General features: G+C 45.7%; 1 protein-coding gene, 1 long non-coding RNA gene and 1 other non-coding gene across 3 annotated transcripts; all 3 read left to right on the forward strand.

The window, feature by feature from the left end:
• Positions 1-13,113: 13,113 nt before the first annotated feature.
• LOC130146520 (uncharacterized) lies at positions 13,114-24,193 on the forward strand. Its single transcript, XR_008820945.1, has 3 exons — positions 13,114-13,329; positions 15,553-15,652; positions 24,000-24,193. It is a non-coding gene; the product is annotated as an uncharacterized LOC130146520 (long non-coding RNA).
• On the forward strand, positions 16,076-16,160 carry LOC130147102 (small nucleolar RNA SNORD45). Its single transcript, XR_008821121.1, has one exon. It is a non-coding gene; the product is annotated as a small nucleolar RNA SNORD45 (small nucleolar RNA).
• Positions 24,194-24,702: 509 nt separating the features above from the next.
• Positions 24,703-41,843, forward strand: LOC130145440 (aprataxin and PNK-like factor). The gene is given in 6 exon segments (XM_056330207.1): positions 24,703-24,934; positions 24,937-25,009; positions 25,011-25,106; positions 31,815-31,940; positions 34,427-34,473; positions 40,532-41,843. Coding segments are annotated over 6 exon segments (714 nt in total). The 3' UTR covers positions 40,672-41,843.
• The last annotated feature ends 29,799 nt before the right edge of the window (positions 41,844-71,642 follow it).

Consider the following 71,642-nt stretch of genomic DNA (forward strand, 5'->3'; position numbering starts at 1 on the left):
AGGAATTCTGGAAGCTTGGGCATACCTCCTGTGTCTCCTCTGGATACGTTTTCAGTGAGAACGGCTGCTGCAGCTGAGCTTTCAGATGACTCTTATCCAGTTGGCGCATGTTAGATCTGTCCTGAGAATGCCTACTGAACTGAACACCTCAGGGAACTTTATTTAACAGAGTCCTCTCCAAGTCCTGCCGGGCTCGTGTTTCCAGCTCCCCTGCACCACCAGGCCGGCTGGGGGTTTGCAGTGACACTCCTCTGAATGCCCGGGGCTCTTGCAGGTGAAAAAGAATATACTTCTGGAATTTAAGCACCTTCAGGCTTGGGCAGGATTAGGTGTAGATTTTTTCCAGATCCACGGCTGGGCTCGTTTACCTGTGTTCAGCCTGAGCGTCAGTTTCTTCTGGGCTTGCCTGGTCGCCCTGGAGATATATATGTGCACATCATCATTCAGTGCAGTGCCAGACACCTGTATCTTGCCGCTCGCTGCTGGGAGCCATGTAACACGGACCCCTCCCAGGCAAAGAGACCCCCGGCTTCCCCGGGTGGTGAGCTGCACAGTCAGCATGAGCCCAGCAGTTACCCATTAGTCACTTAGGTGTGGTACCTACATTAGGAGTATGGTTGCTTTAGGCTCCATTTTTAGGGAATGGAGGCAGGTGAGCACTTCCAGGAGACCATTTTCAGCACCAAAGATCTGAATTTCTGCTTGAGGTACTTGCCTGTACTGTGGCCTCCAGGGATGCCTAAAGCTGCTGCACTTTTAAATTCAATGCTGAAGTTGAGAGCCTACATGTGATGGGATGATCTGGGAGTATTCAAGCAATCGTATAACTGGGCAGTCTGTTCTCCTGCAACATAGACACAGGCTTCCAAGTTTTGGAGTCATTCAAAAATACAATCTGTAGACATTTTCTGAGATGGCATTATTGTTTGAAAGCTTGAGCAAAATTGCATTGGCTGACTTTGAGTTAGGGCAGCATGAAAAAAGAAACATTCCCCATTATAAAAATAATACTTATGTTTGTTCCCGAGAAGCCTGCAGGCAGAATGTTGAGGTCTGAGTAGAACTGCAGTTTGGCAAGGGAATAATACTCATGCAGGAAAAAGGTGGGGCCTTATTCCAGAGAAGTTTGAGCTTGAGTTGTCCAACTGGCAGTTCTGCTCTGCTTAGCAGAGGACCCAACCCTACTTTGGTGCTAGGGAGCCTCCTTGGGCTGATAACCAGCCATAGCCTAATTTTACTCTGTGTGTCTCTCTCTCCTTACACCACATCAAAATAATGCCCAAAACATAGGCTTTTATCTGAACTGGAGTAGAATTCTGTTGGAAAATGTGCTCCAGGCAGTGAGGACTGGGATGAGTCTTAAAAGCAGCCCAAGGGCCAGTGTTTTGCACACAGGTGGGAGCCTCCCTGTGCCCGTCGCTCTCTTGTCTTGCTCACACCGTTTCTGTTCTCTCTCCAAAGCTGGGGAAAGCACCAATGCAAGTGGTCCAACAGACGTGTTTAGCTGAAGAAAGAGCATGTCAATACCTAGTAAACAGTGTTGGCCCACACCCAGGGTTTCTTTGAGTGCTTTCTAATTGTAAGCACCTGCTGTAGCAACCTTAAGGCGGCATGACCATTTTCTTTGGGTTTCGTTGGATTTGTTCAATTGCTGTTCCAGACCACTGCTGAACATCATCCTGAAATCATCTCTTTTTCTCAGTTGTAATAGGCAAGAGTCATTAAATAGGCATCAAGGAGTTCACAGCATGTAGTGGTACTTAGCACAGACCCATTAAATGCAGCTAAACCAATTTTCTGCCTTGGTGAAGAGCCTAGGCAGTCAAAGCAAGCGATGGCTGAGGCAGTGGACAAAAAAAAAATTGAAGCAGTGGTTCTGACTTACACGTTTAGCTAATTATGAGAAGTAATGATTGCAGTGCATGTGGACAGCATGGCTTTTAATTATTATTTTATTAGCAGATGGATTAGTGAAGACCCTCAGATATGCACACATGACTCCTATTGACTTTGGGAACCACTTTAAACTTCTCCTGAAGAGGAGCAGATGGAGTTTGCCCCTAACGTCGGATGTTCATCGTGCCAATACAACCCTTGTGCTGTGAGGCACCAAACTGCACCAAGGCCCTGGAAACTGGACTGATGCCTTTCTGCCAGTCCAGCATGCCCAAGCAGCTGGACTGTTGGAGCCCCGCTCATAAGTTCTGCCCCTGAAATTTCAAATGAGGACTCCAGAGCTGCAGGGCACGTGAGGGGAAGGGATCGTTTCTGAGCTGCAGACCCCAAGGGTGGGAGGAGGTAAGGGAAGGCGCTGTGCTGTGGTAGTCTGTCCCGTACTCTGCTGGGGCACGGAGGGGTTTCCAGACTTGCGGCACAGCCTTGTGTTGCACTTTCCATCACAGGGGAAAAACTGCTCTGGACAGGTCCTGGCATGTGGGCGCAAGCAGATCAGCTGGGAATGGAGGAACCACACAGATGTGCTGGACGAGAGCAGGTGCAGGAGGGGGCCTGGGAAGCAGTACCACAAGTAACAATCAGTTAGTTGAAAGGAATGTGCTCGAGCTTGTGGGTCACAAGCCCTGGTGAAAGGGACATGAGAAATTTCTGAAGGGTATAGAAACAGGGACTAATCATCAAGTTGAGACTATACAAGGAATAAGGCGGTCAGTTTGTCAGCTTGCTCAAAGATGTGGTGCAAGAGCTGCAGACATTGTTGTCTTTATTGCTGAATTGCTAAATAGCTAGTGTGAGATCCTCGCAGGAGTTGCCACATAGTTATTGAATAAGCAAGTTTTTGAACCGATCAGAATTAGATGTAACAATTGCTTGTGTGTATATAATCATGATATTCGGCTAATTAAAGTGATGTTTGCTTGCATCAAGCTGCGTCCCGTCTCTCAGTTGCGGCAAGCAGGGACAGCACTGCAGTACCTGACAGCATCCCAACAGTTTGTGTCTACCAACACTGGGAAAGACCTGTCACCAGTAACCCGTGTGTGTGTTTGTCTCCACACCGGAGTGTGAGTTACTTTTGGGTGGGTATACAAGGCACATCTTCCAGACAAGTAAACACACATAGCGGTGTCCTGGAAAATCTGGGATGGACAAGAGAAACCTTTTCCCCCATTCAAATAACTGAGATATGTGTGTGCTTTTGTGTATTCTTCAAAGCAAGGTTTCTGCCTGTGAAGTGTCATGTCACTACCTTGTTCAAATGCTAATGACCTCTTGTGTAAGAGGCAGAACTGGTTGCACTAGTTCCAAGTCACTTGGCGCTTCCCACCATTGCCTCCGAAACAGTAATTTGGGATAACATTTCAAGTGCTCATCTCAGGCTGGGCTGACAATGGTTTATTTCCACAGCTGCTTCTGAGAGTTAGTTTAGGAGAAATATATGTATTATTTGTGCCTGGTGGTGGCACAGTGGTAAGAAGCCAGCACTCATCAGAAAGACTGACCTTCTGGCTTTCAGGGGTACTACTTTCCCAGCATTTGCAAAATATATTAGAATTTAGCCCAAGAATAGCTGTTAGGAAAGTGCCGCTCCACTTCTCCCTCATCATTATTACAGCTGGGCCCGATTTCCTGTATGGAGCAAGTTCGGTCTTTTCTTTGCTCCTCCTGGAGACCAGAGCAGTGAGAACAACTCAATCTTTTCATTCTGTATCCTGGAAGAAATCCATTTTGGATTCACCAAGCCCTGACAGTTTTGGGATATGAATCAAAAACATTTTATTGCAAGACAAACAAAACACTTTGTTTACTTGGGAGCAAAAAATTAGAAAGAAACTTTGTCATCATTTAGGGCTTTCTAAACTGCGTTTCAAGTAGAAACGCACAAGATTTGGTGCTGGGGACAACTAGTTATGGTAAAACAGTGCAGTAGGAATTGAGGGGTGCTCCTTTCCTTGCAAGCATTGCAGTAAAGGCTCTATAATGCAGCTGCTCTGGGACTCAGGGACACTCATTCATGCTCGATCTGCCCAAGGAATGGGTCAGGGTTTGTAAACTGAAGGAAGGTGCCTTCTGCGGGTGCCCTGCTTATTTGCTGTGGGTGCTAGATGACAGGCAGAGAGAAGATAAGGTGCTGTAGAATAGAAACCTTAAAGCAGCTGAATATCTTTCCCCTCCTCATGCTCTTGAATGATGAATGATGTACTGCTTATCTATAGGATGATGTACTTATGTTTATCTAAAAGCTGGGAAACATGCAAGGACCCTTATTGCTAACATGACGGATGTACTAATTGCGAAGTCCTTGGATCTGTCATCTTTAAAAAGGCTATCTGGTCCTAAGTTCCTGTTGTTTATGAAAGGTGGCAAAGACAAGGACTTAAATCATGGTCACTAGTTTAGTGAGATATATGTAAATGAGTTCCTGGCATTGTAATGAATATGTAAACGATTTCCTGGAAAGTTAATGAATAGGTCTGAGTTGCTTGTATAAAGAGGGGACTGAAAAATCCCCTCGGTGTGCATGACTTTGGTGGAGCGATCCCCCATGCACCCAGCGCTGGTGAATAAAGATAACCTCCTCCACTCACTTAAATATTGGTGTCTGATTCTTTAAATCAATTTGGCGACCCAGATGGGACCTCCTCTGCTCGGCTGCGGGACCCATTGAGAGCGAGCGGGGACTCCCTAGGGTACCCCCGGGGATTTTCCCGGAGGGGCTCCTCGTCTCATCTGGATCACTGCAGGAGCAGACAAGGACTCCATCTTGCGGAGCAAAGGTACTATCTTTATTCAAATATTATATTAATTGTAAATATTATATTAATATTATATTTTGAACAGTACTGTTTTGGATATTTCTGTTCTGGGACTGGTCCATCTGTAAAGCTGTCCGTAAGACATAAGATCATTGTATGCTTATGCAGGATGGCGTATGCCGGGTAGCTAGCACCGCAGGTATACATCTGATTCTGTTCTGGTATTCATTCCGGTATTAAGGTAATATCGGAACTCTGATTCTGTTCTGGTATTTGTTCCGGTATTAAGGTAATATTGGAACTCTGATTCTGTTTTGGTTGGAAGACTGACACGTTTGATGATTTGAAGTCAATCTGTGTATATAGGATTAATAATTATAGGGTTACTAATAATATTTGTTATACTCATTTTATGCTGGAAATGTGAGAACATTTCTGTATTAGGTATATTATGAATGTTGACATGTGGTTATTGTCTTGAACATCCGAGGGGTGAGTGTAAACCTCTATATGTTTTAAAGCGCATATAGTGTAAAGAATTAGTGAGTATATGGTGGGAGTTGCTGCTTAAAGACAAAATTTGTCTCTGAGCAGTTACTCTGTGCTGTTTTGGCATCGATTTGGCGAGCCAGCCAGGAGAACTCTCCACCAGTGCTGGAATCCAGGGGCCTGGGGACCCTCAGGGCCCCCGACTGCATCTTCTGTCGGCAAGACTCCCCTGCCTCTCGGCTTCTCACACAGGTGGACGAGGACTTCTGCACAACATAAAAGGTATTTATATTTATTCTTTGTTTTGAATATTTGATTGTCTTAAGATTTGTTTTTACCCCATAAGACAAAAGACAGGGCGCCATCTTGCAGGGTTGAGAAGAAGGGACGCCTTCTGAAAAGGGTAATAGCCCTATTTGATTATCTTAAGATTTGGGAAGCTAAAAACTTCCTTTAGGTTGTCTTAAGATTTGAGGAATTCCTAGAATATAACAACTGAAATAGCGCTCTGTGTCTTGTTTGTTCTATGTATTGTCTTGTTACATGTTCAAAATTGGAGTTATGAAATGTATGTTGAAAAAAAAAAAATTCTGGTAATTCTAGGCAAATAGCTGAAAACTTAACACTCTGCTTAAGGCCAGAAAAAAACGAGAATCTGTTTTTTGGCAATTGTTCATTGAAATGCATACTTTGTGTGATAATGTGAACTGTCAGCATTCCTAGAGTTGTATGTAAGTGCACGGTACCGTGTAACATACTGCCTGTGTGACTGAGGGCTGCCCAGAGAGTGTGACGTGTGTGAGAGATGCGGTGTCACTGCAAAGCGAGTGGGGAGTCCCAATCTGTGTGTCTGTGTTCCCCGCGAGGGGCCGGCCAGAGACGGACGGAGCGATTGCAAAATCAGTTTATGAAGTGTTGGAATGCATAATTAGACATTATAGCGGGAGACTGTGGACAAAACATTAGAACTAACATCATTGGAAAAAGCACGAACTAGCCTCTGCCCTTAGTGTCGTAGGTGCTGTCTGTATACTCGAGCAAAAGGTTGCAAGTGTCTAAGATATATTATCTCCTCGCAAAAAAAACCCAATAATAATAATAATAAGAAAAATAATGAGACCAAGAAATAAGGCTAAATAGAGGTCTGGAACTGTGGTGTGTGTTCTGAGATAAGTATGGTACCTCCAGTAATAACTAACACATTGTAGAAAAATGCCAGACTTATTAGGACGATGGGGGGCAGACCGAGCCAAGAAATAAATACCAAAACACCCCTGGGATGTATTTTGAAGCATTGGAAAGAATTTGGCAGAATTCCCAGTGGAAATTTGAACAAAAAGACATATTTAAAATATTGTCAGAATTGGTGGCCTTTGTATACATTAGGTGATGGTGAAAGATGGCCACTCGAAGGAAGTCTTATATTACAACACAATTTTACACCTTATGCTGTTTCTTCATAGAGAACAAAAGTGGAATTAACACCACCTGATCTTTGATTATGGCTCTAGAAAAGGATAAGGGAAAAACTGAGACCTAAACTAGAAAGATATTCTTGTTGAATTTTTTTTTTTGGGGGGGTGGGGGGGGGTGGGAAGAGAGAGAAGAGCTGAGGTTGTGGTTCCTTCTGTGGAGCAACCAGAATGAAGCACGTTGTAAGATAAAAACTTGCACTAACGTATGTAAGACCTAAAGCGGGGTGTGGAGAGTCAAAGACCCTGTGAAAGTGTTAAAGTATTGGGGTGAGTTTGTACAAACCCCCATACCCCCTCGAAGGTGCATGCTGGACGCATGGCAGGGTGTTTGCTGTTTGCCTGCGAAGGCGTGATATGTAAGAACACAGAGCAACAAGTAGCAGATTTGCATTCAGGGTAAGAAAGAGTTAAAACAGAAGTGCTGTTGCAGAGGCAGGCCTGTGTAACCTGCAGAGCAGGAAGAGCATCTCCTGCCCTGAATCCTTCTGATGGTGAGGAGGAGGGGGTTGCTGTTGCTGACGATTGAGCAGAAGGACCTGACAATGTCACTCCAATTGCTGCAGCATTTGCAGTACAACGGGACCGGTAACGGCCCCTCTAGGGCAGGCGGTGGGTCTGAGGAGAATAAAGGTGAGTCTTTGATGGGGAAATTTAGATGTTTGAAAGTTGGTTGTGAAAGACTTATCAGGATGATCTAATAGGACTAGATAAAGGTTCGAGTTGATTGTTATTAGGTAATTGTGATGTAGAAAAGTTGATAGAAGGAACAGGGAACCTGTACAGAAGGTAAGAGAAGAGCTGGGTCGTGCTGAACTGGTAGAGGAGACGAGGCAGAGACAGGAGGAATGTCAGGCAGAAGTGAAAAGTGAATCCCTCTCCTATGGGATCGGATCACTGTGCATATTGTAGGGAAAGTGGACACTGGAAGCGAGATTGCCCTAAGCTAAAGAACCAACAAGGGGTTCTGGTGAACTAGGGACTAGGAAAAATGAGGTGGAATTTTTAGTGAATACAAAACCAACTTACCTGGTGTTAAACTTCAGTGAACAGAATTTGTTACAGTTGTGGGAGCTGCTGGCCACCAGGAAAACATCCTGAAACCTTTAAAGTACAAATTAAGAAAACAAGTAAGAATGCCAAATTCACCAAAATCTTTGTTGGGATGAGATTTATTAGAACATCTAGATGTTTAAAGAAGGAGAAATGAACCCAAAATTTAAAAATAATCAATTAATTGAAATCTTGAGCTTATCTTTAATTCAACAGAAAAGTGGAAAAGAGGATATCCCTGAAGTAAAAGAAATCTTTAACCAGGTATATCTGGGAGTAAATTCCAGGTAAGGCAAAAAATGCTTTACCTGTTACAGTAAAAATGATAAGCAGGAGGCCTGCCTAGTTCAGGTAAAACAATATCCCTTGGTCAGCAGGGCTGTGGGGGATATTGGCATAAAAACTGAAATAAAACGCACTGTGTAGTAGTTCTACAACCAATGTAAATCTGTGTGTTTTACCACGACACAGACTTGTTACGGGATGCGCAGATGAAACTGCATTGACAATGAAGTGCTGAATGATGAATGATGCACCACTTATCTATAGGATGATGTACTTATGTTTATCTAAAAGCTGGGAAACATGCAAGGACCCTTATTGCTAACATGACGGATGTACTAATTGCGAAGTCCTTGGATTTGTCATCTTTAAAAAGGCTATCTGGTCCTAAGTTCCTGTTGTTTATGAAAGGTGGCAAAGACAAGGACTTAAATCATGGTCACTAGTTTAGTGAGATATATGTAAATGAGTTCCTGGCATTGTAATGAATATGTAAACGATTTCCTGGAAAGTTAATGAATAGGTCTGAGTTGCTTGTATAAAGAGGGGACTGAAAAATCCCCTCGGTGTGCATGACTTTAGTGGAGCGATCCCCCATGCACCCAGCGCTGGTGAATAAAGATAACCTCCTCCGCTCACTCGAATATTGGTGACTGACTCTTTAAATCACTCTGGGTAATGTTATTGGCGGAGGCTACACAGGGCCTACAGGAAGATCATTTCATCCAGTCTCTCCACCGCCGTGCCAGGGTGCGTCCCTCATTTTCCACTGGCACAGCACCTCTTGGTGCTCAGCGCTCCGCTGCTGTGGCTGCAGAGCCAGATACTCACTGCACCGTGCACTTCGGGTCTGCCAGCAAAACCCACGGCTCACCTGGCCCAGGATCTAAGGAATGTTTGTAATTGCCCTGTGCCTCAGTGCCTAGCTGTTAGACAGGGATGCCAGGGAACTGCCCTCACATTAAGAGGCCACAGAGGAAAAAAATTGTTACTTCTGATGCACTCTGATGTCAGGGGTGAGATGAGAAAACAACAGCCTGCGAGGAAGATCAGCACTGCTGTCAGTGCAGAGGATAGCATGGGTGATAAATAAGGCCTTGGGCTACAGAATGCATTAAAAAGATCAGCAAATTCAGAAATGAGTACTGACATGCCTGTTCACCGGGCACAGTGGGAGTGCTGTGCTCTACCTCGTGCTGTAGCTGTGTGACGGATCTGCCCCACGGAGGGGGCATCCACCCACCTGGGTACTGCACCGCTTCACTGTGCTGCTGCTGGGCTGCGGATGCAATTGCACACCCATCGAAGGGGCATGGGGGTGTGAACTGGCTGGAGTGGAGGTGATGATGGGGATACTGGGTATTGCGAGAAAACAGGGGAATTCCCCACTGAGGGCTCCTGAGGCGGGCACTGTGTGAGGTGGGAGTAGGACCAGGCAGTGCAGTATCCCACTCTCCGTACATTTTAGCTGTGTGCTCCTGGGTAGCCCAGGTCCTGTGGCAGGATTTTGCTCTGTGATGTGGACTCACTTGCACAAGCTATTTCCTCACTGCAAACGGGGCAATTAGAGCCCCTCTGCCTCTGAGATGCACCCCTTCCCCCAGGCCTGGCTGGGTACCCCTGCTCCAGGCTGGTGCCTCGTGGCCATACGGCTGAGGTGGGAAGCAGGATCAGGAAAGCAATACACAGAGGAGGGAGAGACTTGCCGGGCCGACCCTGTCTGTAATGCGGTGGATGTCTCTGTCCTGCAGGGCAATGGGTGGGAGTGAGCCATCACCACCACCCCCCCACCGCCCCCATCCCCCCCGGGCAGCAGGCAGTGAGCAGCAGGAGCAAAGGCATCTGGAGGGGCAGGAGAGGAGCGGCAGCAAACTGCTCTCCCTGCCTGAAATCCTGAGGCTGCAGAGCAGGCACAGAGGCTCTGCAGGAGAGTTTTACTGCAGGTCGATGTTTGAGCGCATTCAGGTGAGAGAGTGGCTGGGGAAATGGTAGGTGAAGAACCAACTGCTTAGTAAAAAGGCTGCTTATTCCGTCTGACGTGCGGAATTAAACTCCGTAACTCGGGGTAAGTTATAAAGTGGGTGTGTTTATTGCGGTGCCGGGTGCAAGGGGGGTCGCTCCTCCTGGCTTGCACACGTAGTTTTATTCAATATACATATTTACACAGTGAAGTTGGTTAGTTCTGCCCAAAGTCTACACCTAGGAGCTAATTATTGGTTAGTTGCATTCTTGCTTCAATTTAAAGGTAGAGTTCATTTTAAATTTACTCCCCGTGCTCCCCGAGCGGGGGGACTCACTCTCTTCAGGGGGCCCATTTGAGTAGGTCGGGATCTCCCCCTACCACAGTGATTGTACCCTGGTGTCCTTGAGCCTTACCCCTTCAGCAGCCTGTTTTCTTTCAGCAGCTAGCAGGCCCTTGCCAGCAGGCTCCGTATCTACACGCCGGTGGGGCTCAGCTCCCCCTGCCCTGGCTGCCCCCCGAGGCGCTGAGCGGGCCGAGCCCCAGCCCTTCTCTGCAGGCAGGGAGGCTCCTGCCCGCCTGCCGACGGCTGCTGGCCCCGGGGCGGCTCCTGCCTGCAGCCCGGCTTTCGGGGGGCACCGCACTGTCTCGCATCAAGTCCCCCCCTTTTCTTTTCCCTTAGGAAATTCTTTTGCTTAAACAATACCATTCTTAGTATGGATACTGGTAAAATATTTCCCATCTTCTAGCCTTTGTCTTAGCCCTTGTTTCTTCCATTCTTCATAACTGCTATTGTTATTTTTTTTTCACATGCACAGAAAGCATCGTAACGTAATACAAATCAATAATTCTAATACAGTAATTATGATAACTACAACAAAGGGCTGCTTCAGCCACATAAAATGAGGTAGGCAAGAAGTAAACTTTTCCCAGAGGTCAGAAAATCCAAAGGAAGTGTCATCTAGGGATACTTGATGTAGTATTTTGGGGGTTATCCAAATTTGTTGCAAATCCGTTTCAATACGTTTCTCTTGGTTAACATAGACACAGCAAGTTTGATTAATAACAATACACAATCCTCTTTCTTTTGCTAAAAGTCTCTTCAGACCCATTCAGTTTTGAAGTACTACATTTCTTAATGAAGAAACTTTGTTGGACTCCCTGTACAGCGCCTATGGTGAGTTTTTCCATTTGTTCTATTGTGGTATAAATATTTATTATTGCTTTTTCTAACTCATCCCTAATGAAGGAAGATGCCATCTCGCAAAACTATGGAATACTGAGGGGCTTTTGGGTCATCAGGGGGTTATTAGTTCCTCATTTAACCAGTTTCCATGGGGATCTCAAAACACCCGGTGGAGGATGCGAATGATTAAATATCCTGCCTTGGGGAACTGGTATCCTACCCCAGATTCACCTTGCCGTCAGTTAGGTAGTCTTTTCCTGGCCCTGCCATCTCCACATAACCACCATAATACTTGATGTAAGCAACTATAGGTCTGATTAGCGAGCATATCTAGATGTACTTTCCCACATTTCGGGGTAATACTATATTTTCCTTTTGTATTAGTTGGTGTTAGAATTGGCGGGCCACATACACTCCAATTCAGAGCAGTATAGTTTAAACTGAGCCATCCTGTCAGTGGAGCATTCATTCCCATCATTCCCTCTAATTATTGTAGAATTTCCTGATTTCTGTACTTCATATCAGGGTCCTGCTGTACTATCTGGAGATTTGTAACAACCAAATCCTTTATGATTAAATGGCCAGCTCCAATTTGCCTGTGATACCATTTCACCATATAATGGAAATTCTGTACTACCTCTGGAAAATGCTGAACATACCCAGCAATCTGCCAGATTCAAAGCATTCGTTACATTATGGGTTAATTGTACAAACAGATTCTGGTCCCATGAATGAGTTCCTACTGTACAGAACATTGTTAATATACAAACAATCAATGGTCTTTTTGTTGGATCCAAAGCCGCAGAGGTCTGGTAGGTGTTGATTTCCATTGTGACTTAGGGGCTGCCTTCGCTCTGGTGTGGCGGATCCAGGATGCTTGTTCCTTAACTCTGACTGCGGTATGGGATGTAAGCAGTATTTGGAAAGGACCTTCCCACTTCTGTTCCAGAGGTGAACCTGAAAGAGGTCTGACACATACATCTCCTGGCTCCATGTTATGCACAGGTCCATCAAGACCTGGAGCTCCAGTTCCTAAAACTACGTCTCGAAGCTGTTTCTGCATGCTTCTTCCATAATCAGTAAGTACTTCATTCTCAACTTGGGCTGACGCTCTGCTCCTGTTTGTATACTATAAGGTCTCCTATACAATATCTCAAAAGAACTTAGCCCTTCTTTAGCTCTGGGCTTGGTTCTAATTCTCAGGTGCATCAGAGGCAATGACTGAGGCCAAGATAAACCAGCCTCCTGTCCAGGTTTTACAATTTGCGGCTTAATTAGGTGGTTCATTTTCCACTTGACCACTTGCTTGTGGATTATATGGGGTGTGTAACTGCCAGTCTATTCCTAAAAATTTAATAATTTGCAGAATGACTTTTTCAATGAAGTGTGGCCCCCAATCGGATGAGATTACTGCTGGAACCCCAAATCTCTGTACTCTTTCTTGTAATAGTACTTTGGTTACTTCTTTAGCTTTGTTGGCTCGTCAAGGGCATGCTTCGGGCCACCCTGAAAAGGCATCCTCAATACCTCCTGCATGACCAGCAGGTATTAGGACCCCCCTTTTGGGGTCGGTGAGCCTGGATTGCGATGACGGTGCCACCTTGTCCCGCGGCCCCACGGGGATTTCAGGAGTTCATCTGGCTCCCGGTTCCCCCTTCAGCTCAGCTGCCCCCTGCCCCGCACCCGCCCCAGCGCCTCCACGCCCCGCTGGGGTCCCCTTCACGTGCCCACATGCGGGGGGGGGGGGCGGGTCTGGGGCCGGGGGCGTCCGTGCCCTGGGGAGCCCGTCCCGGCGCGGGCACGGAGGGGAGCGTCGCAGAGCCCCCCGGAACGGCGAGCGCGGCTCGGGGAACGCCGGCCGAGGCGTCCCGGGGCAGGGGGGGGCGCGGGGGCCCCCAGCCCCGCAGCGGGCTCGCTCCCGGGGCTCGCTCCCCGTGCCCCGAGTAACCCCCCGGCGCCGGGCGAGGGGCTGCGAGGAGCCCGGGGGAGGGGTCGGGCCAGGGCCCCTTTCCCCGCGGGGCTCCGGCTGAGGGCCGGGGCGGGGGGACCCCGGGGCGGGCAGCGGGGCCGGCGGCGGCGGCCCCTCCCTGTAGCGGGGCGGCTGCCGGCGGCGGGGCCGGGGCGGGGAGCGGAGCGGCCGCTGAGCGCCGCCGGGCCGCGGCCGCGCCGGGGCAGGTGAGCGGGGGCCGGGGCGGCGAGCGGCGGGCGCGGGGGAGAGCGCCGGGGGGCGGCGGGGCCCGGGCCGGGGAGCGGGGCCGGAGCCGCGCTGGGGGGCGCGGGGCTGCGCGGGGGGCCGGGGGCTGCGCTGCCGGGGGGCGGCCGCGCTGTGCCGGGAGCGCCGGGCGGTGCCGGCTGCCGGCACTGGGCTGCGGCCGCGCTGCCCGGGCCGTGCCGGGGGCTGGCGGCGCTGCGGGCCGGAGCGGCGGGGCCCGGGCTGCCGGCGCGGCGCGGGGGGCGCTTTGCTGCGGGGGGCGAGCCCGGCGGGGGGTGCGGGGGCGCAGGGGAGGCGAGCGGACCCTGCGGGGGGCGTGGGGTGTCTCCTGCCCGCCGGCCGCCTCGGGGGGCGGCACGGGGGTCTCCAGCCGACCGCGAGCCGGGTGCGGGAGCCCCGGAGGGTCCGGGGGCTGAGGGGGGGGAGGCGGGGAAGCAGGAGGCCGCCCCCCGGGCGCCGGCGCCTCCCCAGCTCGCCAGACCCCCGAGCCTGCCGCGGCCCCGCTCGCCCCGCGCCGCTGCCCCCGCTGCAGCACCTCCCCCGCAGCCGGGCCCCAGCCCCAGGTGCCCCCGGCGCTGCCGTGGCGGCGGCCAGCCGGCCCCCCGCTGCCGCTCGGGAAGGGCCTGCGGCAGGAGCGGCTCCGGGCGGGGCCGAGCGGCGCCGGTCACGGCCCCCTGCGCTTCTGTCCCTCTGCCGGGGGCCGCGCCGCCTCGGGCTGGCGGGGTTTGTCCCTGCCCGGCCTCGCCCCCCGCGGCGCGGGTGCGGGAGGGCAGCGGGGGCACGGCCCGGTGTGGGCAGGAGCCGGGCCGGCCGGGGCGAGGCGAAGGAGAAGGAACCCGAGGGCAGGCGGGCAGCAGCTGCCTCCTGCTGCGGGCACAGAGGGCCTGGCCCTGCGGTGGGGGGGGACCAGCCCCGGAGCAGCCGGGTGCCAGCGTGCACAGCGGGGTCCGTGTGTCACCCGCGGGGTCCGTGTGTCACCCACAGCCTGGGGCGGCCCCCGGTGCGCGAGGGAGCGACGCGCCGTGTCCGGGAGGCCGCGTCTTGCGGGGAAGAGCTGTGAGACACCCGGGGGTTACCGGGGGTGGGGGAGCCGAGCGGCCGGCGTTCTGCGGGAGGGAGGGAGGGAGGTGAGAGGGGGAAAGGCGCGTCTGAACTGGCACATTTTCGCAGCGGTACCGAAGCGAGAGCTGTGGTGAGTCCTGGTCCGTGGGACCCTGTCTCCCCTCTTGTGTGCCCCAGGCGCCCCCTGCCCCTCCTCTGCCCCCCCTCCCCTTCCCTGTGCCGCTGTGATTTTGTGTGGGGGTGACCCGGGCTGGACCGAAGCTGCTCTTACCGCTCCCCCTCCTCCGCTGGACAGGGGGGACAGAATATAACAAAAAGCTCACGAGTGGGCACAAGGATGGGGAGGTCACTCCGCCATTACCTCCGTGGGCGAAACAGACTGAACCTGGGGAAATCAGCGCGATTGATTAGCAGTCAAGTCAGAGCAGGAGAACGTGCAGGAAAAGCAAATCTTCAGAACACCTTCCCTCCAGCCCCCATTTCTACGGGGCTTAACTTTACTGCCGATTTCCCTGTCTCCTCCCCGCAGGGTGATGGGGAACGTCAGCTTCGGTCAGTTGATCACACAGTTGTTTCTTCTTTCTCCTCCTTTTCCTCCTCCTCCCCAAACCTTGCCATACAAACCCATAGTGTTTTGATTCCCTGTAGCTCTCCATCCTATTCTTCTGTCCTGCTCCCTCTTCCCTTCTGTCTTTCTCTCTCATTCTGCTGCTCCCTTCTCTTTTACTCTCTCTGCTTGTGTCCCACTCCCTCTCATTCTCCCCTTTTCTTCATCCTCCGCCTCTGTCCTGCAGCCCAGGGCTGGTTTTCCCTTTACATCTCTGTCCTCATCTGTATCCCTGTCTCTTTTTAGGTTTTCTTCTTCTCTTCACCCGCCCCGCCCCCCCCCCCCGCCCCCCCCCCCAGCCTTTCCCTAATGTCTCTGGTCTGTTCCCTGACGTTCTTTTCCTCCTTGCACCTGTACATGCCACTCGGGGTCCAGGGAGTTGTCTGGAGGCGGGGAGCACCTCAGGAAAGTCTGTGTCCAAAGAGGCACTTACTACTGTGGAATTCCTGACTCCCCCCAGGCATGGGAATCTCCCAAGCCAACACCACAACTGACCTTTTCTTGGTGTTTTTTAAAGGTGATGCCATGAAAGGATGGGGTAAGAAAACCTGATGCCCTAAGCGTGTCATTTCCAGAGAAACATGTTGCTTATACGCCTTCATCTGGGAGGAGGACAGGTGAGTACATTGTGTTGACTTGTTTCAGCACAGCTGTGCTTTTATTAAGAGGAATGACCTTCTTTTTCTTGTTAAGAGTTAGGGGTTGCTTTTTCTGAGAATTTTGCCCGTCTGTTCAACAATCGCTGATGTGTTGCGTGCTTTTCCCTCGAGGAAAAGGACCCTGTCTCAGTCTTATTTATTCACCATTGCTCGCTCTGTTGTAGAAAAAATTTCTCACCATAAGGCTCCAGCGCTTCCAAACGGCAGCTTGGTGGTCTGCATAATGTATCTGTAGTCCCGTCTCAAGGAATGCGTTAACGGTGTTACGAATTATAAATTTGTAAAAAATTAAAAAGTAAAAAATTAAAAGCTTCCTGCCGTAGGAAGACAGTGTGTTGGGTTTGAAACCTTTGGGTAGGACAGAAGGAGGTTGCCACCCTGGGTCAGTGGTGAGTGCTGGCATGTATCGTCTGATCTAGAGCTGATGTCTGTCACCACTTTAGCTCTAGAATTACTCTGAGACGCAGGGAACTCCAGTTCCCTTCAGCTGCAGCCTTGGAGCTTTTCCAAGCAGTGGGATGAAATTCCTGTCACAAGCTGTAACCCAGCTTAAGGAGAAGGGGGCACAGTTTGAGTTTTCTTCCACGTAGGCATCTGGGAGGTACAGTTCTGAGCTTGATACTGCTACTAGGAGATGCTTTCAAGTGAACTGAGTGTGGCTCTGGCGACCCAAAGCTGGACAGGGTTGGCAAATGGTGATGTAGAGTTTTGGTGGTAAACTTGACCAGCCTGTCTTAACGAGCAGGCATGTTCTTTGTTTGCAAGCACTGTTTAGTCCCGCCTAGGCATCCCGCAAGTTTGAAGGGCCATGGTCACATCATCCCTTGGTCACACACAATGAACAGTTGCCTGTGCTTTTTAAGGAGCATGCTTGGTTATATTTTCTCTGTTTGGCTTTGCATTTGGGAAATAATGTAACAGCTACAGCTCAACTGAAGGAGCACGATACCTGACGTGGCAGAGAAGGAGGTGTGTTTTACTAATTTTTTGGTGTGCATCAGTTTGACCCCAAAATGACATTGTGTCAAAGCTTGTGGCCAGGTTCCGCTGTAGATGTTGACTTGGGGTATGAGTGGCTCCAGGTGTGCTTTAGGAGAGCTCTGTTGGTGTAGATGTGCTGAGCAATTGCTCTGCTGTGTGTGTAGCTGTTCTGGTTTGGCTTGCAGGTATGAGCATGCAAAAGAAAACTCGCAAGTGTGGTCAGCCTTGCTGTAAAGTCAGAATGGTTTCTACTGCTGAGAGCCTCCTGAACATTTCAGGCTGGCCAAGGGTTGTGCCCCGCTGTTTCTGAAAGTCCACAGCTCTGCAGTTCTCTAGGAGGGTGATGCCAAAACGGCACAGAGTAACTGCTCAGAGATGAATTTTGTCTTTAAGCAGCAAAGGTATTTATTTCGTGCAATGCTGGGGAGCTAGCCAGTTCGCACCAGACAAACTAGCCCCAAAGTTTTCAGTGAAAAGTCAGGTAATTTATACAGTTTTCACGAGAGGTTACAACATCTTTACATACATATTCATTTGATTTTGACATCTAATCATCATATTCATAATAGATGGGGTTTAGGCGGAGCTTGAAGTGGAGTCTTCTAGAATTGTCTTTTGGGGAGACTTTTGGGTGGTCGTTCCGTTCTTTGGCTGGAGCTTGCAAAGCCTCCTGACTCATGGCCTTCTCGTCTCCTTCAAATGCCCACCTTATCTTTATTTATGACTGCTAGATTGCTCAGAGTACATTTCTCCTGTCTCTTACTTCAGTAGCATCAGCGGAACAGAACAGGCCGTGCCGTCTCTGTTATATCTCAACATAAACAGAGCATCCCCCAGAGCATGGTACCAAACTCATCCCGAATAATCTTTCCAGACCTTGCTCTGTTTCATTCCCGCCTTTTCTTAGGACTTGGGAAGTCTTTTGTCAAGTTCTGAAGACAAAGGGTTTTGGTAGACATGCATCATTGATCACATTATTTGTGTTCTTCTGACTATGATACTTAGTTTATACCACAGACAGACGTTTAAGAGAGATAACAGGATCATTCCTTCCAACATGACTTAACATGGGATGTATTAAATAGTAGAATACTTGTGTTGCTTTGGGGGAATGGCCTGCAAAGGTGTCCCACCAGTGATGTTCTCCAACTTGTTCTGCATCAGCTAAAGATGGATTTTATATTTTCAGAGTCACGTTTCTCCTGTCGAAGCATGTGTTGGGCCGTTCTGTTTATTTCTTGGACCAGTCTTTCTATGTTGGGGTGTCTAAGCATTGCTTTGAAGAGGCTAATGTTCATGCCTATTTGTAATTTAGGTATATCATGATACAGGGTATAATCAGTTCCAATTAACTGTCTGGTAGTTACAGGAACAACATAATCAAAGTCACAGCCTACAATTCTAGTAAAATTATACATATAAAATTTAGTACCATTTGCCATTTCATGACAATTATCAATACTCTTGTTACCAGAAGAAGTTGTAACACATGTGCATCCATTTCCTACATAAAATATTTGTGGCTGGGCTTTAATATGTGGAAACATTTCAAAAGCACGCATAGCCTTTTTGATATCTATACACAGATCTTCATTCTCTTATTACTGCGTTTTCACAGATGTATCCCAGTTGTTCCCTGGGGATATATACTTCCATGTTCATTGACTGCCACTTGCCTTTGGTCTGACCATAACTTGCCCAAACATTATGGCCTAGGGGTCTGACAGTGACTTTCTGGTGTATGGCTCCTAGTGTCGCAACGGGAAAGATTGCCTGTTCTTTTGCTGCACTAATTGGGAGCACATATGCTTCAGTTTGCTCCTGTTGTGGGTTGTAGGTGAAGTTTACTAGTTGTCACCAAGCCTGGTGATGTTTTTCAAACTGAGTGGTGAGGCTGGTTTTGCCTATTATTTCCCTTATTTCTTGAGATAGTATTCCTGATGTTCCTTCCTGTTGCGACGGAGGGAAGACACAGTCACTCAATATGAGTGATCAGCAGACTTCGTTTATTGTACCTTACAGTCACCTTTTATGCCTTCTTATAATTAGCTCATACATATTACAAAAGTTAAGCTCATTATTGGTTAGTTGCCTAAATACCAAGCCCGCCCCTTGTTTCTCTTCTGTAGTTTTCTGTTCCCACCTGCAACATTCTTTTCCCACCAAAATCTTCCTGTTACTGTGTAACAAGGACAGCCAAAGACAGTGTATTTTGCTTTACTTCAGATAAGCTGAGAGCGATGTGCATTTTTGTCCAGCCAGCTGGACTATGTCTATGTGAACTTTTTCAGCTAGTCAGTTATCCACAATTCCCCCGTTTTTATTTTGGGCGACATAGGCCTGGTTGACCATTTTCAATAACAGCATTTTAACACAGGAAAATACACAGCCAACTTATAAAATCTCAGTTCAGAAGTATAATTCCTGAAATACTTGAAAAATAAAGTTAGCTTGAAGCTTTAATTTAGATGCTCTTTCTGTTCCAGTGATATAAAAAGTTTAAAAAATTCAAAGGTAATTTTAAAGTTCTGAACATGGACTAATGCAAGCTCAAAACCCAAAAAGAAACCAAACTGATGTTTGACTAGGAATATTTGCAAATATTTTAGTGGAAAATCCCTGACCATTAACAATTTTCTGTCCAAATAACAACTGCCCTTATGCAACCAACCAGTCCATACATTTTCTGAAGAATTCCTCATTGATATCAAAGAATTAACAAAGGGAAAAAATTAGTTCTAAGCTATATACATTCATAAGTGGATTTTTCAATAGTTACATACAGATTTACACACTAAGCCATAATGGCTTGTAGGTCATACACACAAGAAGAGTACGTTGCTTATCTGTCTGAATGTCTATGCTAAATTTGACAACTATGCCACAAGCCAAGCCTACATGGGTGCTGTGTTATGCACGTTCCTTAACAAACAGAAGTATAATAGGTAAATTCCCAAGATCTAGTCCCCAACCTAATTATATTATTTTGTAGCCAATTAAGGAAAATAACACAAATGTGCATATCTACATGTGCACACACCTTTTAGTTCAGAACCAATCTGTGATATAAGGCCTTAGCCTTATGGCATCATCGAATCTTAATGAGTACAGTAATTAAAAATGCAGTCTTACTGTAAGTGTGATTTATGCTGACATTCCCTCAAATGCTACACATGAGTATTTCTCACTCAACTGCCTCAAGTTAAAATAGTAGTATTTGTTAATATGTATTAAAAAATCATTAATTTTCTACAATAGCAGTTGACTTCCATAACACTATGTAAGCAAAAGAGGCTTAAGATGGGTTTTTTGAATACTGACAATTTATTTTAGACTGTCTAAACTCAGGTCTTGAAAGATTTCACTCTGCCAGACATAGAAACACTGTTGCACTCCAGTTGTGATATCCCTTTTCCCAAGTTGTCACATGCACATCTTGCTCAAGCAACATTATTGTCAAAGTTTCTCTCTGCTACATAAAAGCATATTGCACTTGTAGATATAAAAGACAGCACCCTTACTTAGATTATTACCTTACTACCTCATAACTCTTAGTATCTCTGATTTCATCACTTCAAAAATTCACCAGAAGCAGATAAAACCACAGCATCAGACTAAACTACACCTTAACTGCTGATTCAAATAAAGGCATTCTCTTCAGATATGCCAAATGCTTACAAATAATTTTGGCTGGTTTTGATCAAAAAACTATTATTACAATAATGATCAAAAATAATAATCCTGTTTGCAAAATGCCTTTAAGCCAGCCTCCTAGTCCCAACCAATTTCCACATTCAGAATACAGCATAAATACAGAATAAATTATCTCCATCAAGGCAAAAAGGCTTCTCTTTAAGCACAGAGATGTTTGCTAGTTCAAGGCAGAAACCCATTTCTTGTAGGGGACACCTTCCCTTAACATTCCTGCGGCTACAGATTGTATCCACTGCTGAGTATTGGATAGCAAGTGCAACCTTTTTTGCTAATGCCCCCAGTCTGATGAGATTACTGCTGGAACCCCAAATCACGGTACTATTTCTTATAATAGTGCTTTGGTTACTGCTTTGGCTTTATTGGTTCAGCAAGGGTGTGTTTCTGGCCACCCTAAAAAGGCATCCATCATGACCAGCAGGTATCAAGACCCCCCTTTTCTTGGGAGTTCTGAGAAATCAGTTTGTCACTGTTGCCCTGGATAATTTTCTTCTCCAATTGTCCCCATTTGATTCATGTTCTCCCTACAATTTTGTCAGTCTAAATATTTATACTATGAGTCAGTGCCCCAATGGGTCTTGTGATGTTCTTCCTTCCTGGGTGACCCTCTTGTAACAGCGAGGGCCATTCCTCACATCAAGGTCTGGCATGGCACATGTTCCCACCACTCGGCACCTACTGGCTTGCAGCCAACAGCAGAATTCAAGATTCTTCTTGGTGGCAAACACAGAGGCCAACCCAGTCTTGCCCTTGACTATGGTAGGAGGCACTTGACCAACCTTATTCCTTGTACTTTGTTGTCAATGCAGAGTTTCATCTGCGCATCCCATAACAAGTCGCTGCCATGGCAAAACACACAGATTTACATTGGTAGTAGAACCACTACACAGTGCGTTTTATTTCAGTTTTTGTGCCAATATCCCCCACAGCCCTGCTGACCAAGGGATACTGTTTTACCCGAACTGGGCAGGCCCCCCTTTTCATTTCTGCTGTAACAGGTAAAGCATTTTTTGCCTTGCCTGGAGTTTACTCCCGGATATACCTGGTTAAAGATTTTGGTGAAATGGCATTCTGATTTTTTTTTTCTTAATTTGTACTTCAGAGGTTTCACAATGCTTTTTCCTGGCGGCCAGTAGCTCCCACAACTGTAATAAATTCTTTTCTCGCTGAAGTTTAACACCAAATAAGTTGGTTTTGTATTCACTAAAAATCCCACCTCCTTTTTCTCTAGTCCCCAGCTTTAATTTAACCAGTGGATCCGCTAGGGCGGATTCCCCAGGCCTCTCAGTCTGGTTCTGATGCAGTCACCGGAACCCCCTGATGGTTCTTCAGCTTTGGGCAATCTGGCTGCCCGTGCCCACTTCCCTACGATGTGCCCACTGATCTGGGCCCGCAGGGCAGTGTTCGCTCTTTCACCTCTGCCAGGCATCCCTCCTCTGCCTCTGCCTCGTCTTCTCACCTTAGTCCCTCTGCCATTTTTCACTTTTCCCGAAGCCGCCGCCGTAGCTGTGACTACAGCACGACCCAGCTTTTCTTCTCTGACCTGCTGTGCTTGTGCCGTGCTGCTTCTGTCAGCTTCTCTACATGGCGATTACCCAGTAACAATCAACCCTTTTTCTACTCCTGTTGGGTCATCCTGATAGTCTTTCACAACCGACTTCCAAGCATCTAAATCTCCCATCACAGATTCGCCTTTATTCCCGCCCGCCCCCCGCCCCCACTGCGTGCCCTGAAGGGGCCAGTTCCCGGTCCTGTCGTGCTGCAAATGCTGCGGCCCTTGGGGTGACATTGTCAGGTCCTTCAGCTCTGGTGTCAGCAACAGCGACCCCCGCCTCCTCGCACTGGAAGGATTCCGGGCAGGAGATGCTCCCTGCTCTGCAGCAGGCACAAGTGCCTGCCTCTGCAACAGCACCTCTGCTTTGACCCTTTCGAACCCTGAACGCAGATCTGCTCTGTGCTGCTTTAAGTCTGTGTCCTTACCTGTGGTGCCTTTGCCAGCAACCAGCAACCAGCCTGCCACGCGTCCAGCCTGGCTCAGCCGCACCTCCCAGCGGGTGTGGGGCTTTGTACAAACTCACCCCAAGACTTTAACCCTTCCCTGGGGTCCTTGACTCCCCCCGCCTCAGGTCCTACATTAGTGCAAGTTTTTATCTCCCAATACGCTTCACCCCAGGAGGAGCCACAGCCTGAGGCTCTGTCTTTACAAAACACAGCGATCCTATATTACACAAAAAACTTCAACAAGAGCATCTTTCTAGTTTAGGTCTCAGTTTTTCCTTGTCCTTTTCTAGAGCCAAAGTCAAAGGATCAGGTGGTGCTATATTAATCCCACGCTCCTTCTGCCACACTCTGTATGGCTTCTCAATGTGAAAAACAAATCTGCATGCGTCATCCCATTTCCCTTGTCATCTTAAAAATAGCATTAACTGTAGCGAGGTGTTACAGTTTCCTGATCTTCTAAGATACATAAAGGCCACCATTGGTTATAATATTTTATCAATGTTTGCTTGATGTGTGGAATCAGACTCCACAATCTTTATCAGATTGTAAAGTAGGTATGTTTATTCAGCGCTGGGCAGCACCAGGGGTAGTCCCACCAAAGCCGTGTGCGCCAGGGGCAACAACTTGTCTCAATTTATATAATCAAATGTTGCATATACATAAGATTTCCAAATATACCAATACATATTCATAACCTAGCCCTGCTTCATATTAAAATTAGTTCCAAGAAGTCATTTCCATATGTCCCTCCCAACTGTGTTTGCGTAGTGCCTCTTGCTGGTCATGGGGGTCATGGGGATGAAGGCTTGGTAGTCTTTCTCACTCTGAACCTTCTCTCTTTGCCAGACTCAGTTGCTCCTTGGTCTTTGTCCAGACTATTGAGTTGGTTTTAGCTAGTTCTCATCACAAACTGTCCTTCAGGAGGAGCTGTAGACTCCTTGCTTCAGTTAATTTACACAATAGTTAGTAAAACAAAGCATTATTTATCAACAACAATCTAGGTAATCGTTAAGCAATTAGACCTACTAAAACTTCTTTAACCCTTTCCCTCACACTCCCACCCTGCGGTCCTCCTGTATTCTTCCAGTGAGCCAAAATACAACCCAAAGGGCTCATGTTCACTCTTTCCCCACTCTGTTGACCTCCCATTTCACCTTTATGCAATACAGTAAATAATACAAATTATCACAAGTTGCAGGTTTCAGCACTTGCTTTGTAGCTGAGCTACGTCTCAGTTGCACAAAACACTCGCACAAAAGGGCCCGTTACACACTCACTCTGCTACTCAGATAGATAGCAACAATACCATTTTATGATGGACATTCCGACCTCAAACACCGTTATGCCACCCCAGAACGTCAAATATCAACAAGAGGTCTCAACTAATACACGGTACCGAATTTTACAACAGATGACAAAATGGCCAAAAGACATTCTTGAAGAGAACCCAAATTGGCCAAAACACACCACTCGGGAGAAAACCTGTTACCCCTCGAGAGGCCCCTTCCCACTACCGCAGCGAGGAGAGCACCCGAATTCCCACCCCCAGCCTTTCCAGGGGCAAGCACCAGCGCTCTTTACCTCACGTAGGACGTCTCCTCACAACTTACAGGTATCCCCAACCCAACTGCAACATACCTGGTCCACCGACGATGGTCCTTGTCTGTCCTCGCAGTCATCTAGGTGAGTAGGGGAGTCCTCCTGAGAAACCCTGGGGGCACCCAGAGGAGTCCTGTCCTCAGCAGGTCCTACAGCCGGACAGAGAGGGTCTCACCTGGGTCACCAAACTGACATGCGGAATCGAACTGTACAACTCGAGGGCAGTTACAAAGAGGTATGTTTATTGCAGCGTTGGGTGCAAGGGGGATCGCTACTCCTAACTTGCACGCTGTTTCAACAAGCCGACAGATATTTATTATACAAAGTCATGCAAATACGTAAGGTTTCCAAAAATTCATTATCATAACCTCCTCCCTCTGGCGCCTCTTCAGGATGTACTTTTCATCTTATTGGGCAGTTACCTAAATTTCCTGCTTACCTTTGCATACATTAGCAGTCTGTTGTTTAGTTTCTGTTACCTACTAGAGTTCTTTACACTTCCATCATCTAACCTTTTGTTCAAGTGTAACACATCTGCTGGCTAACGATGAGCCCCAAGCTAATATGTGCCCACGGGGCTGGTTTTAGTCTCTATCAAGGTCCTTTCCAGCCTGGGCTCTACTATGATTCTCTCACTTTGAAAACAGGAATGATGAGGCAGAGTTTGACCTTAAAGCTTTTAGTTCTGAAGAATGTACATTTTCAGGTCCTTCAAAATGGAACCTTGTTCCACAGAATGCTCTGGATTTCCTCTTGAGAATACCATGAGAAACATGGCAGGGAATGGCAAGACTGGAACAAAAACCCCTGCAAGTTCTGTGGGAAGAAAAGCTAGGCAGCGGCATAGTAAATTGTCTAAAAGAGTAGGTCAGATCTCCAGTAAAGGAAATAGAATTGAGGAAACAGTAAACAAAGAGCAGATGACTGGTTCTGCAAGCCAACAGGCTCACTGGGCAGGACTTCCTGATCTTTTGGTGCCCAGGAAGGGACTCTTGAGCCTGATGCAAATCTGGATTACAAGACAGATTTCTGATTCAACCAGAAGTGCAGATACTTCAGAAAGCTCCAAACAGAACAAGCGTAAGAGGACACCTTGCGTGTATGGAACAGGCTGTTACAGGTGAAGCAAAAATAAACCCAGCTTAAGCTAGCTTGTTATTAAGAAGTACTGTATTAGCTACCAAAAACAGTAAAGTCGTTACAAGCTTTGATTTGAAATAAATCTTTTGGTAAATGGGGACTGATGAGAAACCAATGGCATAGCAAGAATTTTTAAAGTATAAAAGGAGGAGCCAGGATGTCTTGCTAACTTTCAATATAACCTAAACAAGGGATGATGTACTTCAGCAGATTAAACGATGCAGAGTTCTAGGAAATAAGAAACAAAGGTCCACTTTAAAAAGGAAAGAAATAAACCCCCCTGTGTGTACAGTACATGTACCGGCAGGGAGAAGAGATGTAAATGATTGAAATGCCCAACATAGACCCTGTAGGCTTATTTTATTTGCAGCTGAAACTTTTATGAAAGATGAAGTTATTGTATGCTTTGTGATCTGACTATTTAAAATGCTTATTATTTGTTATCCCTAAACAATGGAGAATTACTTCTGTTGTAACTTGGCCAATCTGCACCATTTTTTTTTTTTTTTTTTTTTTTAAGCATTCAGTCCCCTCTTAAAACCAGACCAAGTCACACTTATAAACTCCCTGTGAACCCTTATCTGGTCAGTGTCTTTGGCGATACTTCAATTGAGGGATGATTTTTATTTTTTTTTCTGCTACTCATATCCTCTCAATTCACAATCTGTCATACAAATGTTTTGTGCGATACAAATGTTCCAGCAAGATCCCAAAAACCCCAGTGCTGAGTGCCTGGTCTCCTGCTAGTTCTTTCTGCCCAGAAAAGATCTGTAATGCCATGTGTTAATATACTGAAGAGAAGATAGGCGTCTAGAGGTGTTCCTGAGGGTAGCAAGTGACCAGTGACCTGAGAACTGCCTTTAGGAGAAGATTTTGAGCACTACATAAATCTATGTACATTGTAAGCACAAAAGATAAGGCTAATCCAGGAAACAGGAGGTCCTGTGATTTTTATTTTTTTTTTTAAATATTATCACTGTTACTACTTTTGTATTTTTTACCTCTTCCCCCAAGGGGCTTGAGTGACAGTAAAAGCTTAGGTTGTTCAGCAAACAAGCAAGCACAAGTAAATGGGTTCTTGTGTATGTTTGGTGTGCCTGTTGCTGCAGATAACTGCGTAAAGCTGTTGTGTTCATGAGCACATCAGACTTCCAGTTTTCATGTAGCATTCCTTCGCATATCTCAGTTTTTGCCCTTCATGATTATGAGGAGGACATGGTTCATTAGGCAGCCAAGCTGATCCAGTAGTACAAATGCAGCCTTTAGTTTGCTCCAGCTACTTTTCATTTTGCTCAGACAAGTTTTCCCCTCTGTGGGGGTGAAGCTGATTCAGTGCTCTGACACGCTGAAGGATTCCTAATGTTTTGGAAGGCAAGTTTTAGTTACAGGTAACATGCAATAGGAGTCTGCATGTGCACGTTTCTTCTTGGGTCTTTATTCTAAAACATTTGGCAGCAGTACTTTTGGGAAGTGTTGCTTTGTAAGAAGAAAAGAATGCTCTGAAATAGCACATAACGAAATCTTATTTTGTTGGAGAAATTTGTAAATAGGAAGTATCAAAACCATCAGCTTTGATCTTCAGGAAATGTGATGAGACTAAACCTGCTTGTTTGCAAAGAAAGGTGCTTTATCGTCTGTCCTGTATGTGCTTTTAATGCAAGACCACCAAGTAGTCATTCTGCATCAATGAGATCGCTATGTTGCAGTAAAGCAAGCCATTGCAGTTACCCATATTCTTGACAGAAGTGTACATAAGTGTGATGTGAATGGACGCTTTGAAGGAACGCACTGATAGCGTATTCAGTTTTTGATTGTGTAGTGTTCTCCTTGAGCAAAACCTGTTTTTTAGAGTTGCTAAGGAAGAGGAGCTGCTTTGAGTGCTCTTTTGAGTACGATGAGTAGCTGGTTTTTGTCTCCTTCCATTAACCTTATGAAAGGTGTCTTCTAGCACAATGTGCTGTAGGAGTCAACGTCTTAAATGAGGACTGCTTTGGTAACCATAACATTTCCTTACAGTGTTCTTTCTAGGTGAGGTTTCATATAAAATGTCATTTTTCCAATAACTGAATGCCCTTCAGTTTTCTAATCCGTATTTTATAAACTCCTAGTAAGAGATACTTGTCTTCTGCATATGACAGGCACCTTTGGTGGGTGCGTGGTTGAACAGCACAAATGGAAAAGATGAAATGTTAGTTTAGTTGATTTTATTAGATGTCTCTAACACATAGCTGAAATGTTTAGGAAATAACTTTGTAACCCATAGCTCAGTTTCTTCATTTATGAATTTGAAAACACTGCTTTTTGAAAGAGTCAAGCTTGATTCACACTTCTCTCTGCAGAGATTCTTCTTCTTATCCTCCGTCAGTGTGAGATTCTCTTCCTGTGGCAGTCTGAAGCTTTTTCCAAATCGAAAGAAACTGCTGTTACCACTAGGAGGCAAGTGCTCTGTCTGTGTTATATCTGACTATATTTGTTGTCAAGGAACTTAACTCTTTGAATACTGTCTTGTGTTCATTTTCTTGTCTGCTGCTCGCTTTTCAGAAGTTAGAAGAATAGGGATTTAAAAACAAAAACAAATCCAAACCCAACCCCCATTTCGAGTTGCGTAGTAGGGGTGTGGTACAGCTGAACTCTCATCTCTGAAACTGTAATTTCACAATTTTTGTCCACAATTCTATCCTTTGGCTAGCCTGTGGTACAGTTCTGTGCTGACTGGGTGTGTGTGAATCTTCCCTGTAACTGTCAAAGCAGGGCATGCTCAACCAGCCTTTGGATTTGTATGTGCATTCTTCTAAATACTGTGCTCTTTGTTTATGAAAAGAAGTATTTTTCATTTCACCTTCAGCTTGTAAATCTGGCAGCTACAGACTTGCATCTGTCTTTTTATGAGACCTGTTTTCTAGTAAGACTTAGAGTTTAGAACTTATAAACATCTTACACGCACTTGTGGCGTTAACTTCAGGCTTGAATACTATGGCTTTATAACTAGTGCTGGTGAGTCATTACGTTTTCCTTACAAGTTTCTTTAGTAGGCTGAGAAAATAAGCCCTTGAGATGACAGGGGTCTCCTGCATGTGATTAAGAAGAGCCAGGGATTCTGACCTTACCACTTAAATTTGTTTTAGAAAAAGCTTTTAAGATGCTTTTGGGAGCTGCATAGATGAAAACTGTCTTGAGTATTTCACTGAGCGATGCTCAGCTGCTGCTGGAGATGACTGCATTGATTCTGAAGAACTTTGTAAGTGTTACTTGCATAATTTTTATTTGCATAATTTTCTGCCACAAATTCAGAGCTTCTGTATATAAGAAGGCAACTCTCCTAAAACTTTATTCTTAAAATAGGCTTTTAATTGGTTATTTTTTGTGCGAGTAAAGCTTAATGATTTTGTTTTGATCAAATTAATAACGTATTCCTGTGCAGCAAGGTTTTGTTGTAAAACTAACTTTGGAGTGCAGCTTCCAGCGTGAAAGGTGCTGTGCTCTTACAACTCAGATCTCTTGTATTCAAAAAAACCCAAACAAACCCTCAAACAAACCAAACTCTTAATAAAAGGAAGAAGATTTTTGCAAGAAGGGATAATGTGTACTTAATATTAGCTGTGCATTTCTCTGCTTCTATTTATTTTGCTGGATATCGTTGCACAACATCTAGAAATGGAGTAAGTATAAATTATCCACATAAAGGTAAGAGAAACTATGATGTTGTTACTAGTCCTGAGCATCTGAAATAGGACATGTTTAAGGTGCTTCACAGGTGATGAATAATTTGAGGAGCATCATCCACTGGCCCAAAGAATCCTGAGGCCCAGTGATAGGGTGCGTACCTCAAGACCCTTCCCTTTTTCTTGCTTCCTCCTATACAATTTTTTTTTTCTTTTTTCTCTCCTGCAATAAAGGCTCTTTGGTATTGGCCAAATAGCTTTTGAAGTAAATTCATGAAAGGAACTGGCTATCACCTAAAACAGAATAGGTTAGCTAACTGGCAGCTCTTAGGCCTTCTTTCCTTCATGACTATGATGCTGCATGTATCTTATTGTAGGAATAAGTATTAAAATGATTTCACAGAGCATCAGCTGCTTCTGTGTCCCTTTGAGAAGATGAATTGTGTTTCAAATGACTGAACTCAAATTCTGGCTAATATTGCTAGTACGTTAGCTCTGTGCATTTAGAAAACAAAGCAAGTAGCCTCTAAAATGACTTGGTTTCATCCCATTTATTTTTAAATGGCAAAAGAAGTAGGCAGCCAGCCTGAATGTGGCGTTAGAAGTGATGTTTTCTGAGAACTTGTAGAATAAAAGACTGGTAAATGCAGCCTTGCAATGATATCTAGTGAAACAGTATTTACTTACCCTACAGTCTGCAGAAATCAACAGAAAAGACCAGAACCAGAACAAGGCGTCTGTCACCTGTGTAAATAGGACTAAGGGACACTGGATCTCTGATAAGTAGCTCCTGGAAGAGTTTATCTGTAGCTTGCTTGCTGAGTTTCCCGAGTGAAAGATACCAAGCAGATGGAGATGTAAAAGTATTAATACTAAATATCTAATCTGTTTTCGGTGCCTGAAAGGAGGCCTGAATGGTTAGTGGGGCTCACGGTGCTTAAGTAATCATTTTGCAAAAGCTATAACAAACGCTTTTTCTCTTACAGTGTTGGTTGAAATGCTGAAAATAATACTGACTGTTCCCTAGAAAGTTCATAAGAGCCCGTTGTGGTCAGTGAGGAAGCTGCTGTGTATGTCGCTAGCTGCATACGTGCTTCTGGCTTGGTGTTTCTAAATGCAGCTGTAACAAGTGCAAATGACAGCAGTAATCCCTCTGCAGTTTAAAGTTATCATTGCTCTTGCTTGAGGCAAGCAGTTCACTTTTACAGTTTGCACAAAGATGTTGATTATGTACACTGGGAATTAGTGGTAAATCACTGAAGTATTTTGTGTATAACTTTTGGAAAATCATTTATTAAAACATCTCGCTTTTCTTGCTTTCAAATATGCTTGAAAAAAAGTGTCTCTAAAAGAAATCAGAGGGAAAAAGTAGATTTGCTTTTAGTACAGTATGTTCACTATGACATAATTTTTTGTAGTGTCTTTTGATCTGCCCCATGAATTTCTCCTGAAGTCATAATGTATTTTTCTGTGTTCTTTTTAACATCACTTCTTCACAAAGTGATGTTGTTTATAGCTGCCTTGTCTTGTACAGTGCTCTCATCACTAACATCGGTGTGGCTCAGCTACACACAGAGTTATGTCTTAGGGTACAACTTCATGTCATCGTTGTGATTTGGTATTTCAAATAAAATGCCACGGTAGCCAAGGCAAACCTGAGAGCATAATCAATGTAATGTCCAGGAGACTGCTCCATTGTTTTGCCAGTTGATGGAGTCAATAGATAGCACACAGACACCAATACAGAAGATACCCTTGATGCACTGTTTGTTTCAAATTAATGCAGAAAATAAGGCAATATGCACATACAGAAGGATTAGCCTACGATACCCTGATTCAAACAATAAAACAGATAAGCAAGGCAATGCACCTAATCGTTACTATTCACAGCTAGCTGTAGTGGTTCAGAAAGATACATCACCCGTTGCCCTAACAGGTTGCCATCCTCCAGCTCCGCAGTCGCTGGGGAGCCCCTGTTGCACGAGGATCTGGAGAGCCTGTCCCGGCAGCTGGGAAGTCCTGCGCAGGGCATCTCCTGGTAGGTGAGGTCTGCAATGTCGCTGCAAGAGGGTTCAGCTTTTACACTATTAACAAACAAGCTCACGTAATTCCAAACGCGGAAACATCTGGTTTCACTCTCCTGTCAGATGCCACCAAAGCCTGGCCAGGGGTTGGGAGGAACCGAGGGAGTTCCCTTTATCGACTGGATTTTAACCACCGGTTTCCAGACAAGGCCAAACAGCTGGATTCATGGCTTTGGCCGCCCGCCTCTAAGCAAGGAAGGATGCGCTGTCTCTTCTCTCATGATTGTAGTTTATCCAAGGTGCATCTTTTGCTAATGGCCATACATGGTTCACTAATGACCATGCATATTTCGCTAATGATTGGATACTAAATACATATATTTAAGGTTGGGTTGGCGGGTTCTTCTGGAGGTCAGCTTCGGCTCAGGGCCTGCTGCTCAGGCCCCAGCACTTCATCCCTCTGGAATAATACGCTGGCATTTGAAGTGTTCAAGTGAGTAGTAACTTGCATACGGAACAGAAGTAATGATTGAGCCATACTGCCTGAAGCTCACAGGTGATCACCCGAGAGCGTGGGAAGGCTTCAGGACTGCAGTTGCTCGGCTGCCATGGGTTGGCCCTCGCAGCTTGAGCTCAGACTTTGCGAGAGGTTTGTGTAGCACTTGGTAACTCCAGAGGGAGTCATGACGGAGCAAGCCACAGAGCGAGATTCACGCTATGGGACTACATCAGTAGATTGTGTATGTGTTGGAGGCCTGAAACGTAAAGCTGATGATGGCAAATAGGAAAATTCACGTTTTAACCTCTTGCGGCCTCTGCTGAAACAAAACTTTTCTTCAATTATCCTGAAAGCAGGTCTTACATTCTGCATCAAGTTAAACGTTAAAAGCTTCTCTTTCTGTAACCGCTGAAAATGTCACTGATTCAGTAACACCTTTCTTACCTCCACTTCTCCTGTTTAAATGGAATAGTCAGTTCTTGATCTATATTTGTCTTTTGCAGGAAGAATCCCATTCACTTTCAGCAGTTTAGTCACCCTAATGACGATGACAATCATGAAACAGAGATCGTAACTCAGGATAACAATGATAACCAGCCTGAATGTCCGTATGGAACGGCTTGTTATAGGTAAGAAGCACTGTACAAAATGGCTTTTCTTGTTTTACAGGTTAAGAATGTTCTCCCCTGGAGTTGCAAATTGACAGTAGGATAGTGATGTTAAATCTTGACTGTGGCTTTCCAAATTTACTGGCGCCAGACTGCTACCTTTATGCCACCAAGGTCTGTGCAAAGTATTTGTGATTTCAGCTGGTGAACATGAAGCCTTGACTTTTGGAACCTGTTCAGTGGCCTAGAGATCAAAACTTTCTCATTTTTCAACCTGTAGTAAACTGTTCTTGTATAGAAACAATAATTTATTGTTACATGTTCTTCTTGATATGTAACTTTTAGTTCAGATTTTGACAAAATATTTGTTAAGATTTTGTACAAAACCTCTATTTTAGTCAGTATTTGATTTGTTAGAAAGCATAATTTAGGTACCAGCAAGAAAATCCAGTTTATGGCTGACTGCTGTTTCTTTTAGCAGCTGTTGATTTTCTTCAAAAGATCCTTTTGTTCCATTTGTTTCTCAATATCTAGGTTTTACACTTGTATTTAGCAGAGTGTAAGGACTGCTTTGTAATTGATGCAATGGACAAAAGGATATATTTTGAGACAACAGCCCTTCTGTGGGGGCATATTGAAACTAACAGCTGCTGTTAAAGATTGTGCTTGAGCAGAAACATTTTCTCTCTCTCTCCCTGGAAGCGTGATGATCCTAAAGAGCGTGTTCTTTATAAAGTGTAACAAAATGGGAGTAACTTTTAAGGAAAAGCCATCTTATGTTCAACTAATGCAGAAGAAGTGTTTCTTTTCTCAAAAAACATCTGTGAGATGAATTTCTCATCTCAGGATGCGAAATCTAGGTTTATACCGCTCCTGAAATTGCCAACATACTTTTCAGGAGTACGATGGACACTGTCCAAAACTAAAACTGTCTCTCCTTGCAGATAAGTCAACTCCTGTGCTGTATTAGTTGATCATTTCTTAAACAGTGTTTCATTCTTTTTGGGGTAGAAGGAAGGAGGCACCCACAAAGCAATGATAATTCTTTCCACAAAGCAACAGGTGTCATTTGAAGGATTTTGATGTTATTTTTGTTGTCTTTATCTGTTGGCTACTACTGGAATACATAATTGAGTTATCTAAATGCTGTGCCTTGAGTTGGGATCAAATGCTCTGATGCTACCAACACTTGCAAAACACTGGATTAAGCAACTGTTCTGTTTCAGTACGGTATTTAATAGAAAGCTATACTTGCATGTTTTTATTCAGATAACTATCCCTTCTAATGCACATGAAATGCACTTTGGGATAGCAGTAGCTATAAAACTGTAAATCAGCTTCAAGTATGTGAATGTGTAACAAGTTATTTGATGTAAAAATAAGATTTTCTTACTGAAGAGTATTCTGTTTTTGAAGAATAAGAAAACATAAGCAACTAGTTTTACAAGGCAGTCTTCACAGCAAGGGTATTTTGTAAAATATCAAAAAAATTCTGCAGTTATAGAAATTAATCTTGTGTTTCAAGCAATGTCAAATGGTATGTCATTCTTAAATAGTGGGCTTTAATTGTTGATTCTTTTTCAGAAGGAGAAATTAGGACAACTGAACCAGTTTTCTTCCAAAGTTAGAATTTTTTTTAATTTTAATTTTCTGCACAGAAGTAAATTGAGCTGAAACAATTTTAACGTGCCGCTCTAATACACTAACACAACAGATCAGCACGGTGTAAGTGGGACCAAGTTAAAGCATTAGAACAGCATTGGATAACTGCTTTAGGGGGTGGGATAAATCAGTGTGTTCATGACCTGGATCGCAGCCTGAATGAGGGGAGCATTTATTGCAGATCAAAGAGTAAGTTGACTTTAAATTTTTAATTTTCATTGCATTGATGCTGTTTTTTAATAGAAGACATACACACTTGTATATTGAACTTCCCAGATTGCAGCAGCATATTGCAGAAATGAGTAAACTCTCTTAACAGTCCTTCTTTGGCCTTTCCCTGTGATACTTTGAGACAGGCAATTCTTTTCAATTTCTTTAATTTTCCCAAACTATTTGATTTTTAGCCTTATGTTGCAGAATATGGAAGTTACGGCTGGGTATCTCAGACTTGTGATGCACTGTGTGTGCATTGCACTTTGTGCACCAGAGGTTATGTTCTGGTTTTGGTTTTAGTGAGAGTAAATAATTGGATCAGTTCTTATTATGCTGAACAAATGCATCTCATCTTACAAGTTTGGAAACTATCTCATCTCTTGGTTTTGATCAGCTGTCTTTTTTATTTTTTTTTAAAAGGCTGAAACAAAAGGAACTCTTATGGAACCCTTTTTTTCTTCCACCCTACATTACGTAAGCTGAGACACTGCAGTAAGGCACTGGTCACAGAATTTTATTTTAAAAAGAAGTGAAAATTATTCACAAAATACAGAGGAGTTCTGGGAACTTGTTAGGTTCTTGTTAGGTGTGGAACAAGGTGGCAAATCAAGCTTTTACTGTTTTCTTTGCAGGAAGAATCCACAGCATAAACTAGAATACAAGCACAGTGCACCTCCAGGTAAGCCAAGTTGTTCAGTATAGCTCAAAGTGGGGGGAAGAAACCCCCAAACCCAGTAATGGATGCCAACACCTTGGAATAAAATGCTTTAAGTGAGAAAGTAACATTGCATTTGCAGCTTGCTCTGTATTGCCCTGCACCCTTGCTCTTCTTGAGCATGCGGTGTTGCCATTGTCTGTGATAAGGAAGGTAAGGCTGCTTGGCTGCTGCACACTTACATTCACTTTTTCAAATGTTTTTCAACTGAAACAAGATGGTCTGGGTCAGACACCGCTGACATAGTTTGTATGCTTTATATCTTAGGATTTGACAAAAATGCCAGGTGGCAAGTGGCTGTTTTCATGAGTTTAACAGGTTTTATTGAAAACTAAGCATGGTATAGCATGGTCTTACCAGATCTCTCTATTCTGCTTCCTCCATTTGGAGCTGGAGTATTACAGTGAAAACAGGGAATATACTGAAGTATTTCTCAACATTTCAAATGGATACTGCAGTAAATTTTTTCTGTAGCTTTTTTTCCCATCCCCACAGCAAAATGTGTATATCCCTATAGCATGTATGTTCTGTTGAGGCTTGGAGGGAATATAATTAAAACTGAATCTGAGATTCTATTCTAAAAGTCTTTTTGTATTCCAGTAACTAGACTTGTTGAAAAACACAGGGGAATATACTGTTTATATTTTGTCTGTTCTTAGAGAATTCAAAGATGTACTTTGCATTCTTTTTGTGCTTTTTCTTAATTATTGGACTTGGAGGGGTTTTTTTCCCCAATTTAATTCCCAATGCAAAAAGACAATACTTTAGAGCAGAACAGTTATGGAAATGTAATGATAATGCATTTTACTTCAAAAAATCAGGATTATGACATTACCCCTGCCCATGGCAGGAGGGGTGGAACTAGATGACCTTTAAGGTCCCTTCCAACCCAAACCATTCTATGATTCTATGGTTATTAAGGAGAAATTGCATTTATGGAAACAATGGCGTAAAATATTTAAATGCTTTGAAATACTGCAATTGTCTGCTGTAAAAACCCCAACCAGTACCAATGATGTTTGTCTACAGATGGCATGGTTCATAATTGTAAGAACAGTTCATCTGGGTAATCTTTCAAGAATCATTTAATACAAAAAAAAAGGTTTTTGGGGGCAGCAGAGTAGTTTTTATACTTGTAAATACAGCACAACCATTGCAGCATTTCTTTTAATAAGTCAGTCTTCTGTTGTAGCAACCTCTCCGAATAACCCTTATTGCTAGGTTGTACTCTGTCCTGGCTAATAACATTTCTTTCTTTAGTACCTGAAAGAAGAACACAACAAAAACTTCAAAAAATGGTATGTTCTGATGTTACGAATGGGCCCATCAGCATGGGATGCAACTGATCTGCTTTGGGTTTTGGGGCATTTAGTGGTGCTGGAGATGCTTGATAATACTTACCTGAGAAGAAGGTAGTCATTATTTTAGTAAAACTCTGCTTCCTTTTTTGCAAGTAATAGTGCTGGAATTGAATTCCTGTGTGCTGAGCACACCTGTCCTTCCCTGGAAGCAGGCAGCGAAACAAACAAATGTTTTGAGAGACATGTGTGACCAAGTCAATTCTTCCTTCCTTGAACAGGGTTCATAATAGGATGAAAGGAGCCAATAGTTCATCCACAGCTAGTTAAGGTTACCCCATGAAGACTGATTGCTCTTGAAACATTGAGATACTCCTTCTGCATTGCATTGACCTCTAAATAAATGTCAAAAGATATCTGCGGATGTGGTGATGAGCTTTTCTTATATTTACTCTGAGGTATTGATGTTACAGGCTTGTTAGGACTGAAATGTCGAAGAAGGGTAATGCCTTTCAGCTGGGGCAGTGTTCCCTGTGAACTATGTACGTATCCTTCGAACTTTAGTTTCTAGACATCAGTGAGGATTGTGTAGTATCACAGGCAAGCTGTAGTCTCTCTTGATAATGTAACCTGTAATACTGTATATGAGTATCTCCTCCATTTACCAGTAGTACACCTAGCTTGCTTTGCTGCTGCCAATAATATTAACTTACATGTGGCAGGTGCATGGGCTCCAGTTTTAAATATCCTTTAGCTCTGTTTCAAGGCATCTCTTGTATCTCAGTTTGGCTTCCAAATGTGAAGCTTCCTGTTATTTCTAAAATAATTTAAAAGTGAGCGTTGAAGAGCAGTCTGAAAGCCTGATGATATGCCATCTTTACTTTCACTGGCCTGAACAAGGCATGAGGATGTGGAACTGCTGCATCTCGAGTGGAGGTGGGAACTGACTTGTCTTCTTTGAGATCACCAAGGTGTGGCTGGGCATTTCCTACAGAAATCTTCAAAACAGAGATCTGCCTTCTAGAGAAAGTAAAGTGCAAATAGCTGTAGTTTTCTAGACAAAGTGTTTTGGCCTCCATTCTGTTCTGCGACCTACTTTCCACTCGGGAATGTCTTTCCCATCCCATTTCCTTATCATGTGTGTGTGTACTTCTGCTGTCACTGAATGCTTGATATGGGTGTATCTGTGCACTAGCATATTTTGAGGCATATTTGTTAGCTGTACGCTTTGCCACATCCCATGATGCAAGTATGAGCCCCATCTTGGTCACCGCTCCCTTGCAGAAATGTGCATTAAAGAGTGGCAAGAGTTGTAAGCAGCGTTGTAAGTGCAGCAAGCGGTTAAGATTTTAATAATGAAGCAAGCTGGACTGTGTGCATATCTGAAGTTTAAAGCTAATCTTGAAGGTTTAAAATTGTAGCTGTGTCTTTCATAAGAGGACCTTCCTTACCAGAATGGTAGATCCTGTGTGTGCAGCTCATGGCAGGTGGTCAGCCAGGCATGGCTATGGATGGAAAAGTGCTTCTCTTGTAAATGTGTAAATCTTTGACATGGAAGTGAAATTCAATCTGTTAAATTCAACTCCTCATCCTAAGAACGAACCAGGGAAAAAATGATATTCCATGCACAGTGGGAAGAAGGGAATTCATTAATTAAAGTTCTGTTCATATTTAATGATTGTTTAAATTTCTTTTTTCCCCTCAATATCTTGTTGACTGGCTTGCTTTGTTCTCTTGAGGGCAAAGCTTGTAAAAGGTTGCACTCAGCAAGCTCACGTCTGAGGCGGTCGTACCGAGCCATGCAAGATCACACAGGCAAGGTTCCATTAGCCTTTATTTCGTGCTGTTTGGCACAACTGCACTGTTAAGCACAGCAGGATTAATTTCTGTTCAAGTGCACTGAAACTCCAGTGAAAAACCAGCCAAGAAAAGAAGGGTGCTATCTACATGACATTTGCCATGTTTAGTTTTTAACATTGATAGTCTAATTGCTGCGAGATGGATTACAAATTGCCAATAGAGAATGTGGTCTATGTTCTGAGAAACAGTCTAAGGCTAGTTACTGGGGAAATAGCTGTAAGGGAGGAAGGGGAAAAAAAAAAGAAAGGCTGGAATGTGTGTTGTCATTAAATTGTCACTAGTGAATGACTTCACTGCCTTGTTGCTACTTGGATGAATGACCTGCTGTGGCTATGGAGTCTGAGAGTTCTCCTGCACACTTCTGTGTATGTTTTCTAGCAAGCTGATCGGCTCACTTCCAAACATAACCCGTTGTAAAGGGGTGGTCAGCAAGCTTTTTCTCCCCGTGTGAAGGAGATACTTTCAGGGAATGTTTCAAGGTCATATTTATAAATATGGTACTAGGGGAAAGGCAGAATTGTGCTTAATGAGCAGCTTCAGGGGCTGTGGAGCTGAATTAAACTATAGCAGAAAGAGAGGAGTGGGAAGACATGGAAGGAAGTGCATCATTCACTGCTGAAATCTAAAAACACTGGTGGACGAAAACCAACATCGTATGTTCCTCATACATTTGTAGGAGAAATATGGAAGTAATCAGTATTTTTCCAGAATTCCTATTTCTGTTGTAAAATACCACCTGCAGTGCTGTGAAAGTGAAGAGCAGTTTTTCTTTGTTAATCTGGTCTTGGGTTTATTATTCTCACAGGCTTAGGCTGAGAAGAGAGATTTTGTTCTTAAGGTATTTAGAATCTTTGTTTCGACTTCTCCCTCCAGACATAATTCCTTCTGCACGACTATGGTCTGTGATTCTTAGAAAAAATTCTGCTGTTATGGGTAAACATGGGCATAATTACTTTCCTCTAAAGTCTGGTAAACAGTAAACTAGCAAGCATCATATGGGATGGGATTACAGCCGAAATTGACAGCTGACATTTTCAGGATTTTCTGCTAGGTGCTATATAGGTTGCTAGCCATAGGATATTTCTCAGTTGTAGTATTGGCTGTGTCACACATGGCTGACTTTATTCTAGGAAGTCATTGGGTGCCTCTGTAGCACAGTTCACCCATAAAATTGTGTACCTTTGAGGGAATTGACTGCTGCTGTAAGTGCTTTTGAAAACCTTGCTATAGAGTATAAAATGTTAATCAGACCATAAGATGATTCTGGAATAGTAACATTCTCACTAGCAGAAAAATGTAACTGACAGAGGATGTGATCTGACTACACCAGGTGCTGGTGTTCTTGCTTGTTCACCACACGCACAGCTTGAGTGTCTGGAGCTCTGACCTGAGGTTTCAAGAAGCTGCTAAGAAATACCTGAGGTTAATATAAACATGGATGATTTGGACTGGGTTGTGTAGCTGAGAAGACACATTTCTAGTTTCATATAAAAGATGATAAGAACTGCTCAACAGATAAATCATTATGAGATCATTGACGGGTTATCTCCAAATGCAGAAACTGGAGGCTGGGAAGAAAAGGAACAAATACAGCTTTACTCAGGGGTGTGACTTAAGGGCAGCATACCATGACTGGAATATTAACAGACTGTGGCTAGTTAGGAATTGTGGGCCTGTAAGAAAAAGGGAGGTAGCGTAGGCTGGTAGAGCAATGGTCGTGCACATCTGCCAAAGTCCCAAAGCAGTGGAAATAAACTTGTTAAAGGTTCACAGCTACCGATAAGTAAAAGGAGAAGGCAATGCTGCTATGGCAGCAGCTTTGCATCGATGCTACCAAGTCAGGTAGATAAGGCTTCTTCAAAAATCAGGCTTGCCCTGTCTCTGGGAACTGGTTTATATATGTCAACATATTTGAGCAATTAAAAGACTACTGCAAGACAAGCTGCCTAAAAAAGTTTAGGAACATGCAGCGAGCAGCATCTATTTCTTGTGAATAGAGGTTTCCAAGTTTTGATTCCTGCCAATGTAGAGTATTGTGACATACTGGGAAGAGAGAAGGCAATTTAATCACAAAGTGTGAGCTGTGCAGAAGATGGATAGGCAGCAGATTGGACAGCAGCGCGATAGAATAGACTGAACTGGGAAAGGGGTAGGCTGCATCCAGCTCAGGAAAGAAGTGTTCAGCATTTGTTGTTTCCTTAACGTGTGTTCAGAAAGGAAGCACAGACTACACAGCACAGATCGAAGTTGGGAACGTAGGAGGTGAGTGATCTAGCAGATTGTCTTTGCTGACCTGAAGCTCAGGAAAGAAGTGAATGGGAATTCAAAGCCATGTCAGATTCCAAAGAGCAAGAGTATAAAGTAGCCCTAAGTAAATATGGATGGGTGAGGGCAGAAAATTTAGAGTCAGAATAGCTGTCTAGCAAGAGCTAGGGGCTAAAGGGCAAGAAAGATGCCTTGTTTAGGTATAGAAGTAGCAGGAAGATGACCAGGAAAATTGTGTATGCCACTCCTTCAGGAAAGGAGAGTTGTCAGAAGATGTTATCTGATACCGTTTTCTTCTGATATCAGAAGATGTTATCAGAAGAGGCCTGGCAACTGTTTTCCAAGTGCTGGAAGAAAAGCCACTAAGGAGAACTTTCTTAATTGATCAGACTGGTAAGCCCTGCAGTAGTGGTCAGAGAGGGATGGTACAGCTTTACATGAGAGTCTTGAAAGTCAAACACAAAATTGTCAGCATTGGATAGAGTGCTTTAGTTGAGCCTTTCTCCTGCTGAGGAGAGAGGCTAACTAGATGGCCCCTGCAAGGTCTCTTTCGTTCTGTATTTATTATTCATGAATATATGGCATTTTTGTCCCTACAGGAGAAAGGGCTGTGGAGAAAGATGCGGCGAATGAAGAGACGGGACGCAGCTTGATGCAAGCAAATGTCAATTTATTGTACAGAAGCACGAGGTTATATACACTTTCAGAAGCTGCGCGTTTTAAACAGATTGGTTCTTGAAGCTAAGCATTGCATACTAGGCAATCCCTGACTGGTGGTTAACTACCAGCAATTAACAGCAAGGTGTTACCTTTCCTTGGCGCCATCCGTCTCCCACTCCCCTGTGCTCTGTAAACACGTCTCATCATGTTAATTGTTGTCTAGACAAGCTTGAGCACATTCTCCTCAGCTAACTGATTGCCACGCATGGTCCTAGTTTCCAGCCCGCTCCTGCAGAAAGATGAACCACATGAGTATGACCTTAATGGCGGCTTTAGAGATGATGAGGAAGAGGTGTGCAAACCTGCCGATGAAGACTCTGACTGGGAACCAAGTTCAGAAGACAAGGATAACAAAGATGTTGAAATGCTTTTGCAAGAAGCGTCTAGATTTGTTAGAACCAAAAAGTAGCCATAGGGGGACAGCATTACGAATGCCCAAGCTGGTTATGTTAAAACATGAATGTGTAAGGAGGGGAATTGCTTTGAAAGCTATTTTTTCCTCAGTGATGTAGGCACTGCAGGAGGATTTTAGTCAGCGAGGGGATTCAGCAGTGTCTGTCTTTTCCATATGGGTTTTTTGTCTTATTAAGTGGTGGAGCCAGAGAACTGAGCTCTGAAAGTTTTTTGTGTTTCCTGCCCCCCCCCCCCCCCCCATCTATTTCTTATGTTCTTATGCAACACCATTGGTATTTCATAGTTTGAAACACAGTTTTAAAGGTTGTTAATGCTTCATCTTCCTGTGCTTGAAATAAATACTGGCATTAGGAAAGCCTTTTCTTTTGCTGAAGCACAGTATATACTGTGTTGGATGAAGGGGAGTTACACTGCCCACCTGCCATATCACAGATTAATTCTTGGCCATCACTGGGGAGTTTGTCTAAATTTTGTTAACGTTCTTTTGAGTTAGTGCAGTGCTACTGGCTTTCCTCTTTGGTGTCATTTCTTTGGTTCTCTTGATTAATCCAGATTAAATACAGATTAATACAGTTAAATACAGAATGTGTAAATCACTTGAGAACAGTATATCAGTGTATCGAACCACATGGTTGTCTAAACAGTGACTATGGTGTATTTGCTGTAATTACAGTAGGACCTCTTTCCATGCCTGTACCTCACTGGAATTACATTCAGTTTACAACAAAGCTTAAGTCTTGATGACTGTATTTTTGCACAATTAAACTTGTAACATACTGCGGGAAAAACATTTGCCTGTGTCTCTGTGGTTTCTAAAGACTGTTGAAGGATCTTGCCTTCTGTGTGTTTGCAGCACGCCTGAGCTTTCAAGAAAGTAAAAGTTTTAGTGTGTTTCAGGGCAGGTGACTGGAGCCATGTGAATTGTGTCCAAAAAGGTGCCAAATCTGGAAATTCTGCAGGGGAATTATTCTTGTGTGGCTCTGGCTCCCCTGGGAGCTGGAGACAGACATCCAAATACACTCAAGCTTTTCAGCTGTGTGGCTCAGTGTGCTCTGCTTAAAATGAAATGGCTGTTGCTGCAAGCTGGCATTGGGTGCTTTTGGATGTGGGGACCATCTTCTGCCAATTGTGTGTCAGAAGCTTCTCTCAAAAATTGTAGATGTCAAAAATACAAACATTTATGATGGGGAACTCCTGCGAATTTGGAGAACATCAGCTTCTGTTGGCCAACGGCTTACTGTTTGCTCAAGTTATTCCATACAGAAAGAATCCATTTGGTGTTTTGTACAGTGATTTCTGTGACCATAACCTTCCTCAAGCTAAAGCATTCTGTATCACAGCATTAGTCTGTGAATGGCTATTTAAGCTGCTCACAGGAGCTACTAGCCTTTACTTTGAAAGCAGAAATAGCTTTTTATTGCTGGAGGCTCCCAGTCAGATCTGTAATCACAAAAGCACATTTGGAAGTAAATTTTGATGTTGCATGATAGATCAAGTTTTATTACTGATACATCGGGACTGAAAAACTTGGGTATGACCAAAGCAGCACACTGGGACAGTCAAAGCCGTTGTGAGCTGCTCTGTGCTGGTAGGTTGAAGTTCTCTCTGTTGAAGTGCATTTCCCTGTTCTTGTATTCTTTCCTTAAGAGCAGGATGCATTTTTATTCTTCTGGCAGGATGAATTGGTAACTCCAGGATACTGGAATACTGATTGAAACTACTCTGTTGGAGATACAGATGAGAGTACCCGGGCACTCAGGAGACCCTGAAAATTTTCAAGTTACCCAGAAAGGCAGAGGGTAACGTTTCACCACGTAGACTCTGCATCACATTACCCTGTAATACATACTTATTTGCTCTGAAAAAAAGCAACTGGTGAAATCTTTACCCCCCTGCCTCCTCCCCAGAAAATCCATTTTGAAATACTGTACTTCAAATGAAGTGAGTAGGAAGTGCTTCTCTCCAGCTGCCACCTGAGAGGGTACCCATCTGTTTTAATAATATGGCTAAGATGTGCAAGCCTCTGTTCCTTGTGTGATGGGGCGCAGACCGTAACTCCTCCCTCCTTTTATCTTGTGGTGCTACAGACTGCTCTCAAACTGCCCCCAAATTCTCCTTCCGTAACACCTCAAATGCATTTCCTTTGCTTCATTGAAAGCCTGGTCAACACGGAGTGCCCTCAACCCAGAGCATGGGGAGAAGTTAATTACTTTTTGATTTGTAGCATCCTTTTAAATATTTAAAGGCCCTTAGACAGCTCTTCTGTTAAGAAGATGCTGATGTTAAACAAGTCCATTCACCCTGTGATTAATCCTGTGAGACCCTGTTTCCTGAAGCCCTGACCCTTCTTAACCATAGCCTCTGGCTGCTTTCTCCTTGGCTTATGTCTTTCTGGAAGAGTGATCCTCAGAAACAGACACTGTTTCGGGTGAGAATGACAGGAGACCCCAGCCCAGGCATGATCCTGGGAGGGGTTTTCCACCGACGGTCAGTGATTGCAGAGACAAACCTCTGCTGGCCTGTTCATGGGCATGGCAGGTGAGGGGGCGCGGAGGCCGTCTGGGGTCCGTGCCCAGGTACCTGCCCTTGACAGGGGCTTAGAGGAGGGAGCTGCTCTGCTGCTCCTGTTGCACAGTCCTCTCTTTATTGCCATTTTTTGTTGTGGTGGCCCAAATACACGTAACTCTGGGATAATGACTTAATCTTGGAGTGGGACCTGAAAAGGAGTTCTTTAGTTAAACTAATGTGATTTCATTTTTAAACTAAAGGAATTTATTTTCAATTGAATTTGATTTTTCTCTGCTTTTCTTGCCTCTTAGTTCTTTACCATCCTGCCGTGACATCTGGGCAGACAGCAAAGGAGTAAGAGCTTTCCATAGGCTCAGCCGTGGATTCTGACAAAGTTTATTGCAGGTTTCTTCCAAGTTTGTCCCCCAATAGTTTTGCTCAAGGGAGTCACCGTGAGCGGTGTTGATGCTGGCAGGGAAGCACGTTACGGGGCTTGGCTGAGTCCCCTCTCCCTGCAGTGGGGTGAAGGCCCGCTGCCCTCCCTGTGGCCGCCTGAGGAGGCCTCTGTGGACGCGGTGCCCTCTGCAACACCCCTGCTGTGTTCTTTGACCAGCTCGTGTGGCCGTCCCCTTGTGACCAGGCTCCTCTCGGGGAAGGAGTCGAGGGGGACTCAAACCGGGCCCTGAGGGGGCCCCTCCGCTCCCGCCCCGAGCTGTGCGCGGCCTCCGCGCTGGGCCTGTGCTGGGCCCGGCCGGGCCCGGGGCTGCCGGCGGGCGGGCGGGCGGGCGGGGGGCCAGGGCGCTCGCCATTGGCTGGGCCCAGAGGCGTCGGGGCCGCCGGCCAATGGGGTGGCGCCTTGTCACAGGAGAGGGAATCTGAGGGGTTCCCCGGAGCGCGTCTGCCTGTTGCCAGGGCACTGCGCCTCAGCGCCTCCCCGCGGGCGGCTGCGGCCGGCGGGCGGTGCTGCCGCCGCTGTGGCCGAGCCGCCCCTGCCCGCGGGGGGAGCTGCCCTCGGCGGGGAGCTGCCGCGGCCAGAGCTCTTGCCGCAGCGAGGCATCGGAGCCGGGCTGTGTCGGGACGGAGCCGCCTCAGCGAGTCCTCCCCGGGACAGGCAGGAGCTGGTCTGCGGCTTGGGACTGGGGCTCGCCCCAGGCTTGGCTTCAGGTGGGGTTCGGCCGGGGCCGGGGCTGAGGTGCAGGGTTACGGGGGCTGGGTAGGAGCGGGCGGGCGAGCCGAGCCGAGCCCTGCCAGGCGGGCTCTGCCGCGGGCGCCGCTGTCTCTCCCCTCCCTCGGCCCGCCAGAGCTGCGGGCGGGCTGCTCTGGCCTCCGGCCGGGGCTGTCGGCACCCGCTCCGCTCTGCTCCGGCCCGGGCCGCCCCTCCCCTCCCATTGGTGGGTGCGAAGCACGCGCGGCTTCGGGAGACTTCGGGCGGCACCGGCCGGTGCGAGGGGCGGTTCCTGCCGCGCGCGGAGCTGTCGTTAGGACGCGGCTGCGGCGCCCTGAGGCGGCAGCGCCCTGAGGCGGCGGCGGCAGCGGCAGTTTCGTGGAGGACGGCCGGGTGAGCCAACACCTTGTCCGGCGGGACTGGCGAGGGGAGAAAGGCGCTTTTCCCCCGGAGCGGGCGGCGGGCAGCCTGCCTGCGGGTCTGGAGCCTGTGCCCGGCCCTGCCGTGAGGAGCCGGCACGGTGACAGGCCCCGAGTGTGCGCCGGGCTGTGGCGCTGTGTCACGCCGGGTGGTTTAGCATCAGGCCCCGCGGTTCAGAGGCTGAGCACTGGAGATAGGGACAGGGGACCTCTGGTGCTGCCAGTTTCCACCTCAAAAGAGGCCGTTGAACGCACACCCCCCTTGGCATTTGAAAACTAAACGGAGCTGGTTATGGATGTGCTGTTGACGTGAGGGGCAGCTAAGATGGTTCATGGGCACCAGTCCATTCAGAACCTGTTCTTCAGGCAGTTCTTCATGTGGAATAAATGAAGCCTGGCCCATGCCCTGCGCTACACCCTGGGGTGCATGTAGAAACGATGCCAGGGTTTTGTGCTCAGGGAGCTCCAGTCTTCCTGTGCTGGCTGTGGGGAGAAGGGTATGTGAATCACCCCCGAGGCAAGCAGGAGCTGCCTGAGCAGGCTGAATTTAGTGCTGCCCAGCTTTGTGGTGCTCCGTGTGTGTGAGTAGGTGGTGTGGAGTGGTCTTTTCCAAGCAGTGTCAGAAACATGTCTTTGCTTATGGTGTGAGTGCTTGTCGCTCTTCTGTCCCTGCTGCTGGCAGGGGGAGGAGGTAACTCGCTGCCAGGGAGACCCCCCTGCCCTCGTATGCATGAAGGTGTTGCAGGATCGTGTCTAAAGTGCAGTGGCTTGCTCACTGCTTTCCCTTTAAGTCTGCATTTACAGGATATGCTGGATTGTGGTGTTGGGGCCCAGAAATTAATCTCGGTACTTTATTTTTCTTCTGGAACAGACTGTTAAATGCCATGCAGGGACAAGCCCTTCCTTCCTTGGCCTTGAGAATGTCTATGTTCCCTGTAAAGGTAGTATATATTTAACGTAAAGACTGAAGAGGATAGCTTCTTCTCAACTCTGTTGCCCACAAAGTTGACTGATCCCTGTGCAACAGCAGTGGTCTGGGAAGAGATGCGGCATTTGTGTCCCTGTGAGGTGTAGCCTGGCTAAACGCAGGCAGCATTTCCATTCTGGGAATGGTGTAGTGCAGTTCTTTAGCACAGTAAAACCAGTGAGAAATGAGGAATTTCCCAGGAAGGCCTAGGAGGTGATGAATTTGGATGCATTCAGGAACTTTCCTGCAGCTTCCTAGGAATTATCTCTGTACGGTTGTTGGCTGGGTATTTCTGACTGAGGATAAGAACAGCTATTTCAGTGCTGTTTTCTAGAAGTGCTCACAAGGGTTTTGAAGCATGTGAGGAGTGCGTCAGCATGAGGCCCTGGAGGATGCTTGAATGCCCAGCTAGTCCTTCACAGAGTGGCTTTGTTGGGTTCCTCCACTGCCTGGCTTTCCTGGGGAGTTCACCACCTGGATTTTCTGGGGAGCTTCATTCACTGTGTATCTGTTTAGTAGTGCTTCATCATCCAGCTTTTATTAGAGTGCATCACCACACAACGCTGGTGAGGGGCTTCGCTGCATGGCCCTGGAGGAGCCATTCTCTTCCTAGTTTCTTTGGGGTGATTCCCCAGTTGGTGTTTTTTGACAGTTCCATTGTGTTTCTTGGTGGTCTTGGAGCCCTTCAGCATACTGTGCCAGAGGTATTGGGTGTGGTATGGGATATGGTATGGAACTGGCTGTGGTACTGTGTTCTATGCATTACTTTGACTGTTGTGTTGCATTTTGTATTGCCGTTAGTGTATGTACGGTGTTTTGGTTTGGATGGTAAGGTGTATTTTGTATGGTATAGTATGTGTGGTATGGTATTGTGCCTATGGTAGGTTATGCTAGTGTACAGTGTTTAGGGTATGGTGTTTAGTTATATGGTATGTACCACATGGTATGCATTGTATTGTACAGCATGTATAGTATTGTTTGGCATGTATTGTATGGAATATAATATATGTCTTGCATGTATGGTATACATTGTATGGTATGGTATAGTGCGGTATGGTATTTTCTATTGTATGTATTGTATTTTCTATTCTATGGTATGGTATTTATATTTTGTATTGCACTGTATGTATTCTGTGTATTGGTTTTATGTACTGTGTTGTGTGTATCTGTATGTATTGTATGTGTAGTATCATATTGGATCGTATGTACTCTTTTTATATTTTTTCTGTTGGTGTGTTAGTGCATTGTGTTGTGTAGTACTTCTACTGTATGTGTTGTATATTTATTGTATGTATTGTGTGGGAATTTTGTTGTTAGATGTACTGTATTCTCTTGTGTGTTTTCTTGTATTTTGTGTTCTATTGTATACTACTTTTTCCATTCTGTGTTGTGTTTTGCATTCTGTGTTTTCTTGTATTGTGTTGCATGGTACGTACGGTGTAGTAGATACCCTGTGAGACAGACCATACAGTATGTACCATATTGTACTGCAGGTTGTTTTGGATTGTATATTGTATTGTGTATTGCCTGTGTTGTGCAGAATTCTATGCATTGTGTTGTGTGGCATAGTATTACACGCACAGTAATATGTATGTATTGTTTCTTGTGGTCTGTATTTTATTGCGTGGTATGGGTTGTATTTTGTATTGGACTGTATTTTGGGTTGCATGCGTTTCCCGTTGTATGGTTTGGTATTGCATAGATTGTATTTTGTGTTGTGTGTCATGCACTTCTGTGTGTGTTGTGTGTATGGTATGTATAGTATAGTCTTGTATTCTGGGGTATGCCCTGTATTTTCCGTCGGATGGTTTGTAATGCCCTGTCTGCATGGTATTTGACGCTTAGTATTTCCCGTCTCTTGTGTGTAGTGTTGTATTCTCTCTGTGTTGTGATGTGTGTTTTAGGATGACGTGTATTGTGTTGTGGTTTGTATGGTGTGGTTTGTCATAAATTGTGTGGTATGTGTGGTGCTGTATGATTTCCTGTGTTGTTTGGTATGTTTTGTATGTACTGTATTTTATGTAGGGCTCTTGCATTGTCTCATATGTATTGTATTGTGCTTCAGTTTGTGCCATCTTGTGTGCTGTTGTTTGTGTTGTAGCGTGTATTTTCTGTATTGTATGGTATTTATGTACGTAATCTGTTGGCTTTCTTGTATTCTATAGGTTGTATGGTATTTATTATGTTTATTCTAGGAATTGTACTGTACGTTTTGTATGTCGGGTATGGTATGGAATGTCTGGTGTGTATCTTGTTTTGTTTTGTATTGTATCTGGGGTGTGTATTGCCAGTTGTCTGAGGAGTGGCAGAGGGAAGTGGGGTTGTATAGCTCGGTGGAATTATGTGACCTCATGTGACCCTGGAGGAGCCCCTAGTCGCTTGGTAGCAGAGGAGCTGGTTCTTGCACCCCCGCAGAGGAGCCCTTCATTGCAGCGCCCTTGAGGAGGCCTTTATTAGCTTTGCAGGGGAGGAGCCCCTCCTTGCGCCGCCCCAGAGGAGATCTTCATCACGCTGCCGTGGAGGAGCCCGTTGTTGCCCCATGCCTGAGGAGCCCTATATTTTGCTTCCTTCTCAGAGCTGTTCATCGTGCTGCCCAGGCCTCCTTGCAGCCCTTCGCTGTGCTGCCACAGAAGCATTGGCTGTAGCGTGGGATGTGGTTTGGCATTGGGTATGGTATTGTGTGGTCTGCGTTGTTTTACGTTAAGCGTGATATTGCATTTTGTATTGCCTTTCCTGTATTTGCAGTATGGTATGTATAGTGGTGGGGTTTTTTAGTATGGGAAGGTATATTTTTTTATGCTGTAGGATGGCATGGTATGCTATTACGGGGTATTTCAGGTATGCTGTGGTATTTAGGCGATGGTGTGGGGAACGGTCTGGTATGTATTGCATGGTATGCATTGTAATGTATGGTATGCATGCCTTTTTTTAGCAGGTGTGGTATAATTTAGCATGTATTGTGTGGTATGTAATCTAAGTCCGGTATCTATGGTATCATATGGTAAGGTATTGCATTTTGTATGTATTGTATTTTCTATTGTATTTATATTTTGTATTGTAGTGGATGTCTTATGTGTATTGAACTGTAGGTTTTGTACTGCATGTACTATGTAGTATCCATGAAATGGAATGGATTGTGCTTTCTGTAGAGAATTCTTTATGCAATGTATTTCCTGTGTTCTATGTGTCCTTTGTAGAGTGGGGTGGGTTTTATTGTATGCTGTGTAATATGGTATTTACTGTGCAATAATGTGTTCTACCCTAATGATTTATAACAGTCTCTTGTTTATCTTATGCAATGTGTAGTATTTCGTATTGCATTCTGTATTTAGTATTTTATTTTGAAATCTGTAGTATATGTCCTGTATTATATCTTCCATCATAGGTAATGTAGTTAGTGTAGTTTTTGTATGGTGTCTTGCGTGTATTCTAAAGAATGTGTTGTGTTCATGGGTATGTATTCCACAACCTTTGTCAGAATTGTATATTATGCTGTATTGTTTTGGTTTTGCGTGGTTTAGTGCTTATTGTACTGAGGGTCTCTTGAGTTGTATCTTGTATTTCCTGCCTAGTGGGTATGGTGTGCGTAGGGTTGTATTTTGTATCCTATGGTACATCTTGTGTTTTCTGCTGGGCTGTTTGTAATACATGGTATGACGTATTGTATTTCAAGTCTGTTCTTTCCAGCGTGGTATGAGTTGTGTTGCATTGTGCTCGCACCACCCCAGAGGAGATGCTGATAGCTTTGCTCCTGGAGAGCCCCCAGTGGCGCCGCCCCGGAGCAGCCCTGTAGCGCAGCGCCGCAGGGGAGCGATTGGTGGCAAAGCGCCTCGGGAGCCCCTCGTCGTGCCGCAGTGGAGCAGCCCTTTGTTACGCTGCCGCGGAGGAGCCGATGGTGGCAGCGCCCTGGAGGAGCCATTTGTTGCTTTGCGCTGGAGGAGCCCGTGCTAGTGCCGTTGCGCAGGCGTCCTTGTTGTCGCCCCGTCGGAGGAGCGTGTCTTGGCGCCTCCCCAGAGGTTGGCTTTGTGCCGCTGCAGCAGAGCAGTGGTTAGCAGGGAGCGCCGGAGGAGCAGTTTGTTTGATGCCCAGCTCTTCTTGGAGCCCCTTTGGTGCAGCGGAGCAGCTGTTGGTGGTGCCATGCTGGTGGGGCCCTTGGTGGTGCAGCATTGGAGGAGCCCCTGATGGCTTGGCGGCAGAGGAGCCCTTTTGTCTTTCCGCTCTGGAGGAGTCCTTGGTTGCGCAGCCCTGGAGGAGCCTTTCTTTGTGCCGCCCCGCAGGAGCCGCTTCTCGTGCGGCCTGCTAGGGCACCTGTGTCAACTTATGTTGGAGGAGCCCTGCATCGCAGTGCCCCACGGGAGATCTTCCTGACGCTGGTGATTTGGTACGTACCCTAGGGTAGGTACTGTGGGTCTGGTCCCTGCCTGTGGTATCTCCTGTCCGGTCTGGGATGGTGTCGCATTGTAGTTGGCCTGTATTTTTCTACTGTGGTACTTGTATTTTGTATTGTAGCATATGTATTGTGTGTATGGAGTCGTAGTTCTTGTACAGTGTGTGCTGTATGGTATACATTGCATGGAATGGATTTTGTTTTCTGTAGAGTATTTTTTATTGTCTGTTCAGTATTCTGTGTATTCTTTGTGCTGTCTTTTATTGTGCAGGATGATTTTGATGGTATGTATTCGTGTTTTGTTTTCTGTTGTATGTTATATGTATTGCATAGTACCTTCTGTTGTGTGTCGTTTACTGGGTTTTGTCTTGTTTTGCCTGTATTTTCTGGTACGTATTGTCTTTTGAGGTATTTCCCGCCCAGATTCTGTTTCCTGTCTTGTCTTTTGCGTCTGGTTTTGTGCGCTGTTTCTGGAAGTGTCTTGTGACATGCGCTATGGTTTGTAATGTACTGGCTCCTGCGATTTCTTCCGTGGTGTGTGTCTCGAGGAGAGGCTGAGGGAGCTGGGGTTGTTTAGCCTGGGGAGCCCTGCATCGTGCCAGCCCCAGAGGACATGTTCATCACACAGCCCAGGCCGTCTCTGTGGAGCCTTTCGTCGCCCCGCGCTGAAGGAGCCCTGAATGGCGGCACCCCGGAGGAGCCCTTTGCCAGATGTCACCGGAGGAGCCTGTCATCGCCGCATCATTGCGTTTGCTCTTTTGTATGGCGTTTGGTTTGGTGTATTTGATTGTACGGCATCTTCTGTGTCTCTTAAGTGGTCTGTACAATGTCCTTTGTCGGGGATGGGTTGTAGCAAGGGTGGGGGGTACATGGTGGAGCGTACTGTAGTTGGTTTTGTGTTCCGTATTGCATCGTCCTGTGTCTACTGAGTATTGCATGATCTGATCTGGACTGTATTTTGTGCTGTATGTATTGTTTTGGTTTTGCGTGGTTTAGTGCTTATTGTACTGAGGGTCTCTTGAGCTGTATCTTGTATTTCCGGCCTAGTGGGTATGGTGTGCGTAGGGTTGTATTTTGTATCCTATGGTACGTCTTGTGTTTTCTGCTGGGCTGTTTGTAATACATGGTATGACGTATTGTATTTCAAGTCTGTTCTTTCCAGCGTGGTATGAGTTGTGTTGCATTGTGCTCGCACCACCCCAGAGGAGATGCTGATAGCTTTGCTCCTGGAGAGCCCCCAGTGGCGCCGCCCCGGAGCAGCCCTGTAGCGCAGCGCCGCAGGGGAGCGATTGGTGGCAAAGCGCCTCGGGAGCCCCTCGTCGTGCCGCAGTGGAGCAGCCCTTTGTTACGCTGCCGAGGAGGAGCCAATGGTGGCAGCGCCCTGGAGGAGCCATTTGTTGCTTTGCGCTGGAGGAGCCCGTGCTAGTGCCGGCACGCATGATTCGTTGTTGTCTCCATGTCGGAGGATCATGAAAATTCCTTCAGTATCACAGTCTTTTCTTGGCATGCAGCCAATGGAAGACCTGTTTCATGTAGTTTTCTAAGCAATAGGGAAATATACCTTTCATTATAAATACCTTAAAAATAAATGCAACAGTGTGTGCAAAATCCATTTTCTTGTGTTTGCATTTTGGCCAGAAAAAATCAACCCGAAATCACAATAAAGCGATTTTTTTCTCATTTGTCATTGAACTGCCCCACTGAAATGCTGCTTATTTTCACAATCTGTACATGCCTCTGACTTTTTCACCCACTGGCAACAGCTGGGTCACTTGTCCAGTTGCTGAGACTTTTCAGACTTTGTTTGGATTTTGCCCTTAGTTACTGACCCTCAATGGCTTCACTCCAGCTGGTGGCCTAGAAAAGGACACCTGCTAAGCTCCTTTGATATGTTGAGCCTTTTCGACACAAAACTGGGGGGGGAGGGCAGCAAAGGTTCCTGCTTACCCTGTCTACTCTTTCAAATACTTTGTTGACGTAAATCTTAACTAAGCTTGATTAATTCAATAGTATGTCCTGTTAATTTGGGTTTTTTACAGATTTGTTTGGGGGGATTTTTCCCCAGGTGCTTCTGAATTTTCTAACTGATGTTTTGACATTGGATCTGTGTGAATCTCGGCATTGGCCCCGATAGCTTTACATTCTCACATCAGAGCCAGTTTTGTTCTGCTGTAACATTTGGTTTCCCTCAGTGCTGGCATTCCCACTTCCCCGGCTGCACTGACACTGAAGTGCTGGTTGTCTGCAGAGGCACACTGGTGATAACAAGGAGGGGCTTTTTCATTTTGTACTAATGTCATGTTTACATTGGTAGCAGGAACATGGCCAGTCCAAACCTGTTACGCTGACAAAGCAGGTTGCAGTAACACAAAATGTCTGGAATTTGTAAGTTCACCATGCATCTAGGAGACCATAAGGCTGCTATGATGATACGCCAAAACTACACCTTGCCTTTTTTGCAGAAGAGGAAGATCAGGACTCATGTGCTGCTGCTCTCCTAGAAGAACCCTCTGAGAAAGAGGGACTACTTGAGAACCTTGGCACTGAGGCCAAGCCTTGCACATCTGGTCTCCCGGGAAACATAAATATGAGGTCCCGAAGAGCAGTCGGAAAGCTTTAACCAAAATACAACACAATGCAAGAAGTCTTGGCAGGGCAGGCAAGTGACAGGGGAGCCACCTGAGCCGTGCCAGCAGCAGCTGCTCAAGGTAGTCCCAGAGGCTGCTCTGGAAACCACGGCCCCAGCATGGTGGGAGACAGCCAGGAGGCCCGCTGTCCTGGTGGGGTGGTGTCCGTGCTGAAGTTGGAGTTACGGGATAGCATTTTTAAGCTGGCACTGTGGTGATTCCCCACTCTTGGAGAGAGTCTCGCCACCAAGTGTCCTCAAGGGTAGCACAGACCTTATCTCAGATAAAACATAATGTAAGAAAAGGATTCTGTAATACTTCTTATGGAGGATCAACATTTTAACAAATTCTTTCTCCGAGTTGTCATTTTTTTTACTGGCTTTTCATTTTCTTCATGTAAGTAGAACAGTAACAACCCCACCGAGTTCTGCTGGTCCATAGGTGCTGGTGATGATTTTGTACAGAGCTCTCTTGCTTTAGATGGCTTTTGTTTCAAGTAGTAGGAGCTGGTGATCTGGGTGGGTGCTTTCCTTCTGCAAGCCCCATCTCCAATATCTCCCCGTGCAGACGCCTTCAAGGGCCACAGTCCTGGCAGTCTGTCAAGAACACTTCTTAAAATTGCTCCAGTGAGTTAAAACAGATGGCATGGGCAGATGCGGTGATATTTCCCCAAAAGGGGAAACCTTGTGCCTGTAAGACAGCTGGTTTGGGAATCTGTGTGAAGGGCTAGGGTCTTTTTTAACATACCAGGCTATATTCATCCACATCTTTTTTTAAAAAAAAAAAGCACCACTTTTTATTACTTAATAATAGTAATAAAAACTCTAGCAAGCAGCAACAAAACAATCCACTGTGTTTTATTCTGAGCCTAATGCAGCTGGTCAGGGCTGGGGACTCTGCAATCCTGGCACACAGCACCCTGTGCATCACTCAGCAGAGTACAGAGCTGGCTGTTTGGAGGAGCCCAGCCTTGCGTGCCTGGCTTCTTCCCCTAACACAGTAAGAATGATTCCAGTATTGCCTGGGCCTCCTTAGGCACCCAAGGATCTCAACTCAGCTCAGTTAATCACACCATTCACAGCAAAACTTTCTAGAAAGTGTCTCCCTTGGATCTGGGAGAAATAATCCCCAAATGGCAGTGTGTAAAGGATTAATTTAACTTCCAGTTTCCATTTTCCTCGCATTAGCAAAAATAAAGCTTTTGTGTTGTTTCTCTTAACAGTTAAAAATTAGATGCAGGAAAAATAAAGAGAAACGTTAAGCTCTGATTATTTTTTTTTTCCTCCGTTTACATTTTGGAAAGACAGAACTAATTTGCTCTCCTATCTGCTGTGTATCCTGCGGCTGAACTAATCTTTTCTATGCCCTAGATTGTTTTTAGCCTTGCTTGCTTATTACTGAAAGATTAACTTTCTAGGACTCCTTTTAATTCCATTTGCTACTACACTGCCTTTTCTCTTAAATGCAGTTTTTTTGTAGTGTCCTTTAAAGATTCTTGGCCTTTTCTAACCTGAGACAAATTTATAGTAGCCTAATCATTAATATAATAGCCTAATATAGTAGCCTAATCATATAGTTTTCCTAATCATTAATGATCTTCCCAGCAGGATATGTTCTTTGTCTTCTTCCTAACATGATTCAGGACACATTCCGATTTAAAGTGCCCTTACGCTCTCACCTATTGCAGAAAAGCTGAGCACAGCCCTTTGCTGACGCCCAGCAGCTTGTGCTCCCTGCTGTGCCCCTCTGAAATGGTTTGGTTGATTGTCATTTCATGGAGAGCTCTATTGTCCCCCCAGCCAGGGATACTGCAGCAATAGCAAACCAGGGCTTCTAGTTACTCCCGGACGCCTGCCTTCCTGCCCCCTCTGCATCTCCCCAGCTCTCACAGAGGAGGGGTTGCCAGTGGTGCCTTCTTCAGGCAGGGCACATCTGCAGCTTCCATTGAATACCCTCCTTCCCTTTGAAAGCCCTGCCTCTTTCTGGCGGGTGGCGTTTGCTCATTTCCGTGAGCGCTTTTACAGGTGGCGGTGACACGGGAAGGAAAGGGACATACAGTGCTGGAGGTAAAGAGCCACTCTGCGTCTGTTTACACCGTGTTTGTACAGCTGAGGTGGATACAAATCATGGGCGGTTTTGCTGGAGAACTTTGCCAGGGATCTAACTGACTGCCTGTTTGGGAGTCCCAGAGCAGCACGTTCGGTAACAGGAGATCGCTGCGCTGCCTGCCCTTGCCGTTGCTCTTGTGCATGCGGCAGTAAATACCTCCTCTGCACAAACACTCCTGGGATGGGAGTGCAAATACGAACTGAGATGGTGGCAGTTTGATGTCATTCGTGTACAGCTGCCCAGTGTTAGATGTACTGTGTAACACCAATGGTACCCTGGGGCTGGGTGCAGCGTGGTCCTCGCTGGCATGTGGGTCAGGCAGCTGTGTTGGACAGACACACGGCATCCCAGCCTGTGCCCCAGAGTGCCTGCTGCCCTGCGTGCCACCGTGCAGTTTGGTTTGGCTCTTCAGTGGCAGGGCATTGAAGAGCTCTTGCTGGACTCTACCTATTTTAATTGCTGTGCCTTGTAGTTGTTACTGATTTGCAGTTTGTAATGTGCAGCAGAAAGGCTTCATGTAACTGGGCTGTTTGTCCCAGACAACCTACTGTTTTCTGTTAGTGCATTGATTTTCAAAGATGTGTTAGAGGGTGCTGTCAAATAGGGTTCTGTGTTCTAAACCAGAATTTTCCAATCTCTCTAATGCTTTTGAAAGCATTCAGAAAGCACACTGTTTTACTGTAGTCACCATTTAGTTTAATACCAGATAGCTGCTCGGCTGTCTCCGAGGGGGTGAGGCAGCTCTTCCAGCAGAGCAGAGCATGAGAGCCAAACTCCTTACAAAGCGGTCACGTGTGCCAGTGCATCCCAATCTCCCTCGTATCTCCTTGCAGTGAAGGGCAAAATTGCCAAGTGAAGGCTGTGATCCTGGCTTGCCAGCGTTTCTCACTTGAGCTGCTCACCTCAAGCTGTTTGGCGTGCCAGCGTACTGAACTTCTGTCACTAGAGCCTCCTCTTGATTTTACTTTGTCAAGCCTTCAAAATCCCACCTGAGGTTCTTCTTACAGCCAGAAATGACCATGACACAGAATAAGTGAGTTGAACAAGCCTATAGGGTAAGTCAGGGGTGAAGCTGGAATGAATACCCAAGCGATCTGCTTCCCAGTGCCAAGTATACTATCTCCTGTGAAAAACTGCAGACCGAGAGGTCACACTGGAATGTTAGAAAGAGTCATTTAGGATGTGGGTATGAAACACACAGAAGACAGAAAAATCCCTGCAGACCATATGGAATTGGAACATATGGAATTGGCTTTATAGTTAAATAACCTGCCAAAGATGGTGGCAGTAAAAGGAAACCCCTTCACCTTCTGAAGGTGTTGGAGTTGAGCATAATCATTCCTTTGGGGTGCTGCTCAGCTGAGAAGCAATTAGTGTCTGAATAAAGACTTAAGCAAGGGTGAGGTAAAGAACACGGCAATGCTCATGAGGTTTCAGCACACAGACATCATGGACAAGGAGATCATGCTCTGGGAAAAGTCAGGTGATAGTCCCTATCCCATTGGTAGCCCGTTGAGTCAGCCCCTCCTTTCCCTGCTCTTTCATGCAGTACAGCAGCAGGCTGAGTCCCCATTGTTTTGCAAAGGGTTCTTCACCACTGGGTTGTCTCCCGCATCATTATGAAAAACAGTTTGGATAGTTTTACATTTCATGTTAAATGCCTGCCTTTCATTCTAAGAGCACGCTTTCTCCAGTACAGCTGGAAATTTTGGTTCTGGTGGGTCATCTAACACATATGTTTGACAGTTAAATACAGTGAAATAACCTTTATTCCAGTCGAGACATGCTCAGCTGCAATAACTTTCTACCATTATTTAACATAAGAGTGAGAAATAAAAGCTGTTTAAAGTCAAGTCAATTTGCAACAAACAACTGTTTCCTTGTAAAAGTAAAATAGTTTGATCCTCTGCATTGCCAGATATCACAGATAATGTGTTGAATGTAGAGAAGAAGATCGCTGTGATTATAAAACCCAGAAAAGCAAACTTATGAATTGCACTTGGAAACTGCTCTGGACCACTGACTTAACCAGATTAACCGTTTCTGACTGGATTTTCTTTAACGAAACATGTCAAAGCACCATCATGAGGGATCTTGCTTTGCCTTTAGCCAAGTCTAGTAGCAAACAATGTACTGAAGGAGTCCCAAACCTAGCAGGGGCATAGGAACACAGGCTGCCCACAGCCCTCTTCCAACAGCATCCCCTGCTCCCATGATGGGTGTGTGCCGTGTGCCGTGTGCTGTGTGGTTCAGTTTGTTGGGCAGTTTGTGGCAGCAGGACCTCTCTCAGCCTCCAATGTGAGATTGGAAAAAGGTTTTGTGGCTTCACTATTATCTTTCATACTTTCACACCAACCTGAAAACTCTGGTGTCTACACTCAAAAAAGTGCTGTCCTATCTTTCATCGGCTTACTGGGTGTGGACTAAAAATGCATGATTCCAGAGGACTCAGGAATTTGGGTATTGATGACTGTGTAGGATACTCTTTTTCAAGTAAAAGTGTGATACATTGCAACTTGGTTTACCTACCCACTGATAACAATTCCAATTTTTCTCTAGAAATAAATATTTTACAACTATGAATAATTCATAGGCACTTTTCATGGAAGTTAATCCAAGACCTTACAATAAAGATCATTGCAGCAAAGTGCCGTGCAAACAAAACCAAGGATGGCTCAGAACTCTGCTTGTTTATCTGACCATCAGAGGGAGTCAGGTCATTAATATAATTTAGATTAATGAATTGTTGATATTTATGAACATATCATAAATGGTTTCTTTGCTTAAGGGCTTTTTGGCTTTTTGCTTTCTTATGTGCCTCTTTTATCGCCATTAAGTTAAAAGAACAAAACCGCTACCAGCGGTGACTACAGACTACCACTCAAGGCTTCAGCATGCCTGTTCCATAATAAATAGAAACGGCTCAGGTGCTGGAAGTGTCGGTGTCACACTCAGTAGATCCCTTTACTGTTTCCAGCTCACTGGAGCTCTTAAGTAAGCGGCCTGTCAGTGTGCCACAAGATGTCTAATTGTGCATCCATGTCTCCATTCATTGTCATTGGAACAGATGCAGAAGATCATAGCTGCACGTAGAGCTGCAATGTTACGGTTGGAAACTAACCACAGAACCATTATGGAGGAACTGCTGGAGGAGAGAGCCTGCAAGATTCAAAGTAAGCCAAAGACAACCCAATGGCTACAGAGCTGTTCCAGAGCAGGAATTCGTGCTCTAGATTGTGTGAGCTTGGATTGTCTTCTTCCAGAATAGATGATACAGAAAATCTGTGTTGGTCTAGTGCTTTCATGGGGGGTGGACCACCAGGTTCACACCAGGTTCATGCTAGGGATGGAGGAGAGGTACGTGCAGCATGTACAGCATCTGACTTGGAACTGAGACTACCTGAGAGATCTTTGGGCCAAAGATAAGGCTTTCTCCATGGAACACTAAACCTGGAGTCCAAACTCCACCTCATTTCACACACAGACTTTTCTCAAGAGTCTTATCCTTGGGTGCTCAGGAGGCTGGAGCTCACTGAATGTCTCTGAATTTAGGTGCTTAAATGCCTGCTACACTGCTTCTAAAACCAAGACTCATTGTTTTCAGTAGCTAAAGTCTGGCCATGCTGATAGACCAAAGCTAGTGCAAATCTGCCCCTCAGCACTGCTGTCTTTATTTTGTGTAACGTTTTTCCGTGGGATTTGACGCTGCAGACAGAGCTGTTTCCTCCCTACCAGTTCAGTATCTAAATACATGTCTTTGTACATGCTTTAGCTGTCGTTTAACAGTTACCTGTACGGTCTCTCTCTTTTGCTTTACACATAAGTTTAAGGGTCTAATTTTTAAATAGCTTTATTAGGTTTTCCCACAACATTCCCTAAATCGAGCCATACTGCTTAGCTTTGCACTGCGTTAATTAGAGACACAGTCCGGAGCATAACGTGAACTAAGAACAGTTTATTCCCCTCTACTGTAGGCAGAGATGGTATCTAGCATACCATTTCTAAATCAACATACACAGTTTTGCAAATAATAAAAGGCTCCTCTTCCCTGCTTGAGGATATCCTTGCCTTTCCATTTGTGTTGGTGTTCTCTGATGATAAAACTTGGCTGTGGGTTAGCAAGGGTCTGGTGGCCGGTTTGTGCTCCCTGGTCCAGGCGTGGCTATGAAATGCCCTCCTGTGCATGGAGAAGGCGCTGCAGCAGCTGCGGGCTAGTGCGCTGTAAAGAGAGCGCTAGAGCATGAGTGTTATTGCTGCTGTTATTGTGGCTAGTGAGCAATGGTCAGAAGGCGGAACCCCATGGGAGTGAGGGTAAAGACACCAAAAATAGAGTGTCTGTATCCTAAAAAGCTAGGTGCTACTGCTGTGCTGAGTGACAGTTTGATGTCACTGGTTTGGAGATCAAACTTTATTCCACTTGGGTTATTAAACTTTTGGTTGTTACTGAGTCCAGGGTGAGTTGTCCTAGCAGTGAAACCTTTGATCGTGTAATATAAATGGAGGACTTTTCTGCCTTCAGACTCTGTCTGTCTCACTAACAGAATGAATCTCCCAGGTCATCTGCCACAGCTCCTGGAGAAGCACTGTCATCTGCATTTTTGCATCCTGAGTTGCTGGCCCCCATCTCACTCTCCCCAAAGAACTTGCAACCCAAGCTTTTAAATATATCTAATTCAAAAATTTAAAAATCTTTGATTTGGGGATGCTCACCCTGAGCTGGGTCAAAGTGACCCTTTTCAGATCAGAGCCCTGGGAGCCAGGAATTCTGTGCAGTTCTGAAAAATCAGAATCTGGTCACATAGATATAGAGATACCTGCAACCAGTGAAAGATGAGGAAATCCTGATCCTCTAAGGAATTCACCTAAGGTCGCAGAGCATATTACTATCAGTTTCCAACTCGGCCTCCATGCCCTAGAACTTGGCTCACAGTGTCTGCACTCCCGGACGGTGGTTTGCTGGGCTTCACCTAGCAGTGTCATGTCTGTGCATCTTCCCCAGAACTGAATGCTGCTCACCATCTGGAAAAGGCACAATTAGAAGAGAATTTTGAAAAACTGCCGCTGTCACTCCAGGTCAGCAGTTTCATTGTTTCCCACTCCTGTAACGATGTGGTGGAGCAGCTGCCGGGGCAGCCCCAGCCCCCTCACCAGCTGCCAGCACACCAGGCTATTGCTTCTTACCAGCTATAGTACCCCTTGTCCTCTGCCTGTCCAAACTGGGATCCAGCAGCAAAGGTGCCCCCTCGGTCTTTTGCCTTTCCCCTTGGCTGGTTCAGCAAGATACTGTCTGAAAGAGAAGAGAGGGCAAACCTAAAGGGATGAAAAGGCAGCTGGATAAAGCAAGGAAATGTCCTTTTGACCCTGCTGGTTGCTGGCCCAGCCCAAGGAGCACAGTTGAGCTCTTCCCTGCGTGGTGGGGAGGGCTCTGGCACCTGCGGTGGCTGTGAGCGTCACCTTGTCTGCACGGTACCTTCCGGCAGGGACCCCAAGGCTCAGGAATGGTGACCTCTCCCTGCCTGGCCCTGTGCCTGTGCTTTAAACTCTTCCCTGCTGCCTGAGTGTGGGGGAGCTGGTCCCACGTTGTAGAGACATCTCCACTCCCGCTGGAGAGCAATGCAGTCACTGATGAGGGATGTCCCAGGGCTGGCCCTGCTGTGCAGTCAGGCTGTGGCAGCCAGGGTCAGCCCGCCACATCGTGTCCCCCATTCCGCTATTTAACACCAAGCTCATCTTGGCTTTTTCAGTCCTGCTGATAACTCCATGCTGTTTGCACTCTCTAGATGAAGAATTCCCAAGAAGTGGAGAGCAGAAGCATGCCCCTGGGGTTCACACCAAGTTTGAAAATCTCGTGTGAACAAGTAAAGGTGCTGCAGCAAATAATGCAAGCTCTGTTTGATTTCATAGGCAGACATTAATTACAGTTTTTAAAAGCCCTGACTAGCACATACTGTTGCACGCAGCAACTGTCACTGCCTTCCTCATGCTGCTGTGACAGCTCAGGGCATGTCAGCAGTTTTGCAGTAAGCACTGATGTAATGTTACAGCCAAGAAATGACATACATGAAAGATAAGAATATCAGTTCCACAGCAACTGTGTGTTTACAGGTGTTGTATAGAGAGAGTTAACAGGAATGCCTTTGATCGTAACAGAAATAGGACTGCTTAAAATAATGCGTTGTTTCTGTGTGTAACTCCGAGATGAACCGACAGTCATTTGAAGTCCACACCGCTAACTCATTGTTGCTTGTTACCATGTTAGAAGCCTAGAAAGGTGAAGGAGGCAGGGATGGGATATCTGCCACCTCATTCAGACTCTAGGGACCACGCAAATAATCTCTTTCATGCCTCTGTTACAAATGCCAGCTTCTTAAGGAAGGGCATGGTTGTTTCTCATCCAGCCGAAGGTGCTGGGGTGATTTAGCATCAAAGACATTTCATGAACTAGTGCCAGCCAGCGTGTCATGGTTTAACCCCAGCCAGCAGCTAAGGCCCACACAACCGTTTGCTCAGTACCCCCCAGTGGGATGGGAGAGAGAGCCGGAAGAGTAAAAGTGAGAAAACTGGTGGGTTGAGATAAAGACAGTTAAATACGTAAAGTAGAAGCCGCACACGCAAGCAAAGCAAAACAGGGAATCCGTTCGCTACTTCCCATTGGCAGGCAGGCGTTCAGCCATCTCCACGAAAGCAGGGCTCTGTCATGCATAATGGTTACTAATGGTTACTCGGGAGGACAAATGCCATAATGCCAAACGTCTCCCCCTTCTTCCCCCAGCTTATATACTCAGCATGACGTTCGATGGTATGGAATATTCCTTTGGCCAGTTCAGGTCACCTGTCCTGGCTGTGTGCCCTCCCAATTTCTTGTGCCCCTCCAGCCTTCTTGCTGACAGGGCCTGAAAAACTGACAGGTCCTTGACTTGGTATAAACATTACCTAGGAACACCTGAAACCATCAGCGTGTTGTCAACATGGTTCTCACACCACATCCAGAACACAAGCCTGCACCAGCCACTAAGAAAATTAACTCTGTCCCAGCTGAAACCAGGACACAGTGCCGGCCAGCTGCAGGCATTACAGGGATTTGAGATTCCCTGAGGCACTGGATTATCAAAACACTGGGTGTTCCAGTGGCCTTCTGTAACAACACACCACCTTGCAGGGATTTCTAAGCCTTGTTCAGCTCCCCTGGTGGTTTCTCAGCGCAGATTGACTTGTATGAGTGTAAGAGGGGCGATAGCATGGCTGGTGTGTTCATTGGTGTGTCTCCCCTCCAGGACCAGACAGACACCCTCACCCTTCAGAACCAACCTCCTAAGGCCAAAGCAGAGCGATCTGAAGAGGCTCTGAAGGAAAAAAAAAGGAACAACTGCAGGTAAATGGCAACTGTAACTCTACAGTCACCAAGATCCATCACTAAGTATGACTCACATCACACGATTCAGTGGATAGCAATAGGATCCCGCCCCAGATCTTGAACTTTGAGGAGGAGTCAGAAATCTTAGTCTAGGGCCATCATTTTCTGATTTTATTTCTTTTTCTTTATTCTTTCATCCAGCATTTGTAGCTCTGTTTCCAAAACGTTTTGTTAACTCCATCTAGTATGACCTTACTGCTGTCTATTCTTCTTTCCTTTCTTCCTCTTTTTTTTCTTAATTTTTTTTCACATTTAGATTTCTTTTTTTTTTTTTTTTTTGTACCTTCTGAACCAAGTTCTTTGGTATCCCTGTGTTCTTTCATTTTTTCCTGAACTTGCAGGGAACAGCCCTGTCGTATGAAGTATATATTCAATTGTTGTCTGCTGGGGATGTGCTGTTTTTTACAGTGTGTAAGTAAACACACGCTGCAGTTGTCTATCTGAAATGAAACAGCCCTGAAATGACCCCCGAAAAGTTTTCTTTTAACTCAGGGCATTTCATCTGGTTCACAGCACAATCCCATGGGCAGTTGTCTCAACATGATCAAGGGGACAGAATGAGAACAGTGGGGTAAGCAAGGGGCTCAGTGAGTTTTTAGGTGAGAGAACTCCTTAGGAAAGGAGTGCAAATCTCTGAAACAGGCCTGGCCATGGGAAACAAGTAGCAACAGTCCCTTTCACCCTCTGCCACAGCATTTAATTTACGTGAAAGGACAAATTCTGCTGTGCCACGGTGATGTTAATGGCAAGTACCACCAGGCAGTTCACTGGAGTGAGTTACACTGGCAGAGTCCAAAGAGTTTAACTCAGCAACACTATTTCATCAGTCTAATTCAGAGAGCATCCTTGGCCCATGAGCTGAACCCAGATATCCCCTACATCTGAAGTTCTTGAGCAGAGGAGGAACTTCTTCCCGGCAGATCTGATCTCTGTTAACAGGCGCTGTGGTGCAGGGGTGCAGGCAAGGCACAACACTCATTTTCACCTCCGGCCCCCTCGTCTGCTTTCCTTAGCTTTATGTTGGTACTTGTCCCAAGCCAAAATACCTGCACAAGCATAAAGCACCTCATGCTCTTCCCACGCTACGAGCAGGAATGAAGTTGCTGGACAACCTGGCATCCCATCTTTCTAGCCATGAGGCTGTCCAGCCAGAGGGGTGGTCTAGGAGAGAATATCAGGGTTCAGATGGGCTGTGGAGGCCCACGTCCAGGTGGTGTTCACATCACTGGGACTCCTAAACCACTGGGTGCATTGAGGAAAATGTACCTTACAGCTGAAGATGCATTTATGGCTTACAGATACCCTAATTGCTCGTATATTTGCTCGATTGTACGAGCTCCATATCTGCACATAGAAAATGATTTGAAGAACTTAAAACGTGTTCTGGAAATGAAGAACCAGCAGATTGACTGGCAGGAAAAGATGATCATGGAGCTAGAAACAAATGTGAGTTGTCATTTTCCCTCCAGAGGAGGCATCACAGAAGTAATAAAGTAAAAGTTTGGTTACAGCAGATGAACTTAAAAGAGGTGAGAAAACACAAGAGGCTGGGGCGAGACACAAAGAAGTTCATAAATGCCCACATAGCGTGGTGTTCCACTGTCAGCCTACAGAGTTGCTTCTACTATACCACGTCTCAGATTTTCACTCAGAAATTGGGATCTTTTCCCATCCCTTCACCCACCCATGACACCCTTGCTTTCTCCCACACATCCATTGATCCGTGTTGCTTCTCCATGCAATACCTGCTCAGCCTATGATGTTAGACAGTGATGCAAGTGGTGTAGGAAGAATGGAGGAAGGGGAACTTTGTGGTAGTCCAGGGCTTCATCTTGTACACCAGCCTGCACTGTACGTCCCTGCGGGAGTCAGGTAGCCATTCAGGGCTGGAGAGGGCAACTGGAGGAAGGCTGAGCCATGTGTGTCTTGCTGCTGCTTGTGCAGGCATTTAGGGTGCTCCCAGCTGCAAGTATGAGCTAGCAATATTCAGCAAGCAGTCCCTAGCAAGGCTTGTGCTAGGAAAGATCTCTCTAACCCTAAAGTAATGCTTTGCTGCAGCCTATGCTGTTTTCTCATTCTTTGCGTGTGGGGGTCCATATCAAAGAACTCCCCAGTTCACCACCAATTACACTTTTTGTTGGAAAGGGGATTCATTTTGTAAGGCATAACCTACAGTGACAGCACATGCATAGTGTGGGGGCAGGATGAGGCAACACCACAGCTGGTTCAGCACAGCATTCAGCAAGATTTGTTTCCATTTACGGGGAAATCTGAGAACTCTGGTGATTATTTTGCTGAACAGATGCTTGAGTAGAGAAAAGTGCCTGTTTACAACTGAGGCTTGTTAACTGTGCTCCTTCCAGCATGCCGCTCCTGGAGCTAAGCCAGCTTCTGGAAACGCGCATCGTAGTGTTAGACTGGAAAAAACCCCACCCAAACAACAGCCTAAATAGTTCCTGGTCACTTAGCTGCTTTTGCTAATCAGCCACATACAAGCACACAGTCCTGCTCCTGCCCTTTATGGCAGTCAAACACTGAATTTACTGTGGTCCAAAGGCACAACAGCTTTCTGTTGAAAGATCTACCGTCATAAGTGCCAGAACATCTACAGGGCATCTCCACATGCTCTGAAAGATGGAGTGCCTCATGAGGGAGGAGGAGGGCATTTCAAACACAGGGTCAGGCTTGGCTCCTGGTCTGCTGAAAGGGCGGCTGGAAATGCAGGTGGCAGGAGAGGAGTGGTATAGGGTGAGGGTTGCAGCAGAGAGGGAAGGAGATGCACAGGTCTTCTCCCATGCTTCTTGCTGTCATAGCTACTACTTGCTAAAACTATTAGGGAAGCAGGTGCCCATGACAGCGATTCCTCTCTCAGAGCATTTCAAAACAGGGCCAGAGTCCTTGTCCTGCTCCAGCATAGTATACGGGGTTAGGCCAGAATGTCTGAGAATCAGGAGTATCCCTTATGGTTGCATGCATGGACTGGAAGCCACTGCATAAAACTGATGCCTCTGCTGTAAGATGTGAGTTATTGCTAACTCCAATGCACAATATTTTGGTTCTTTATAGAAGATTGGGAAATTCAATAACCAAGCTCACACAGAGATAAGGGTACCCTGTGGTATCTTGTTTTCTTCCAAGTGTTGAATTCAGCAAAATTCAAACTGCTGGAAAACTAAGAACTAAGGTGATTAAGTATGCCAAATTCAAAACTGGGAAAAACAGGGCATCTGAGGCTGTGGTACCTGCCTATAAACATCTTACTGATGTTTTAATATGCTCCTATCGACATCCTCAAACTCTGTCCTTGACCTGCCCTGAGTAAAAGCTACCTACAGTTGGGATAGGATTCACTTCACTTAATTGTAGCTTATAGTTAAATGTCTAGTTTAAGCCTGTCATTTAAGCCAACACTGTCAGCAGTGGAGAGGAGTGTCTCCAAAGCGCAGACCACCTCATGTGAGTGCAGCACCAGGCTAAGGCTGCTGCTGGGTGTAATCCGCCCTGTTGGGTAACGCTTTGCTCCCCGTAACTGGGGAATCACAGTCCTAGAGGATTTGTGTCTGGTGAGGTTAGTTGAGCTGGATGATGCACATCATACCGCCTTGCACTCCTCCTTCGTTGCTAGACTGACCACTCACACCACAGTGCCCTTTCCATACTGGGCATCCCCATGGTCCCCAAGTGCCACTAGCTCCCTGTCCAAGAACAACGGCTGGTCCTGCTGGCTCCTGGGGGATAAAAGTTGTGGGGGCACCACCGAGGAAGATGTTTTATTTGCGCTGGACAAGACCAAGACCCTCCTGCTCCTCCATTAGAAGTAAGGGATAGTTCAGCTCTGCCCCTACTCAAGGCTCTGCTGATGACCCCACTTACTTCACCAGCATGATGTGGTGTGAGTCAGACCTCTAAGCGTCAGCTGCAGTCAAGATGACCGTCTGCATATATTCTCAAATTTTAGAAGTTGGTCTAGGGACAAATGAGATAAAGAACAAATTGTCTTGGATCAAGTGTTGGGCTTCCTTCAGACTTAACCAACCTTCCTTTGTTGCAGGCCAAAAAAATTAGAAAACTGGTAGAAGAAATCACCATGCTGCAACAGCAGAATGAAGAACTCAGAGCCAGGATTGAGCTAAATACTGTCATCATAAGGTTTGTGCTGATATTTGCAACCTATGTGAGCTTGAAAGGAGACTGCAGATCTTAATTGCCCGAGGCTGACACTTATTTCAGAAGGGGAAAAGCTTATTTCCTCCTGAAAGTGTATTGGTGTCCTGATCTGCTTGTTTTGTTAAAAAATCCTTTTAATATCGGGATTTGCCTACTTTATCATAAGGAAGGCCGCATGTCTGTCTGCGTATGTCCGTGATTTTGGCATGCTGCTGAGGGCCAAGTTGCCAGTGGCTTCTGATCTCAGTGTCAGTGCCCTGAGACCCGTTAGTCAGTGGGTAACAAGGATGGGAAATGGGGCAAGTTCAGGAGAGACATCCTAACGATGCCCCTGTCACCCAGGCGGGGTTATTCATTGGTGGGGTTTTTTTCATCTGCACTGTCTGTTAGCGCCCTTGTCACAACTTGAGAAAGGTGACAAGGTTCCTTGTGTTAGGCGGTAATAAATAGAGAAGGGTAGGATGGTCCCTGCCCCGGAGAGTTTATAATCTGCTGTCAGGCAAAGGACCACAGCTGGAGCCAGGCAGCAGGGGTACCAGGGGAGATGCTAGAGCTGAACTTGTCCCAGCACACCCGCTGCCTAGCTGATGTTGCCAGAGATTATGCCATTGGCCTAAAATGCAATTTAATGTTTAGCTGTCTTTTTAAAGCTTCAGCATCTCATCTCTGATTTAATTTTAGTTTTTGTCTTTCTGGTGTCTCCGGGGTTAATGGCTTATTGTCTCCTGCGTGTAGATATTTTCAAAAGGCAGCATTGTTTGTACTAAGATGTAGATTGGGGTGAGGATTATGTTTCCTGTCACCTGAGTGTAAATGCCTGTAACACACTTGTCACTGTCTGAGGTGGGTGTCTACAGCCTTTCTGTGCTTGGGGAGGGAAAACCAGGAATTTGTAAGGCCTCGTTCACCAGACCAGTTTGAGACACCTGCTTTTGGGCTGGATGAATTGTGCCCTGGAAGGGGCAGTCTCTCTCCACACCTGTGACAGCAGCCAGGGTGCCTGGTTCAGTGCCTGGCATCTCTGCGTCACAGCTACCTGTTCCTGGCTGCGTCCTGCCAGCGTCCAGCTGCGGCACTTTGCTTCTTGCTTGTAACTATGCAAGCACTGGTTTTAAAGAACATCTTTTGGGAGAAATTCTGAATTTGGTGTCAGCCTAGAAAGTCAGCTTGGAGGACAGTTATTTTCAACTGTTACCGTTTGGGGACAGCTCTAGGGACAGTGTCAGGCAGGGTTTTAAAGTCAGAGTCGTTACAACATGCAGTTTCCTGGCAGCAGTAGCCACCTCGACTGCTTATTTCTGTTGTACTGGCACTGCCTGGGAAGAGGCATGAACAAGCTTAGGGAGCTGTCCTTGCTGGGGAACGGTGCAGGTTAGGGCTTTTCCTGCTGATTTGGATTTGCAATTTGGGTGCCCAGGTGGCTGTGGCAGACCAGCAGCAGCAGGAGGAGGGAGGGCAGCAGCAGGGCTGGGAGCCAGAGCAAAGGGAGCCTTTGCAGCACGGTCAGGAGGGGGGTCCCAGAGGCAGCGGGGGGCTGAGGGATGCACCACAGAGATATCTGCAATCACAGCCAAGGGCAGGTGCAGGAGAAGGGAGATGAGCCTTGCAGGTGGGTCATGCACCAGCTTTGGACACAGGAGCTCCACAGAGCCTCTGCTTGGACTTCCCCAAGCGCTGGAATAAATCATCTGATTTCCCAGCATCTGAGATTCTCCCTCCAAATCTGTCACCGTGTTTTTGGTCCTTTGGCCTAAGGATGTTTGAGGAATGGTAGTTTCCAGCACCCTAGAAATGAAGAGGACCAGGAGGGTGTCTGGTCTCTGTCAGCATAGCCCAGGCACCTGCTGACCTGAGCCGTTTAGGCTTTAACGTGAGTTGAGGGCATGACTCAAGCACCTTCCCCTGCTTCTTATCACGTCGGTGTGCCCTTGCAGACCTGCGTGCCCCTGCGACAAGCCTGTTTCTAATACCCAGATGAGCTTTACCAGCCAGTCACACACTAACAGCTACACAAAGGCAGGGATGGCATGTGTGCTTTTTTGTCTTTTGTTCTCCCCCCAGTGAATGCCGGCTGGAAAAGGATCTAGTAGGGCTTTGTGTATAACTTTTATGGCCTGTCTTGTTAGACACTGCAGAAGAACAAGAAGTAATTGCCTGTGTGACAAGGCTTTTTCTATGGAGTTATTTCTTTAGGGTGAGCTCCCATGTGGAATTTCTCGTGCCTCTTAGACCATGAGTTCGTGCCACAGCTGGTTCCCCAATGGGACTGTGAATAGGATATTCATCCTCTACCAGGTAAGCAGCTTTTTGAAAACTTCTGCCAGCTTGTGTCTTTCAGTCCTTCTACTCTGCTAGCCACTACTTCATGGCTGAAAACTTTCAGGGAGTGTAGAACAAGCATACTCTTGATCACCTGAGCTCCATTTCCATAGGAACTGAGGCTAAAAAAGCAGACATTCTTATAAAATGATTTTTAAACAAATCAGAAATGCCAGCCCCACCATTTCAGAGACTTTTGATGACACAAAGAGAGTGGACCAGCAGTCTGTGACATCTTCCTTGGGCGTCAGCCTATAGCCAGAAAAGGAATTGTCCAGAATTTCATGTATGCATCCAAAATCCATACCCAGCTGCTGCTGAACCCTGGAAATACTTAGTGGGGGAGGATAGGCGCCTCCCTCTTTATTTCTGTAAAACCCTACATTTCCTCTAAAACGGGTTAGGTACATGCCCAGAGCTGCCCCAGGCTGATCACATCAGGACCTGGCTCCTGCCCAAGTGTAATGGGGCTGCAGAAGCCAGATGTTCCTGCGTGCATCCTCCAGCGGGTGGTGGTGCCAGCACATGCCAAAACACATCTCGATCTGTCCCCACAGTCTGCCTGCACCACCCCACTTCTTTTTAAAGCAGTCACTTGGTTAGATAACAGACTCACGGAGGTTGTGGTGCCCATAGGAGATTTCCATGCCCTTCTTCCCAAAACACCATCAGGTTTTAGGGCATTCTGGGGAAAACATCTCCCTGGTCCTCACTGGTGACGTTTCTCTGGTGCTGCAGTCAGGAGCAGAGGGTTCGTTAGGACCAAGGAAGGAGGAGCTGCAGAAGGACCCATAGCCTTGTTACCGAAATCTCGGAATGAAGAACTTATCGACACCAATGTGATGTAGATAAGCAGACACTTCTTTATTAACGGCCGGGTGCATGAGCGAGTCCTCTCACGATAACGCACACCAAGTTTCAAAATCGGACACCATATATAGAACTTATTCATACATATTCATTAAGTATTCACGCATAACCATGATATTTCCCGTAAATCATTAACATATTCTCCTCCTATATCCGATTCTGCACAGTAGAGCTTAGAAAGGTCTAGAAATGGGTCTGGGGTACGATTTGGGTAGGTGGTATATGAGTCAGTGGTTGCGATCTCCCCCTGCCGGAATTACCTGCTACTAAAGTTCACGATTTCTCGGCAGGTAACCACAAGCTGTGCCAGTCGACTCTCCCCAGTTTCCATTAATCTCATATTCTGACATTTCAATACACTTTCTACATACAGAAGACTGGTCAAATACAAAGAAGCCTTTCAAACCCTAAAGTTATTACCTAAGTTTTAACAATGATTCTAGCCCCTTCTTCTGGCCTTGGTACGGGATGTACAGAGGGTCTCATAGCAGCTTTTACTACATAACTGTAAGTTTCATTAAAATATATTTCCTATTCTTCTATATTTCTATTTTATAAAATTATTTTATAAAATCAAAATATCAATCCAATAAAGTCAATCAATCTTAACTTATTAGCAAATCTGTAACATTTCCCCCCTTTGAAAGTGTTGAAAATAATTTTTCAATACTTTCACATTATTTACATATCATTTGTTTCAACATATTTTGGTGTTGGACTATGTCTTGATGGAATAGTTGGTACTTCTCTCATACGAATGACTGAAATTCTATTGGTAAACTGTTTCTTCAAACATGCATATACTAGCATGATCATCAGAAAGACAATTAGTAACAGAAACAAAGTTTTGATTATGGATTGTATCCAAGAGCTCAAATTCCATCCCAGTTTGTTAAAAATTTTCCCTAACCAGTCTTCTGACATATCTTCTTGAATTGATTCTGTTTCTTTTTCAATTTTATCTAATAAATCCAAATCATGTTCCACATCTTGTGTGACGTTTGAAATGTGGATACAACAGTGGTCCAGCTTATCCTTGAGATATCCACATACTCCATGTTCTTTAAGTAGGAGCATATCTAATGCCATTCTATTTTATAAAGTCATTCTGGAGGCCGCCTATAATTGAATATTCAATTCCTTAAACCCCTTTTTGGTAATGTTTGCTAATTTTTCCACTCGACCAGTTAACTGATAGAGCCATGCTCTGTTTCTGTATGAAGCTATAGGATTTAAAAGTGATTCAAGTGCCCAGCCAATTTTCACTCCTGTAGATGGTTCATTCCAAATATCATCATTTGTCTCAGATCTCTTTGTTCGTTTCAATTTTAAATTCTCTAGGGGTCCTCTAAATGGTGATTTCTTCCAAATTGGACACAATGTTGGCATGCCTAAAGTAATTTGTTTCACCTTACCATCTAATGGTAAATGAGTTGTCCAGGTTCAGTCACTTAATGCCCCAATTAAATGTCCTGGACTTTGAATAGTAGATTTTCTGCAACTAAACAGAGTTCCTTTCCTGAGTGTAAAAGTACCAGTTAAATTGAGAGTATTCTTAAGATCTTGACAGAAACAACCATATTTCAAAGCAGCAGCCAAAGGAGGAATTCTTTGAATTGTTAAG

The sequence above is a fragment of the Falco biarmicus genome, chromosome 3, assembly GCF_023638135.1.
Source record: "Falco biarmicus isolate bFalBia1 chromosome 3, bFalBia1.pri, whole genome shotgun sequence".
Taxonomy (NCBI): Eukaryota; Metazoa; Chordata; class Aves; order Falconiformes; family Falconidae; genus Falco; species Falco biarmicus.